The sequence below is a fragment of the Haemaphysalis longicornis genome, unplaced genomic scaffold, assembly GCF_048455015.1.
Source record: "Haemaphysalis longicornis isolate Haplotype H1 unplaced genomic scaffold, Haemaphysalis longicornis Haplotype H1 scaffold_3, whole genome shotgun sequence".
NCBI classification, from domain to species: Eukaryota; Metazoa; Arthropoda; class Arachnida; order Ixodida; family Ixodidae; genus Haemaphysalis; species Haemaphysalis longicornis.
This window is the reverse complement of record NW_027526335.1, coordinates 36,620,303-36,691,882: the sequence shown is the minus strand read 5'-3', so window position 1 is coordinate 36,691,882 and position 71,580 is coordinate 36,620,303. Positions and strand designations below refer to the sequence as shown.

General features: G+C 49.4%; 2 protein-coding genes across 3 annotated transcripts; one reads left to right on the top strand and one right to left on the bottom strand.

Moving 5' to 3' along the window:
* Positions 1 to 11,938: 11,938 nt before the first annotated feature.
* On the bottom strand, positions 11,939 to 18,926 carry Mcts1 (malignant T-cell-amplified sequence 1 homolog). The gene is made up of 5 exons (XM_077702933.1): positions 18,783 to 18,926; positions 18,128 to 18,280; positions 16,250 to 16,484; positions 15,635 to 15,702; positions 11,939 to 12,165 (listed from the first exon to the last, which is right to left on the bottom strand). The coding sequence occupies exons 1-5, from the start codon at positions 18,791 to 18,793 to the stop codon at positions 12,084 to 12,086; spliced, it is 549 nt and encodes a 182-aa protein (XP_077559059.1). The 5' UTR covers positions 18,794 to 18,926; the 3' UTR covers positions 11,939 to 12,083.
* A 6,941-nt stretch (positions 18,927 to 25,867) lies between these two features.
* Positions 25,868 to 43,710, top strand: LOC144174303 (fatty acid hydroxylase domain-containing protein 2-like). Of its 2 annotated transcripts, none has more exons than XM_077702930.1 (4): positions 25,868 to 26,085; positions 30,308 to 30,425; positions 39,204 to 39,635; positions 43,010 to 43,710. In XM_077702930.1, the coding sequence occupies exons 1-4, from the start codon at positions 26,067 to 26,069 to the stop codon at positions 43,425 to 43,427; spliced, it is 987 nt and encodes a 328-aa protein (XP_077559056.1). In that variant the 5' UTR covers positions 25,868 to 26,066; the 3' UTR covers positions 43,428 to 43,710. The 2 variants fall into 2 exon arrangements, with proteins under 2 accessions (XP_077559056.1, XP_077559057.1); XM_077702931.1 differs by having other exon boundaries at positions 25,869 to 26,085; positions 30,311 to 30,425.
* The last annotated feature ends 27,870 nt before the right edge of the window (positions 43,711 to 71,580 follow it).

Below are 71,580 nucleotides of genomic sequence, written 5' to 3'. Positions count from 1 at the left end.
CTTAGGACCTTTGCATACGTACCGCCACTTTGTCAACACAGGATAAATGCGCGATTGCCTACCGTCTTGATGCGCTTGACATCGATCCTCTTGATGCACCCTGACTTGGGCCGCCACCACACAAGCGCGACATATATACCTTTATTATTTGCTCCGCTTTCTCAAACTCCGGGCACCATCCGGTTACCTGGGTCCATGGGCGTCGGCAGGGGGGTGCACTTGCCCCCTCCCCCCCCAGCCACCCCAGCACAATCCTATACCACTGCCCTCTCCCTCTGTCCCCGCAGTTTGCCCCCCTCAAGACAAAATCCTGCCGACGCTCACGCATGCCTGGGTCCACCCTACAATCGCCCCTCTCTGTGTTGCAATACTACCAACAACCTGGTTCCCCCCTCTTTCTCCTCCGGCAAGCTAAGAGGACAGGAGCAAACGCAAACTTAGCCGCTCAAGCCATCTTCGTTCTACTGCATAAACCTGACCAAAAGTGTTTGACTACCTTCATAAAGGCTGGTCCCCTATTTATAATGTAATCCAACAGGGATAAAAATAATATAGTGCAAGAAAAAGAAAACACTAACACAACAGATATATTGTAAGAGGCCTTCAAGGAGACGTCGCTCACTGATAGAGTGGAGGAGACAGACGCCGTTTATTTGGCGAACGCGCAGCCAAGCAGCACTAGCCTCAGGGATGATAATGATCATGTACAGGTGATGAAGATGAAGCATCACTGAAAAGGATGACAGGTGATGATGATTACACATAAGATTGAAATCAGCGAAATATTGTGCCGCGGAGAACTACAGAGCTTACACTAATTGCCCCCCCTCGAGGAAGGCGGCCGCCCGGACGCTGGCATTTAGGAAGTGCGAGAGTGGAACTTTTTGAGACGGGAGACATGCACAATTTCGGTTCCCCGACAGCGACGGTCCGTGCTGGGAGACACAGGGGTGACCCGGTAGTTGACTGGCGACGTCTGCTCCAGAACGGTGTAAGGGCCGATGAATTGCCGAAGAAACTTTTCGCATAGCCCAGGCACACGAACGGGTGTCCAGAGTAGAACCTGGTCCCCTGGGTGGAACTGGATACACCGGTGAGAGGCGTCGTACTGGAGCTTGCGGTCCTGGATGGATGGATGGATTGAAGGGTTTAACGCGCCGACACAACGCAGGCGATGAGGCGCGCCGTAGTGGAGGGCTCCGGATTAATTTTGACCACCTGGGGATCTTTAACGTGCGCCGAAATCTCGTACACACGGGCGTAGCTTGCGGTCCTGCTGGCAGGCTTGCGTGTTTTCACGGGCGATACGGCGGCAGTGGTGAAGGCGAAAGATGAATGAGAGAGCGGATGACAGGTGATGATGATTACACATAAGATTGAAATCAGCGAAATATTGTGCCGCGGAGAACTACAGTGCTTACAATATATGCTTCACGCGCTCAGAGAGACCATTATTGAATGGCTGTAAATCATGTTTAATTAAAACTACCCAAAACAAATTATCTGGAAATTGCTCGATTGGCTTCTATGGGAAGGACATTCTTCTGGGTCCAGGGGCGTCGGAACAGGGGGTGCAGGGGGAGCGACGGCTCCCCCTAATGTTCAAATGGGGGAGCACGGCTCTCCCAGTAAAGGGGCACCTGAAGACTTCTGCTGAGCCTCAGATGGCTCCAGCGAAGTTAGGCTTATTTGTTGAAGGCAAAATGGCCAAGGATCAGACGATATTTTTCGCCCTTATGAGTGGCCTCAAATCCGAAAAAATAGCGAGTTCGGCGTTACCCGTTTTCGGAAGATTTATAGTTGAAAGGCCTTCGTATGAAGCATTTGAAAAGCCACCCTCCCCGCCCAAATATTCCATGCCTGCAGTATCAATCAAAGGATCGATGGTATATATTGGCTTTGCCTTTTCTATTCGGCTCGCACAATCATGATACTAGCCAGCTCCACTGGACAGTATGACCCATACCTTTTTACGCTAACCAGTTCAGATTTGTTAGAAAAACATGGTTCCCTAAGCGGCTTGCCCCAATAGCATAAGAACTCGCAGCTTAACAAGTTCTCAGCAAAGATATCAGCAGTGCGACTATATATTACGAAATATGAATGCATCCGTATCATACTACTGAAATTTTCCTAATATAATGGTGCACCAGGCAATCAGAAATACTCTGAACAAAATTAAAACAAATTATCCGTTGTGCATGCACGTACTATGATAATAAAACGCGCATAGTTCAATCTACATGTACAAGTTAACGCATAGCATAACTTCTTCCTTCAACTGACCTGTATATTTAACTCACTTGCTTTGTCAATATTCTTCGTGTAAGCCTTCATTCTGTAGCATGAATGTGCAAGTCTTGTATGTTCGCGAATTAGGATGCATGTATATGAATGTGCTGTACGTATGTGTTTCTTTTGCAAATTTTAATTTTTTTACTTATTTAGATGTACACAGCTATTTTGCATTGATAAATAAAAAGGTACGGAATCATGGGTGCTACTGTTGCCTCGTGTAGAGGGCACAGTCGTGACTCGGTGAATATTTGACTGGGTTTGATTTGGTTTTATGTTGATGGGTCAATTGCGATTATTTATGCATACTACTCATTGTAGCAGCACTGTACAGACCCTGCAGAAGTACTCCACAAATTAAATTACGTGGTATTTAAAAGCAACCTTAATGTTAATATAAGTGATCATGATGATGATATTTAAGGTAGCATAATTTTTGGCTCCCCAGGGAAAAAATAGTTCCGACACCACTGTCCGGGCCTGTTTGACCACTGCAGTAAAACTAGAGTAATTTCGAGTTTCATTCACCTAGTTAACTTGGAAGCATGCATGCTCAATCGCAGATAACTTGGACTATCCTTCTTCACAGAGTAAGATGTTTTAGTCATTCACCGTCGCCTTCCCAGTGCACATAGCTACCTCTGCCCATGCTAACGATGGGCTGATACTAGTAATTGCGTGACGTCACTGGAGTTGCCATACTACCAACAGTTAGTTATATATAGACTTTCATATTGTTACGTGACCACGGTTGATAATGAAGCGATGTATTTACAAAATAAGACTGGCCATAATAGAGAATGCGCAGCCCACCCCCCCTCTTGTCGTCGGCGTCGATGCCAGGCATCCATGACATTACCCCCGTTCAAAGACTACCGTCCCGGTCGAGGCCACAAGTTAAGGGTCGAGGGGATGGACGGGTGCAGTCCTTGCCGCCATGGATGAAGAGTTCGATGAACCGTACCCGCAGAACAGCGATGCCCGCCAGTGGAGCTGCACCCTTGGACATGCACCGAAACACTGGGTGGGGGTGGATCGGCGTTGTTGTCTGAAGTTGACACGGCGGGTCACGTCACGGCTGGTCACGACATGGACACGTCCGTGGAACACCGGGGCTGGGGCGAGCCGACACGTACCAAGCTCCTCCAGAACGCTTCAGAAGTCTTGACGGGACGATGCTGGAGGGGCAGGATGGGGATGTATTCCACACCTACCCCAAAATGTGACGTGCCGGCAGAATTCGGATAATGTGAATTATGGTTGGTGATGAAGCGATACCTAAATATATATTTATTTGCAAGACGAGACGATCTACCGTGAAAGCTTATTAATTCGAACTTATGGATTTATGGCTAATTCAAACTGTACGATTTGGTCCGGCCAAGTCTTCATAGAAGCATATTTGTATCGAAAAGCACGTTAAATTTGATTGCGAGGGGCCTCCGTCACCAATAATTCGAACTACGCGCCATCGCGTCGGCAGCTTTGGGCCTGGCACACGACCTGAGGAATGGCCCTGCTTTCTACAAACGAGGTTGTGTCGCCTTGGGAAAGAAGAGAACAACGTATATAAAAGCAGTCTGAAACCCCCATGGCAGACGTTTGTTTCTTTGCAGACAACACCAATGTAGACATTAAGGAGAGTGTGGGGCGTGCTGACAGATGACATTGTAGGGCGCTATGTCGGGCGAGAGAAAGGAGCCTCAGGCTGGACAACTGTTCGTCGCAAGGCAAAACAGATTCTATTTTGTCGGAACTCTGCGAGATCCCCGTGTCCTCGTGCGGTCGCGCGGCCGCGCAGCCTGTGACTATGTCAATCGAGCTGCTGCGCGAAGAGCGGCAGTCGAACCAGCGATGTCGCTGGAGATGCTGCTACAGCATCATTTTTGAGGTCAGAAGTGTAGAACCTGTCGCTGCCATGACCACGAGGAAGTGCGAAGTGGCCGACGAAGCACAAGCACGTGCCGCCACCACTCAGAAGTCATGACAGGATCGAATGCCGGCTGTCTCTTCTTGAGTTTTAAAGCACGCAAGAGGGAAGCCTTCCGATATACATTCGCTCATTAGAACAAAAAGTGCTGGCTTTCGCCTCCAGGGATAAAAGGTAGACTTCAATCGCGGCCTCTTTCAAGTATTCAGTTTCCGACATGCTATACTGCACGACAGTCGCATTGTACGTCTTTTGTACTTCACTTTCGCTAGTTCGAACTTTTATTAATTTGTACTGAGGAGGCATTTTCTTGCAGTTCAAATTAACAAGCTTTTACTGCATTTACAAGCGGCCATAACGGAGCACGCGCAGGCTACATGCCAGCCACCCTCTTGACGTCGTCGATGCCGTGCTATATATGGATCCATGAGGTATTCACGTATACGCACCATGACAATATTGTCATAAACTGTACAGTTGGTAAAACATTTGTCTATGACACAGCTTTCGTACTTTCAGCCTTATACTGCCTCGCTTAAGCTGGATTTGAAAACATTGAAGCCATACATCATGTCAGGGAAGTCCTTGATGGCTTCCACCCACATCTATCAACCCAAGTCATACTACTGCAGCTACTGGACAATCTTAACAACCACAGTAAGCGGTCCATCTCGGCCCTCGACATTAAGGGGGCATTAGACAACGTTTTGCACCAAGCCATTCTTCGAGGCCTCGCATCTACAAACTGTGGCGAGCACACATTGCAATACTTCGTTTCATTTCTCACCCAACGCACAGCAACAGTGGGCATCGGACACCTTAGATCCGACGCATTTCAAACCATACCAAAGGGCACTCCACAGGGGTCGGTAGTATCCCCACTACTCTTACAAGTCATTGTAAAAAACTTACCAACCCTACTAAAAGCCATTCGGAACCTATGCCACGGTATATACGTGGATGACCTAGCGCTCTGGGTCTCCACTGGATCTCTGCGTGACCAGCAAGACGCACTTCAAGCAGCCATTCAGGTCACCCAGTAATAACTGCAAGCCCGGGTACTCAAGTGTGCCCCAGAAAAATCTGCCCTTTTAAGCTTGAGTAAAAGAACATATATGAAACGTCCAGATTCCATACCAGATCCAGAACTTACCATTAATGAGCGACCCGTCCCCAATGTCCCACACCTACACATCCTAGGCCTTACCATACCAAAAGATGGCTCAGGCGCGCGGACTATCCTTCCCTTGCTACGGACTCTCAACCAACTGATGCTTCCATCTGCAAGGTCTCCCATCAGCGATTTGGGCTACAAGAAACGGACCCCCTGCGCATTATTCACGCCCTACTCATTAGCCAGGTTACATACAAGACACTGTACTTGGCCGTGAAACCCACGGAGAAAGAAACACTAAACATTGCCATACGTCAAGCCTGCAAGGCCGCACCCTTGGACTACCTCCAAAAACAGCAACAAGGAAACTTCTACAGCTCAGTGTCCACAATACATGGGATGAACTAGAAGAAGCTCATCGCATCTTCCGATTCACACGACTCAAGCTCACACCAAACGGCAGGGTATCCAGCTCGGCTACAGGCCTCCCCCAAAATGCGAACATAGGCAACGCATCCCTCTAGCCACCTGACAATTTATCAAAGTCGCACCCATTTCTAGAAATATGCACCCCATCTACAACCAGGCTCGCTGAGAAGCCCGGTTACGAGCCCTTATGAATTGCTTTCCAGACTCTCCTTTTACTCGTTACACGGATCCCTCTCTGTTCCACCACCAAGCTGCCCATGCTGCGGTGACGCAAACAGTGCAGAACTGATGGCAGCTACAGTTCCCACGACATCTCTTGAGGCAGCAGAACTTGCAATCACTCTGGCCGCCACCACTGGAAACTACCTCACTGTAATGACAAACTCCCAAGCCGCCTGCCGCAATTTCCTTCTAGGTCGCATAACACCCGCAGCCCTCAAAATTCTGCAATGTGTGCACCAGCTCCCGGAAATGCGCATCATCTGGACCCCCGGACACAAGTCCTTCGAGGGAAATGAGATGCTGCCCGCATTCATTCCCACTGGGCCATTTCTCAAGAAGGCAAAGACACGCAGCCCCTTTGCTCTCTCAAGCCCGCTACTCTTACTTCGTATAGACATCTTCGCCCACTACCGCCACGAACGACGACGGTTCCCGCTACCACATCTCCAGAGTTGAGGTGACTGCCTTTCACCGACTTCAAATTCCTATCCTCACGCCACTCTCCTTCATGTCATGTTGTACCCCACCCTCTACTACGCTACCTGTAATTTCTGTTCCCAACCTGGAACTCCACACCACATGGTACGCAAGTGTCAGAAAATTCCTTTTCTTAATTGCCCCCAATCCTCACCCCACATACAAGCAGAGCGCGGGCCAGCTGGCCAGCACCGATATCTCAGTCACGAAATAGCCTGTGGGAGAAGGGCAGGGCAGCCAGTGCGGACCAGAGCTTCCCGAACTAGAGGAGGCCCCCCACCGGCTGTGCGCCCAATCATCAGCGCTTGAAGCTCGTCTAAATAATGTTTGTTCACTCACTCACTCACTTGGCCCATTATGACCCCTCCAGACCAACTGTGTTGGTTACGGATGCTTCCCCTCATGGCCTGGGTGAGGTCCCGGCACAGCGAGTGTGGCAGATGGCATTTGCGTCGCAAAGCTTCACCACCGCAGAAAAGAACTACAGCCAGCTGGATAAAAAGGCCCTCAGACTCGTGTTTGGGAATTGCGACCCCAAACACGAGTCCGAGTGCCTTTTTATCCAGAAATGTTACACCCGCAATGGCGCGCTTTTTGGCACGTCTTTGCCACAGGCTGTGCCAGCGCTTATAAAGTGAAACATCGCAAATATAGCAGATTAAAAATGTGAATTTCTCTTTGCAAAAAGCTAGACACTTTTTTTATAAAACACGAATCCAAAAAAGCAGTGGCAGCAGTGTAGCACACGGCACGGAGACGAGTATCAAACGTGTGATTTCACAAACAAAATGATGCAACGTGTTTTTCATCAGTATTGCTGACCCTCTTTAAGGAGTCTCTTTTCCCAAGCTTCGAAGAAAATCGAGTGGGCTTTTTTTTTTATTGATTTTTACGTTTCGCATTTTGAGAAAAAAGCGTAGCACTTTATCTTTTTTTGCGTATATTAATATTTTTCCTAGACAAGCGATTAGGGACGCCACCCACCATGGATGACCGACAACCATCCCGCGCTCCTTTCTTCCCGTTCAATGGGAGCAATAAACGTTTTTTTCCTCCTCCTAGACAAGCGATATTTTACCGACATGTTTACAAATATCTGGTCGACATTACGCACTCGATAGGTAGCGTCAAAGTTGACTACAATCTAGCGTCTGACGTGATTTTACAATTTTTTCTATTTTTTTTTGTTTCAGGCGGAACGCAAAATTTGTTTTGGCCTGTTTGTCATTTTGGTGTAGTTTTTGTTTAAAAACAAATTTTAGTCAGAATAATCAAACCTTGCAGTGCGCAAAGCCCCAAAGTTGGACAAAACTGCAGTCGCTGGAAATCAGGCGTCATTTGCGACACCTTTGAAATTTTTTTCTCATGACTGAAGTACGCACGCTGTGCACGCTAGATGAAAATGAGTTGCAGTGTCAAGCTATTCTCTGGCTTGCTCATAACTCATAAAAATATAGGAAAAAAACAAAAAATGCATGTGTTTACGCATGCCTTTTCTCCCGTTGAATCACACAACAGTGGTTGGCCATAGGAGGGGGAAAAAAATTTAAAAATAAAAAGACTGGTTGATGGAAATGAGTACTACCTCCACGTCGGCATCAGTAATGCGCACGTGTGCCTGTGCTGATGGTCCATTGCACGTCTCTGCTCTCATTTGTTTATCTACGAGCTGGTGTTTGCACTTTTAACTCCCGTCAGTATATCTTCACATTACCTGTATTGATTGTGGGGTTTAACGCGCCGACGCAACGCAGGCGATGAGGCGCGCCGTAGTGGAGGGCTCCGGATTAATTTTGACCACCTGGGGATCTTTAACGTGCGCCGAAACCTCGTACACACGGGCGTTTTTGCTTTTCGCCTCCATCAGAAAAGCGGCCGCCGCGGCCGGGAATCGAACCCGCGACCTCGTGCTCAGCAGCGCGCCTTAGCCACTGAGCCACCGCGGCGGGTCCACATTACCTGTACTCGGGTTGTGTATAAACAAGCGTGGTTTTCTTGAATAAACAGAAATTGGCGCCTGTATACGTCGTTTGTGTCTTTCTTCATCTTCGTCTGTTTAACGCACTATCTTTTTTACTGCAGATCTCATAATGGCCCGTCACAAGGAGACACAATTGTACATGATAAAAGCACACAGAACAAGGAACTATGAAGAACCGCAACAAGAACATAAGAACTAACTGTGGAGAACATAGAGTTTCACACTTATATATACATACTAATGTTAAACTCTATGATGAAGAAAGAGTCGCAAGCCTGAATTCAGAATGGCAATCCAGCAGAGCCGACGATCCAAAAGCAGATGGGGGGAAAAAAAAAGTTTGTAGGTCATGATGAAGTGCGAGGATATTTTGATGCGATATGTGTGAACTCTGAGGTACCTATTCGTGGCCACCTTAAACTAGTGTTGAAAAAGGTTTTTGATCTGCTGCCTCATTTGGCTCCTTTCTACCGTGAAATGCCTTGGCACGTAACTGTGCCCATCTTGGCGCGTAACTGTGCCCATCCTTTTGGAGCAGCAGTTATTTGTTCCTATTGTTTGAACTCTGTGTTTGCCACCCCAATCGATTGTTCTGTCAGGTACTAAACAAGAATGCATTCTGTATCAAAGCCTGGTTGCTGTCAGGTAGCCTCACTTAAAAAGGACCCGCATGTGACGAGCAGAGCTGCTGGCCATGTTGTGACCTGCGTGCATGGGAAAGGTGGCACTGCAGTGCTACTAATTTAGGCGACTTGCACCTTTTGAATGGAGCCGAGAAAATTCACGCGTTTTAAAGGGACCATGCAACACTTGCCATCGACTACTAGTAATGTATTTTGGGATAAAGTTTATTGTCCCAGAAATCTCCTCCCGCAAGAATTATGAAAATCCGTTCACATTTAATGAAACTACGCGTGATGAGAAATCGCGCATAATTGTTCCCTCTCAACTCGAATGCAGACAACGCGATGAAAGCTGCGCGCTCTCTCCCGGAGAGGGGGGCGGCTCGCGGCGTTCTCTTCGGCGGCCTTCGATATATCACATGCCGGGTAGTTCTCTCCTTTTCTCCGCAACACGGAGGGGCCTATTTCCGGTCTGGTGCCACAAAAAAGCAGGCATGGGTGCCTGCTCGCAAGTGCGTGCTCGGGCTGGTAGGGTGTTTTTGAAGCAATAAACGTTTGTAGTCGAGTGGTCCCATTGAAAGGGAAGTATTGAGCTCATCACTCAATCTCCGCGCACTCAAAACACAAAAGTAACGGCAAAACTGTGCCTACAGGTTCAAGCATAGAAGAGGTTCGTACACAGCGATGACGACGACGGAAATGGGAGAATCTAGCCGCGAAGTTGACCAGTGACAGCCGAACGGGCAGCCATGGCCTATGTGACGTCCCTTAGGCCATGCCAGGGGTTGCATAATGAGGACAACTGAAGAGAGAGCGGTTGGTTTTTCCGCGTCTTTCACAACGATTTGCGCGCTCACCGCTTCACGTGCACGTGTAATATTTGGCTCAGGTATTCCTGGCAGTGTAATCGTGTAATCTAAACGTCGCGCAGGTTTACTTGCACTGCTCGAAGAGTGTTGCAGGGTCCCTTTAAAGACCGCTGCAGGTGAGTGCTGCGCCGCTGGGCGAGGCAGCGTCTTTGCCCACCCACGGCCACTTTTGCTTCATACCAAAATTTCACCGCCTCTTCAAACGGGCTCTGAAACACATTCCCACACAGTCCAGCCATCAGCTGAATCCAGGCACATTTCACAAAGTAGTCTTTTATTTGCTCAAAGGCAGCCTAGCATGAGTACCCTGAATGTCGAGTTTACACTGTCCCACTTCACTCTCGATGTGTTTCAGTGTTGTGCTCTGAACTCCATCGAAGGTCACTTTCTTGCTTACACTTTTCCTTAATTCCTCTTCACTAAGCAATCATTCTCCCAACCTGGACCATGAGCTTCTGCAGCCGCTACCAGGAGGCCAATCGCCTGGCTGCACCAAAATGAGCAAGAGGAAAAGCAGAGCCCAGGACGGCCTGCTCTGACACAGCCTGTGCAAAGGTAGAGGGTCGCCCCAATGTTTGTCGAATTGCGATACGGGGCTGACAAAGCAGTCGTAACGCTGCAGCAATACGAATTAGGCAAGCTGGCTTGCGGCACCAGGTCCCAACATCCTGGAGGAGCCTCCGAGCCCTGGCATGTATGGTGACACAGTACCACTTGATAGACATCCTTTTCAATGTGCATGGTACCAACTAGGAGTATGACGTGTGGAAGAGCCATGCTGAATGCAGCCCAGCCAATGTGTGTACTACCTGCCCTAGAGTGACTGCTAGCGGTGCTGCTAAACTATCAGCAGCAGGGTCATTGGCAGACTGTCGGTGGTAAAAACCTTCAACAGTGGAAGACCGCTATATGCATTCCAGCGATGTTGGTATGAACAAGAGTTCACAGCTTCTGGGCAAGGGAGCTGACCCACGTGTCCACCAGGATGCCTGGCCGACACGTAAACAAAATGTTTAGGCGCTCACTTGGTGATGCACTGCAACAAACTTTTGCTGCACTTTGAGGGTAGGAAATACATCAACAACACTCGTTGTTGGGAGGGTGGTTAATTTTGACTACACACATACTGCCCCGTTTGCAACTGCACCCTCTTCAGGCCACAGAGACTGACGACTAACCCCTGCATGGGTACGTACCGTGTGAGGAAGGGTATGTACCCACAGCAGAAGCAGCAGCACATTGTCCAGCGGCTCGGTTGTTTGCCGCATTGCCTGTCTCACCCGCCAGTTGGGCACACCGCCTAGTAAATGCTGCAGTCCTCTTACTGCAAGTAGCCAATTTGTGCACCTGTCTGGCAGGCCCTGACAAACCGATGCAGCTGCTTGGAACCACATTGGCCAAGAGGGCTGGGTGTGCAGAAACACGGTCGGGTTGTGGCCGCCAAACGTCGGTACGATGCAAAGCTGGAGGTCAGGGTGGGGACGATGACACCCCATCCTCAACTGAATGTGTTACTTGGTGGAAAGAGGACACGTTCCAGCTGACACGGTCGATGGCAAAATTATGTACGCATTCAAAGCGCACATGTTGCCCACTGCTTCATCCTTGTCGGTGGTGGATGCCACTTGGTACTACGTATCCCGGTCCTCTCGTTTTGCTCTCACAGAAATAGTGTGATGGTGGTCAAGAAATTACGACATTCAAAAAGTTTGCACACATTGGGTGTGGGCTTTCGCTGTTGCGCAGTGGAGCACTCCTGCAGCCTGATTTCTCCAATTGAAGACCTTGAGAGCCAAGACTAATAACACTCGTCAGAAAACTGTTGCAGAACTGCGTGAACTGAGTGTTACTTCGGTTATCGCAACATTTTCGGTACCAGCACTAGTCAACAACTACAAAACCATCCACAGCAATGTCGATAACAAAGGTTAGTGAACAATTGTAATACCATCGACAGTATGATTGGTAGCATTAAAAAAAAAATGATACTATAGGTAGTCCATCTTTGCTGACTGCACTTTAGTAATTCCTCTGGTGGCATTCTCGGCTTGGTAGGCAGTGGAGGGGCCGACACGAATCAGGCAGCCAGTGGCAGCCCGGTTGTGAGCCCGGCTGGCCACAGTGGAGGTCTCCTTTGTAGGCCCTACTTGACAGGCTTCATGTGCCACAGGCCGTCATTGAGGTAGTGCACATTCTCCACGCCAATGCCCTTGTTGATGCTGGAGCTGCAACAGAGGAGAGCACATGCAAGAGTGACCTTGGAGGATAGTCCACAAGCACAGCAGCCAGCTGTCAGTTGAGCTCGCCTTGGTTTAAACTATGTGCGACCTGCGCCCAAAATTGGGACGCTTACAATAAAAGCAGGGTGGGTACCCTCAGAGTTTCTCACTAACTCACCTAGAGTGGAATCTGGCGCTAGCATCAACGTGATTCAGCGAAGGCGCTCTACGCCTCCATGAGTGCCTCCATAGTGTGTAGTTCGGCCGGAAGTTCGGCGTGGCATGGCCGGCAATGACTTTGTGGCTACACAAATTAAGTTTTTGTTTAAAAAATTGCTGCCAAAAGTGCCGCTGTTAACAAATTTTACTTTGTATAAAACGCTGTGTTCCAGTGCCTAAATTAAGAACTGAATTTGAGGGTTAGAAAGAAAAACAAAACAAGAGTCCTGCATATGGCTCACGCCGCCAGATACAGCGGGCGTTCCCGGATATATTTTAAAATTATTACATACTCCAAACTGGATGAGGTTTTCTTTGGTTTCTTGTAATGTTAAGCTGATAAGAAATATTTAGGTTGTCCTAAACTGTCTTCTTGCTTCATCTCAATACAGTATCATTATCGTATGCTACGCGTTTTGGCAGGCGAAGCAGATGCAACATAGAGATGCAAGAATGATGCAATTGCGTCGTAATTATTTGCTTTGTCCAGGCAGATATAAATAAACTTAGAGGCGGAGCCCATTACCGCAGGTAAGTCTTCAAGCACGCGCGAAAGCATTATGAAATTTCATGAATGCGTTGTAATGGCAAATTAATACTGGCTTGTCGAGTAGCTATGTATGTTGCCTCATTGCGCCTGGCCAAGGCAGTGCATGCTTCAAGGAGTAAGTAAACGCAGCGGCGGCGACCAGTGATGCGAAAACCGTAACTGAATGTGTGCAGAAAAAGGATAGTGTGGGCTATCGTAGCTTATTTTATGGCTGTAGTGTGGGCGGCGGCGGCAAGCGGTATGATGCGGTATATAACAGGCCGCTGGGACCCTCGCTCGCTTTTTGCTGGCCAGAAGCAGCCCACAAGCGAGCGACAGCGGCAGTACAGTGAACTGTAGTGACGAACGACGACGACAAAGGACATTGGCGGCAGTGTATTAATTTTTTTTTTTCGCTTGTCGCTGTCACCCAGTGCACTCTGCTGTTGTACCTTTTGAGTTACGTTTTCGGCGTTGCTTGTCGCCGTCCCTGCATGCGGTCACCCCTTCATCTTAAGAAACTCGCCGCTAAAGCGAGCACATGCGTTAAGTGCTAATTACGCTGTTATTTAGACATATCTGTGATAGCCATTGAATGCCAGAAAGTGGCATCCAGAAAACGGAAAAGCATGCCGAAAACAGAACTAACAAGCACTTCCGAGCCGAGAAGCCTAATCCATAGCCCTTTGTACTAGCCACTTGCCGCCAATCCGATTCACACACTACCCACAATTCCCATGTCGGCATGCGATCGCAGAGACACTTTCCGCTCTAGGTAATATTGAGAAACTCTATGGGTTCCCTAGCGAGTGCTTTGCCTGTAAAGGGCCCCATCCCATGCGCAAAGCCTGTTCTTCCTTTGCCAAGTGGCTCTTTGCACGACACCCCGTGAGAGGACATCTCGAGGGATCCTGGCCTGGGCTGCCACCAGCTTGCTTACACGGGGACAACCTGACGATGCTGGCCATCGCGCCTGGCTCCCCTCCACAGGCACTCATAGACGGGAGACAGGAAAGGGCTCCCTGAACAACTAGTATACCACGCGATTCGCTGGCATCCAAACAGATAATCGGATACACTCTTGTTCGAAGAATACAGGCTCACAAAGGCAAGAAATGCTAGACGGAAGGTCGTACCAAAGCACCTGGCCCGGGGAACAGGCCGACTGACCCAACGTATTTCCCAAAGGTTGCCTCAGGTGGACACAATTACATCGCCACGCTGATGCGCAGTAATATAGATGGATGGTGACGACAAAAAAATGCTGCTTCCCTACTGGATGTGCAGCACTATCCTAGTGGAGTACAACACATCTCTGCATGCTCCTACTTCGTCTAGGCCCACGGTTTTCATTCGCATTGCTAAAAACATTCCGCTGTCTATCGTGCCCCCCAAAAAAGCTCTCAATTGCCCTATCAATTACAACAGCCGAGGGGAAGATGGTGTTCCTGCCTGGTTATCGGCAGCCTCTATGATCAGTGGGCGTTTCACTGCCAAACCCAAAGATGGAGTTTCCATCTGCATGTTTTTCTAGCGCAAGGGGAAAGCAAACAAAAATTGGATCCAATCTACACTGTGAAGGTGGTTGCGATGCAAAGCTGTAAACAACACCCCCAACAATTGTCCATGCGACGTCACTTGAATTCACACACGTGGCTCTACAAAGAGCGAAACCAGAATTTCCGCCAGCCATTACCAGGAATTCACGGGGGCGGTGTCCCGAAAGCAGCAGCGTCGGCAGAAAGAAAACGGAGAGGATTGTCTTTCGAAGGGTGAGACAGTGGAACCTAGCCATCCTGATGTGCTCCCTCAAGGCTACACCACCGTGCAGCACAAGCACAGACAGCGAAACAATTTGGCATGTGACCTTAGCGATTCCCATTTATACCAATTTAAACTAGTTAGTTTAGTAAGTTTGAGAATTGCAAGAAAGTTGAGGAAACTTTTATAATCGCTATTTATCAGAACCAGTTGCTCCTTCTGCCTTCTGTAATACCTGTTAAAACAACCGAATTGGTAATCACCAATTTAGAAAACGGAGTCCCATTCGTGGCAAGCAGTGCGCAAAATGAAGCGTTTCTCTAGCGGCAAGATGTCTGTATGTGGTCTCTCCATTTTGTTTTCCCGCCCTGCAAACCAATCCTTAACGCATCTTTGTCGCAGGACCACTTAATTCCATCGGGTCCGGGTTACCCAGGAGGTGCTGTCGAACAAGTTAATCAAGCCGTGTGAAGGAAGCACGCAATGGACGCGAAGCTGCGCCAAAACAGGCCCACAACAACCGTCGCTAAAGCAGACGACAACGCCGATAGAATGGTCCCGTCAACGCGCCCACCGGAGTGAGCAAGCATTGGCGCACGCGGAACGTTGGGTAATAGCGCCACAAAATTGTTGGCTGGTACCGGGTAGAAAGCTTTGCTTTAAAACGAAGGCCCCATGCGTAAACAACTTGGCACAAGATGACCAGGTGGTCTAAATCAACCTGGAACAGCCTTGAGCAGACAGGAAGTGTCACAAGTACTTAGAGCAGGCGAAGCAGGTGGCACCTGTCGGTGGCAGTGGCCAAAGTGCGGCCGCTACCACCTCCTTTGCCACTGCAGCTGCAAAGCGGCATAGCCTGCATTTCTGGTGACCCTGCCTGCCCGCTGCCGCTTGGCCTCTCCCCCACCACCCTTTTTTCCCATTGCACCCTGTATGCACATAGGCCCTGTGCCGGGGCTCACTTACATGTCGTCGGTAGACATGGCTGTGAACCCCACAGCCAGGGGGTGCTCCTTCCCTTCGGCCATGATGGCCTGCAGCAGCCGTCAAGGGCAACGCACCTGCAGTGCCTGGTCTCACTCGAGGCTCTAACAACACACGGGGCAACTCTGTGCTCCATCTTGCTAGGCTACACTCCAACTTCCTGCTTACCTAGCTGAGAAAACATAAGTGCACTTTGATCACTTTAAACCCCGCTCCAGGGACGCCCTCGGAGCACCTGTGCCACCAAGGTACCTTGTTTCCCAGTTCTACCATTTTCAAAATTCAGCTGGTAAAAATCAGGTGCTATTTTGAAAATTGCCAACCAGGGGCAAATGCTAGTCGGGCCACAAATGCTAGCTCTGTGGGCCATATCACCACAACCTCTTAGAACTTGCTGCCGGCGAGCAAGGCCCGTTCCCGTGCATTCAACCTCACTTTTTCCACTCTACTTTGCTGCAGAGCTAGCTTTCAAAGTAGGAAAAAGAAAACCAAGGTTGTAATTTTGCTCCCAGTGTTAGCAGTGCTTTTGGCAACCACCCTGCCCCATTTGCAGGCAAGAAGAACCCCCCCAAAGAAGAGCCCTGCGGCAGAGGATACAACGACGGCTCCCTTGGGCACGGGGGTCATGCGTGCGCCAGGCGAGGTGAGCCCCGGGCACATGATGTTGGCCCCGCTGAGCACGAAGCGGATGGCGCCCTTGTCCACCTGCTGCCAGGGGCAGAGGAACGGGTAGCGGTGCAGCAGCCGCAGGGTCGGCAGGTAGGGGCCCTCGCGCTGCCGGAAGAACAGCAGCTCCCCCGCGCCGTTCACCAGGATCTCCACATGGTCGTGGCTGCAAGGAGACAACCCACTTGGAGGCCCCGCTGCTGCTGCTGCTCAAAAGGAATGCAATGGCGCACACCTGTATTGGCTAGTCACCACCTTCAACCGACCTAAGGAAGCCCTAAGGGGTTCCTAAACAACAATTTACTGAGTGTGGCGAGGGATATGATGCTTGCATACCTAGCACTGAGTGGGCCCCAGGGGATTACTGCACTGTACTGAATGCAGGGTTGCATTGGCCGGCTAAGGAAGTGTTACGTGTCCCTGGCTGAGTAAAAAAACTTACCATCCCTTACCAAGGAAAGTTGAGAGAAGTGCGAAAGCTAAAAGTGCGTCCAATCGATCATAGAACCATCAAAGACCGAAATCGCAAACAATGAACAAACACATAATATGATTTTTCATGCACTAAGTAAACGGATCTACGAACGATCTAAATGTATACCAATACGTGGTATATAAGATAAAGGTATACTACTGTACTCTTTTTCATGATGGATGTGTGTGTTGTCTTATCTAGAACCGTTCCTTTTTCGCGATTTTCAAGTAATCGTTTTGACATAATGGAAGCCCGGTTTTACGCACGCACCGTGCGTCAAGAGATCCTATCAAGAGTTTTTTGGTTGACCAACCAATTTGCGGGGAAATGCACTAGTTTTCTGACAGAACACCATTGGTGCCGCTTCAAAAAATACAATGAGAGATCTTAAACACAGTTATTACTAGCCAGTTTAAAATACGCCTCACCAGCCTGTAATGAGGGTTGAGAGCAGTGCGAATACTTGTTTGCAGTCATCAGTCGATTTGCCCCTATGAGTGGACCTTCTCCCTGAGGGCTTGCTACGCATCACCCTGGCAGCCTGTGGCACTGCCCTCTCACACAAGTACAAGTTGCCGACTGTGTGCCACCCCCTTTCCCTTGAGCTGCTCTTGTTGTCGGAGATTGCCTGCGGGGAATGCCACCCCAATAATCAACTGCATCATTAGGTTGTTGCTAGAGGGCGTGTTCATTTACCGCTGGGCCTTTCGCCAACATGTCGAAATCCGAAGGGCCGCTGGTCCGTTCTAGAACAACACGGTCTCCTTTCAAATTGCACTCACTAAATTCTGCATCCATCTGCCCGCTGATTGTTTTAGCATCACGTTGACACGTCAGTGACTCTCATCAAGGAGGCATTTGCTCACATGGCAAGCCATGATGGACCAATGAAGCTGCTCGTAATGCGGTTCTGGATGCCTCACATGCACAGGCAGTCTTTGAAATTCTGCGGTATGGCATAAGATGCCAGTCGCGAGTTCACTGCAGTTAATGAAAAATACGCGGAAATTATGCGGTGCACTCGTTACCCGTACAGGATCCAGGCGAGCTCAAGTTGGCATAAGATGCTCTGAGCAGGGACCCATCACACTGCCTCCTACAAACACACAGAATGCAAGACAGTAGACGTTGTGCAGAAATACCCATCGCAGGGGGAAGGGAGCATTTTGTGCGCCAGCCAAAACGCTACCCCGACTAGCGTGTGTAATACGCGTCTTTTCTCGAAGCAAATGTTAGTTGGCAGCGCTGCGTTCTGCGTGTTTCCGTTCCTCTGTGTTCGTTTTGCTGTGCCTTTCAGGAAAGCAATGAGTCCACGCCAAACTCGCCCAACGTACCACTTGACGATTCGGAGCAAGTCCTTCTTCGGAAGTATTTGGTTGATGTAGTCCTCAGATTGTGGAAATTGCTCCAGGATTTTGCCCTTGATCGCCTTCTGCACGGACGACTTGAGCTGCGTTATGCCGGACACGTGCTCCTTCTCGTCAAACCTGCAATCCGCGACACGACACATTTCAGTCATCTCGCATAGCTGTACCACACCATATGCTGGCTGCCTTGAATTGATTGATTGCGGGGTTTCACGCGCCGGCGCTGCACAGGCGATGAGGCGCGCCGTAGTTGAGGGCCCCGGATTAATTTTGCCCACCTGCAGGCGGTCTTTAACGAAGTGCGCCCAAATCTCGGTCACACGGGTGTTTTCGCCTCCATCAGAAAACATGCTCGCTCCCACTGCAGCCCAACAACTGCGACCGAAACTTCACTGTTACTACGTGCACAATGATCGAAGGACAGTAAACAGTGCTAAACTACAGGCTGGTGGTGTTACAATGACTCGTGCACCAGAAGCAACTACAGAAAGAGGAATAAACGCATAACCAAGCAATGCAAAAGGGACAGATAGACCGCCACAAGGAGGTTAGAGTCTAGCATTCCAAGAAAAAGAGCTGCGTAGACAGAAAAAGTGTGGAATAATGTATAGTCAGAGCTTACTTCTTAAACATTTCGCCGGTAATTTCAATGCAGCCCCTGCTACTCAGCAGGGTGTATTTTCTGAATCCCGATGATGATGATGCCGAAAATGTTTAGATGGCTTTCGACAAAAATTTACTACCTGGTCCTACTTTTTTTAGATCTTACAACGCCAAGCCTTCTTTGCACTTTCATGCTCTACACGACGTTATGTCGGTCTCATTCTTGACCAGGAAAAATACGATCAACCGGCCCTGCATTTTTCGTCTGCTTCTACAGCTCTGGTTGGCAGAGGAGGGCAGGGGCAATCGGCTCGGTCATGGAGGAAGGAAAATAAAAAAAAAAGTATTCTTTCCTCCATGGGCTCGGTACTCGGTAGCCCCGGGTTGCAGCAGACGCATCCAAGAAAATATCCACACGAACTTTGTGAGCCTCCCAAACATCCCCACCTGCTAATAAGACGTTTGCGACGGTGAAAAAAAAAATAATGCGTTGGGCACAGAAAAGAACATGCATGTGATACAAGTCAACAACAACAACAGAAATAAAAGACAGCCGTTTTATTTCCTGCTGTGCGTGTAGGGGCCTGCTGCTTGATGCGTAGCATTAGACTGTTGAGCATCTCAAAAAGCATCTCAAAAATAGTTTACGGAAGCCTTCGCCTTTTGAATACTTATCGAGGAGCTATGATGAGCTCTGAATCTCGCAAAAAAAAGCTAGAAAGGACGAGTTACACACGATCTCCTGAGCGAAGCTCTAAGAAAATTGTTCACTCTTTCCTCGTGTGTTGCCAACTTGTGCGGGATACAGCTTGAAATTATTCAGATGAGCCAAAAGCTGGCAAAATAACTGAATTGCTGGAATTATGCTTTTTAATGCACCTAAGCATCAAAGCGGCGATTTCCAGCACAGGCACTGCTGCCTTCACAAGCGAACGGCAGCGGCGCGAGTGTAGCAGACGACAGCGGCGTCCCTCAGCTGACATCAGAGCCAGGAGGCGCCACTCAAACATCTCTTTCCCAACATCTCTTTCCCAACTCTCTTTCTCTTTCCCAACTTGGGCTCTTTCCCAACTGAGTTAATCTAAAAACGTTGAGCGGCAGCGGAGGTGACGGCGCGGAAGACGAAAACGCTAAGTTTTTGATTTTTTTTTCGTTCCTTTGTTTGTGATAATGTTGCAGAAGTAGGACGCGACTTAAGTAATAGAGGTTAGCAGGTAAAAGAGCAGTTAGCGTGAGTTAACAGGATTATAAATGTAACGAGTAGTAAAGCCACGTGGTAGCAGTTAGTGTTTTTTTTCTTGTTGTGTTTTGGCGCAGCGAGAGTGATGTTTTGAGGATTAGGAGCAACGTGGGTGACAGCACAGGGGCGACGCGACAGGCTTTTTGGTGTTCGAGTGAAAAAAAAAAAAAAAAAACAATTCTAAGTGGGCTTTGTTTGAGTGACGGGGCGACTTAGGCCTAGGGGTTGGCCGAACGATGGCCCCGAGGACGAGAAAGGGCACTGGGGACGAGGACCAGGTGCAGTGCCAAGAGTGCCTGCGCTGGTGCTACTTGGGAGAAACCGAGTTTGAGCGTGTGGCCGACGCTAAGAAGGCGCCCTTCGAATGTAGGCCTTGCGAGCGGGCAAGACAGGGCTTCGAACGCCTCGAGAAGCAGCTGAATGCGAGGGTGAAGGAGCTGGAGGGGTACCTCAGGGAAGAAAGGGAAGCGCGGGGGGCTCTCGAGGCGCGAGTGACCGAGCTTGACAAGGCGGGGCAGGCGTTAAGACCGCCCAGTTGGTGCGCACGATGGCCGAGCTGGGCGAAGCGCGAGAAAGGCAGGCCCAGTTGGAAAAGCGGGTGGAAGAGCTCGTCACTCCGGCGGTAGGAGATGACGTGAGTGCGCGGCATCAGCACGATGAGCGGCACGCCGGCAAGGAAGCAGAGCCACAGGGAGCGACTGATGCTGCTCGCAAGAGCGGTGTCCGTCAACGCCGAGCGGACTCGGGTCGCAAAGAAAGCACCGAGGCTTCGCCGGAAAGTGGTGGATCGCCAGCCAGGTCGTTTGCTGCCGTGGTCAACCACAGTAGCCCCCGAACACCTGCAAAAGGGCCGGTTAAAGGCGAGAGGAGGCGCCAAGTCATAGTTGTCGGCGACTCCAACATGGCCAGGGTGGGAGAGGTGATTAAGGGGAGGGTGGGAGACGACGAACGCGTGAAGGTGAGTAAGCTTCCCGGAAAAAGAGTCGGGGAAGTAATACAACAGGCAAAGGTGCAACTGTGGGATAGAATGGAGGACCGCAGCTTGGTAGTGATAATGGGGGGTGTGAACGATGTGTTGCAGGGACGCGGGGGAGGGTTCGCAAAGCAGATTGCGAAGGGGGTCACAGAGCTGAGGGCGGTCTCGGAGGATGTGCAGATTGCGGTTTGCACGGTGCCGGAGGTGCAGAAACAAGGGGTCCACGTAGAAAGGGCGGTGGTTGCGGCAAACAGGGAGCTTTGGACCCTGGGTAAAACGATGAAGTTTGAGGTGGTCAACCTGAACCGGGACCTGGTCCGTGCGGGCCGCAACGGGGCGTTTGTGTTCGACGGCATACACTTCAGTGGCCGTCTAGCTGAGCCTGTAGGGCACCGACTGGCAGCCCGCGCAGTGGCTTTTTTAGGGGGGCCCCGAACGTTCAAGAAGAAGGCGGACTGAGTGGAGGCGGTAGCGAAGGACAGGAGGGAGGGGGCACTGATGCATGGCGGCGGAAACGTAAAGCAAAGAAAAGGAAAATAAACCGTGGAACTAAAATTAGTTATATAAACATGCAAGGCGGCCGCAAGCGGGAAAAATGGATTGAGATACAAACCCAACTCGAGAAAGAAGAAATTGACGTGTACGCCCTGACTGAAACCCACCTGAGAGATATGGAGGAGCCACCAGTGATGGATGACTACGTATGGGTGGGGTGCAACAGGGCAGCGGGAGAGAGGAAAGGTGGGGGCGTGGGCATGTTGATTAGGCGAGGAGGGAATTGGCAAAGGGAGAATCAGTGCTGTAAGGAGCACTTATGGGTTTGTGGAACGGTGGGTGGAAAAAAGACACGGGTGGGAGTGGCCTATCTGTGGACAGGGAATGACGCCAGAGAACAAAATAAAGAGTTGGTGGACTGCCTCAGGAAGGACATAAAGAAATTTAAAGAATCCGGCGAGGTGATATTAGTAGGCGACTTAAATGCCCACATTGAGGATCTAGATGGATATACGGACTATAACGGCTCGATGGTTCTAGATATGTGTGAAGAACAGCAACTAGTAATAGTTAACCGGGAGCATAAATGCGACGGGCAGATAACGTGGCAAAGCGGCAATAGACAGTCTTGCATAGACTACGGCCTGGTCTCGGAGCACACGTACGAGCGGTTAAACCAAATGACGATAGATGAAGGAGAAAACAGCCTGGGCAGCGACCACAGGCGTATAATCCTGAAATTTGACAGTGGAGGGGCTAGGCAGGAAACACCGGAGGTTGGGCTCCCGAAATTGAGCGAAAAGCAGGTAGCAGACATTGTCAATAGCATCGAAAGAGAATTAGAGGCCGAGCCCACGAAGGTGTGGGAATATGACGAGGTTGTGAGTTGTATACAGAAGGAAATATATAACGTAAGGAAACAAAACCGCTGGAGGGGTAAAAGGAAACCACAAAGCTGGTGGGACAAGGAAATTAAACTGGCTATTGAAGAGCGACAACGGGCTTCTAGATTGCACAGAAAGGCAAAACAAATGGGATATCAGGATGAAGAGGTGCAGTTACGGTGGAGCCGGTACCGAGAAAAGAAATTTGAGGTGCAAAAACTAGTACAAGCAAAGATTAAAACTGCGAGTGAGAAATGGGTATCAGGTATACGTAAGAAGGATAAGAGCGCCCCCCAAAAATTCTGGAATCATTTAAAAGCATTGGGAACAACGACTAAAGAGGTGCAGACTCGGATACAGGACGGGGACGGTAACGTTCTTCTGGGGGACAGCGCTTTAAAATACCTACATGGAGTCATAGCAAATACTTTCGGCCAAACACGCGAGATATCGGCTACCCGGACACATGTGGCCAATAGAAGAGCGACAGATAAAGAATTTAATATCGAATTTTTGGACTGGAAAAAGGCAGAACACAGTGTTCCCAAAAGTACGGCAACAGGACCGGATGGTATCCCAATAGAGATTATCAACCATTTGGGACCAGCGGGAAAGACGCACTTGTATAGAGCCATCGAGCGCGCTATAAAATCCGAGAGGATTCCCACGCAATGGCGCGAAAGCAGAATGAGTTTGATTTATAAAGGCAAGGGAGAGAAGGACAAGGCGAGCTCTTACAGGCCGATTACAGTCACGTCAGTGCTCTATAGATTAGCTATACAAGCCATCAAAGTCGAGTTGTTGAAGTGGGTAGAAAGTAACGGTATTTTAGGGGAACTGCAAAATGGATTTAGGCCGGGCCGACGCTTAGAAGACAATATTTTCATAATAACCCAGACCATCGAAATTTCGGCAGCACAGGGCAGACCAACATGGCTACTGTTTCTGGACATAAAGGGAGCCTATGACAACGTAGATAGGGGATTGCTATGGCATATACTGGAAGAAGAGGGGATTGGGTCAGATTTTGTGGGGCTGCTAAGGGCAATATATCAGGATAACAAGGCGCATATTACATGGGAAGGGCGTACAGGCACAGAGCCCGTATACATTAGAAGAGGTTTAAAGCAGGGGTGCCCCCTTTCGCCATTGCTGTTCACACTGTACATTAGAGGAATGGAAAGACGATTAGAGGAGAGTGGATTAGGCTTTGACTTGTCGTACCGAAGCAATGGAGAGTTGGTGGAGCAACGGATTCCGGGATTGATGTACGCGGACGATATAGTGTTGCTGGCAGATAATGCGGAAGACCTTCAAAAACTGGCCGACATTTGTGGTGATGAGGCAACGTACCTAGACCTACATTTTAACCCACAGAAATCTGCAGTCATGGTGTTCAACGAGGAAGATCATACAGCACCAATAAGAATTCAACAGGAGGCCATACCATTAGTAAATAAGTACAAATACTTGGGGATCTGGCTTAATGACGGAAAAAGCTACCTGAATGCCCATGAAGAACACCTCAAACTGAAAGGGAGACGAAATGCAGCAGTAATGAAACATAGAGCACTTTGGGGTTACAATAAGTACGAGGTAGTGCGAGGCATCTGGAAAGGGGTAATGGTGCCGGCGCTCACGTTCTCTAACGCCGTATTATGCCTAAAGTCCGATATCCTGTCGGGACTGGAGGTTAACCAAAAGGCAGTCGGCAGATTAGCACTGGGAGCTCACAGTAAGACTACAAATGAGGCGGTACAAGGCGATATGGGTTGGGCTTCATTTGAGGCGAGGGAAGCGCAAAGTAAGATACGTTTTGAGGAGCGACTTAGACATTTAGATGAGAAGAACTGGGCAGCCAGAGTGCACAGGTAAGTGTACCTTAAAAGTGTGGACACCCAATGGCGGAAGAGGACGCGAAAGCTGGCGACTAATACCCCTGTCACACGCGCCAACCTAATGTCATTTTAGACGAATGAGATTCGTTTCAAATGACATTCGTCTGCTGTCACACGGGCTCAGTCTAATGACATTCGCTGCGAATGACATTCGGTACCGAATGAGTCCAGAGAACTCATTCGACTGTGAATTCGGACCAACTGCGTACTCTCAACAGCAGAAGACCAGAAAAAAATATATTAAAAAAATAAGAAACTTATTGTTTGCCACTTTTTATTTGATCTTGCCTGTTTTAAAAGCTTTCGCTTGCTTTATTGAGCACTTTGAATGAATTACTTCTGCTTTCAGTGTGACCGCATGGGTTCCCGGCTTTTCCAACTTTCAACCATTTCAACATGGCTGCCGTCGGCATGGGGACGGAAAATGCGCGCGCCCGCAATGCCGCGGGAAACCCAAACGAACGCACGCAATGGTCCGAGAGCGAGACGTTCGCTCGGCGACAGCCTTTTTCACGTCGCTCATCGCGGCGTCGTCCCCGCGCGCCGCCATGTTTGTGGACAAATTGCGGTATGGATCATGGCGGATCTGCTTGTTATTTGTCTTGGCTTCGTATGACTTAATGCAACAAATTACGGCCTAAAAAGAGTGCGCATAACGCATGCTAAAGCATTTTAGATACTTTTTCTCAAAGTATAAACGCTTATCTGGATTACATCATCATTCCATGCAATTTCGAGTGCGCCAAGAATACTACCGATTGCCATTGACATCACACGTAAATGAAATTTGGTTTGTTCGTGTAGCACCTATGCAGAAAACGAATGTCATTTGAAACGAATCTCATTCGTCTAAAATGACATTAGGTTGGCGCGTGTGACAGGGGTATAAATATACCTTGACCGCGGCAAATAAACAAGGGGGGGCAGTTAAAAAGCAAGTGAAGGAAACAGAGACGCTCATGTGGAAAGAGAGGATGGAAAAGAAGGGATCGCTGGGAATCTACAAAGCAAGCAAAAAAGAGATCCGGAAAGAGAACTTTTATGACAACAATAAAGGTAGTGCGTTGCTCTTTGAGGCGCGGGCTGGCTGCTTGAGAACTCGAACTTACATGAGCAAATATTCGTCCCAGGATGAGACATGTGTTGTATGTGGCAGGGATAAAGAAACAATCGACCACATAGTAATAGGATGCCAAAAGATTCAGCCGGATAGAATTGGGGGAAAAGTCCTACTTCCTGAGGCACTGGGCTTCGCAATAGATGGAAACATTAACTGGTCAGCAGTAGGTATTACTAAGCAGCGGCTAGAGCATTGGTGGAAAAAAAGCAGGGAAGTCGATAAAATAACATCGCAGCCAGGGGTAGCGGCAGGGCAGAAGTAAAAAGAAATCCGAGTTGAGGGACTAAATTTAAATTCAAACTACTAAGATAGGCTAGATGGCGCACGCCATCACCCCGATTCAAAGGGGAGGCCTTTAATCATCATCATCATCATCACCGTCAATATCCATCTTCAGTCCTTCGGTCCTCTATGCTCTATGCATTCTTTCCTCCATGGCTCTATGCTTCGGTCATGTGAGTCATTTGACGCAGCAGGTACTGGGTGTACTTTACTGACTTTACCCTTCTAGTACACTGTAGCAGCGGCGACGGTCAGCTGATGGACCTAACGGTGTTGACAATGATCAGGTGCCACATGACGCAGCCTGTCACGAGTATCGTCCCGAGTCAACTTTTCTTTGCGAAGTCGCTGTTCTCTTGAGGGAGCCTCAGTTTTCTGCTCTTTGCCCACTTGGAGCGTGCGCGCACAATGCTGGAGAAACAGCAAGGTAAGCTGCGCGTGTTGGACCAGCTTTCAATGGTGCAATTGCTTTGTTCCTCGGTGGACTTTATCCGAGATCTTGTTGGGGGCGGATAAAATCTGCTCATGCCTATGCAGTGACAACGCTTTCTCTGCGATTTGTCACGGCAATATTGGTAGGGGTAAAGCGTGCGGGAAATAGAAATTTATTCGACATTAATCGGTGGATCTCGTATCTTGTCCCTGACATCCTAACGATCGTTAGGCTCGGTCCCGGAATGTTTGCAACGCCACAATTCTCGCATGTACACCGTGGCCTGCCGCCCAGTTCTTTACCCACCAGTGGCGACATTTGGTCATTGCCGTTTAATTCTTTCTGCGCGATTCTGCGACTTGTACAGGCGGCCGCGGGTGACAGCAGCTGGCGCGCCGCGCTTGACTTGTATCCATGGCAACGCGGCCAATGCTGCTCCCTTCAATAGTGCGTGAGGGGAGCAGCATTGGCCGCGTTATCGCTCCTTCTGTTGACAGAACGCACAACACAAAAATTTTGCCCGCATGCCCCATCTAGTGCACTCAGAGTAGTAAAATTCAGAAAGTAATTACAGTCGAGCCCACTGCCGCATTACCACGAATAACGAACGCGACATGACCGTCACAGCATGCATTGAGGCAACACACTACACAGGGATTTTTACCTCCCCCTCTTCCCAGTACCCCCCAGTCGGGCTGGAGTCACATTGCTGAAGGCCTGGTTCAAAAAAACTAAGTCGGTCCATCCCCCTTCCTTCTCACTCTCTCGTCATTCTTGAGACTTGATGCTTTTTATAATTCTCTATAAAGAATTCTTTATAGAGACACAGTAAATATAGCATGTAGAGTACGGCATATAGAATAAATACGGCAAGTATTAATACATTCCGTATTTACTCAAAGAATCTCTAGGGTGTTCTTAAACATCGCCTCTGTGCCTACTTTCTTGTTGAGTACGTTGAGAGATTGGGAAAGAGAGAGAGAGACAGCATTAAAATTTGGGGGGCTAGTTGGTTCATACCGATAGAAGCGTAAACTGCGCGAGAAGTTAAGACGAAAGGAATTTAGAAGTGCACTCTAATCGTTGTATGTTCCTTCCATTCTTAACCTTTGCGCAGCTAACCCTTGTTTCAATAGGCAACATCTTCCCTTGAAAATCAGGAAGTGCATTCATAAAAAATGGCTTCCCCAATCTGTTTCATAATTTGGCAGGGCATGCTTTACTTGCATGCGCGTGAGCACTGTCGAAGTAGACAGGTGGGTCTTTTTTTAGAAACTGTTTGCACATCCCTACAGTAAATGCGCTACCATTATTTAGTTTGATAACAGCACTAGGACAGGACACAAAGGAGGCGTCATGTGCCGTGTCACCTCCTCTGTGTCCTGTTATCAAACTAAGTATGTACAGTCATGGACAGTTGAAATATGAACCGTGGAAGGCACGGCCGAAGATACCGGCGCCGTCACCTGGCAGCGGCAGGGGAAAAGAGACGGACATGCACAGTAGAGGGGTTGGGAGCGAGGGTGTGTGTCCCACTGCGGTATGCTGCCCTCTCCTCACTCTCACGCTTGTCTTGTCGCCATGCCACGAAAGAGCTGAAAACAATTGTTAGCGATGCAGCGCGAGATAATAACTGCGGCCACTGTTTGCTGGGCACATACGAGCGCTCGCTCCCCGTCTGTGCCGGCGTCACATTGCCGACGTATCTTTGCATGTGTGGTGCGGTAACTTGAGCCAGGCGAATTGACTTCGCGTTCATGCAGTGCTGTCGTTGATCCTCGTTACAGTGATCTGTTACGATTTGTTCGGATCCATGAGTTGTATGTGGTTCCTTGCACACTCGAACAGGCTGCTTTGTGCGTGCCGTGAGCTTGAATGGCTCAAGCAGCTCAACGCCCGCCTGACCAACGTTCGCCCGACGGTGGGATGGGAGGAAGCTGAAATGGTGACATTCTCATGGTTTCTCGTTTCTCACATGAGATAACGGGATCGTCCTGCCTTGTTGCTCCGGTTTACGGTATGGTTCTGCGCATGCGTGGTAGGGTCCAGGCAGTTGACAGTACTGTGTAACAGGAACAGTTTTTCCTATTTGCTGTTACGTACTTTCCAATAGGGGAGACAATGACAAACTTGCAGAAAACTGGCGTTGACACTTCGAACACTTGTGAGGCACATGCATTTCTCCCAGTCAGCCTGTCTGTGGATGGACAAATCGGCGAAACGGATTTTGTACGGCCACAAATTTAGCTACGCATGAATTTCGGCAGTCCCCATTCATGCTTGCTCGTGCTTTTCTCTCCAGTTCAATCGAGGGGAAAGTTTAAAAAAAAAAAAAAACAAGCAACATGAAGCACGTGCCCTTTTCTCTCTTTGGGCATTGTGAAAGATTTTACGCAGAGAGCAAAAAATTGTGACCTGAATAAGAAGTATGATGTGTCCAAGTCGACGACAATTTTTTGTAGACAGAGATGATCCTGAGCTTTATGGTGAATGCTGACCCGTCAGCCAGGAATAGCCATGGCCCCAATAACAAGTTATAGGACATTTATGCGTATATTATGAGCTATTTTTTTCACTTTTCTAACTTCTTTTGGGCTGGGAGTTTCATTCCGGCTGGCAAGTGGCAAGCTTCGCTTCATGGCTGCAGCCAGCACCCTGTTATAGCTGTGCACCGTCCAGGTGATGTCCGCGGCCACGTCAGTGCGCCCGCTGTTTGCATGCCATGATTTTACGCGCAGAAAACCTTTATTACATTTATAAAGAACTTCGGATATAACTAACAAATTCAGCGTGGCGGTCGAGTTCGTTGTAAGTGGGCTCAACTGTACATCCTGACGAAGCTAGCAGTTTTGAGGGTCGGTAATTTTCGTCAGTAACATGTCAGTGCCTAAAGTCCTGTGACTCGCAGTTTCAAGAGCTAGGTCATCATATAACAAGTGCGCATGCCCTGTGTTTTGGATGGCTGCTGACCAAGTGCTCATGAAGCACTGTAGGTGGTAAGGGAGAAGCATCTGTTGAGTATATCCAGGCATGGGGATAATTAAATCTGTCTCACGCAGTGAGCCCAACACCTTTGGTATTAGAAAATTGTTTGGAGGTGTAAACCTACTAAGCATGTGGCCAACTGGCAACTGGCATAAGCGTCACTGCCACTGTGGGACCCTGTTTGTCGAGGCATACCCAGTGTTCCACGAAATGATTGCTGTTAATGGTAACAAAAATACACCGTGTACGAGTTTGGTCAGAATGAAACCGAGTGCAGACAGTGATCCTGAGCGTTATCACTGCGCCATCGAGGAAGGTAACAACCAGGGCAACAGAAGGCGCCGACAGCCTAAAGAGGAGCCTCAAGGGTCTCCACAGGGTGTGCTGCTTCACCCAGAGCATCCAGGCAGGCATATCAACAGAGCCACACCACAGCCCCAGGCGGCATCAACGGGGGAGCCAGGAACTTTGGGAGGGGAAAGGCCAAGAGAAGAGAAAAGAAACTACATTTGGCATGCCATGGGCATGACCGTCCCATTGTTTTGTCCATTTTAGCCTTTCTTCAGGGAGTTTGCAAAGGGCCTGGTCATCGTGCTGGGAGCAGACCTCTCAAGGGGCTGCTGGGTAGCTTGCGACGATGGCATGAATGCTGGTTGCCAGTATTTAGCAATTGGGATCGAGAGTGGGCGACCTCCCTTGTGCATGCCAGTGGGCCACTGCCCAGCAGCCCAGAAATTTGGCAGGGGGAGACGGGATGTGCACTTATTGCAGCTGCAGTTTCTTCGTAAAAGGACACTGGATGCACACATCGAAGCTGCTCCTTGTCTGTCTTGTAACACAATGCCGTTGCCTAGATGGGCACCTTCCTGTAATAGGCTGAAGGGCCTGCTGACGTACCGTTTATGCAGTCATTGCTCGGAGCACAGCTGAGCTCCCATGTGGGTTTCTCTTCGCCCACCGCAGGAGCGAGATTTCTGACCCCTGCTTTGTCAGCAAAGACACTGTTCCCCGCATGTTCACGTCCGGATTCGGCCTCTTTAAACGTGGCACGTGCACTGCCTGTGCTTCTGAGGCTGCCTTCGAAAGGCCATGGAGGTAGCAGAAGTATCGCTGGGGGAGGTATAATAACACCTGGGGAAGTTGGTGCTGCATGTGGTGGCGTGCCCTTTTCCGAGTGGACGTGGTGGGGTGCTGCGCGATGGTAGATGGTGCTTGTGCTGCTGCTGCCCAGCAGGGGAGCGGCTGGCAGAGGAGCCCCGAGGCCAGCTGCTGTCGTCGCTCAAGAGCTCCGTCTTCATCTTGGGTACAGCGCTCGTGGTGCTGCTGGCCGGGCGCAACACACTCACCTGGCAAGTACTTCTTGCTGGCCACTTCAACTGTGGTTGCATCACGTGAATCACTAGGGTGGCCACCTTCCTGGTTTTTAACTGGTCCCATCATTTTTATTTTCAGACAGCGGGCCGGTTGCCCATCCGTACTTGAAACCGGCCGTCATTGGCCGGTTCTTTGGCCATCGCGCAGCGATTATTTCTTTTTGGTGTTTTATAAATGTCAATTCAGCAACTATGAAGATAAATATGTGTTGACAAGCTGCGCAGAGACACTCGAGCAGAGAAAATATGCAGTTGAGTGCACTGCTGCAAAGCAGGGGGACCAAGGGGAGGAACAACCCAAACAAAGTGCCGCCTCTGCAGCCAGGTGGCACCAACTTTTCATTGCACTGCGTACCCATGCTTCAGCGTTTGTGGTGGCAGCCACCAGCGTCGAGAGCCGTGCTTCCATTTACACCCCGAGTACACCGGAGGGAATGGAGAGATAGACACGGGAGGACATCAGATGACGAAATGGATTGCACCCAATTCCTGCCTGCGTCACAGCGCAAGGAGTGGATGCAGAAAACACACAGACTTCTTCCAAGAGTTGCAGCCCCGAAATACTGCACGTAAACATGCATTCCAATCGCTCTTGACAATGTACAATGGGAAGACAGAAAGAACATCACACAGTGAAAGTGCAGTGACCTTCTTAAAAATCTAGATGATGTACATATACGAATTACTGTGTGCCAGCCAACCAAGTGTCATGTGCTTACAAGAAGCATACTTAAACAAAAACATACAAGCTTCCTTAATTAACAGTTATTTGGTATTCAGGAAGGACAGAAATAGGTGTACAAGCACCCAATTCCTGCCTGCGTCACAGCGCAAGGAGTGGATGCAGAAAACACACAGACTTCTTCCAAGAGTTGCAGCCCCGAAATACTGCACGTAAACATGCATTCCAATCGCTCTTGACAATGTACAATGGGAAGACAGAAAGAACATCACACAGTGAAAGTGCAGTGACCTTCTTAAAAATCTAGATGATGTACATATACGAATTACTGTGTGCCAGCCAACCAAGTGTCATGTGCTTACAAGAAGCATACTTAAACAAAAACATACAAGCTTCCTTAATTAACAGTTATTTGGTATTCAGGAAGGACAGAAATAGGTGTACAACTTCTTCTAGTCGTGTGGCCCTGGTCGCCCAAAAAGCTTTAGTATGCGTGAGAACATCGGAGACCTGCCATGTTGTCTATTCCTTGCGGGCGCCGCGGTGGCAGAAGAAGGGGCATCCTCCTTTTCCACTCTGTGGCCGCCCGCTCGCGCTGTGGGGTGTGTCACAACACTCTCTCCCACGTGACTGGTTTGACCGGACACCGGGTGGGGTGGTCCAGCTGCACCGACTGAGCGAGGCCCTCTTTTTGAGTTGGGACATCCTGCAGTTCAGACGGGAGTACAGTTGCTCCCATTTTGCCTCCCCTTGTCTGCCCCTCACTCCTTTCTCTTGCTCTGCCCAGACGACCTTATCGGGACCGAGCGACGCGCCCGGCGTACGTTATTGGAATGACAATAAACATGGACGTTGGCCCTTCCTTTGTTGTGTGTGTTCCTGGATGTTCTCCACCGCTATGCCAGAGAGTGATTTGTGGTGCAGTTCAGCTGAGCTAGCGTGGCGGCTTAGTCTCGAGTGTGAGCTAGGTCACAGGGAGACCCCTGAACCCCACACGTCAACCCATCACTCTGAGCACTGTCCTTGAAGCTGTTGCTATGCAAACAATAATCCTTAATAGCTAATAACAATATGCTCCATATACATCCCTCCAGATCAACGGCTATCAACTTCTGATTTTGAGACTGATAGATCAGTTACCTGTACCATTAGTAGGTGACCTCAATACTCACAGCTCACTCTGGGGCGCCTCTCACACAGATGTGAGGTCTCCTCATTGAAGGATTCTTATCAGGAGCATGCCTCTTTAATAAGAAACAGTTTACGTACCATAACTTGTCACACAGCACTTACTCACACCTCGACTTAACTACACTCGACCCTCGTTATAACGTAACAGGAAATGAAATTCCCCTTAAAATCTCCATAGAGAACCATTCGTTTGAAACCTCGTTGTAACAAAGTAAAATAGACCTGTCAATGGATATAAGGAACAGTATTAGTCTCCCCTCCCAACAAAAACCCCACCGTGGTGCATGAAGTGCTCCACGGAGTTCCACACTTGTTTGGCGCCGCTGTTGTAAAACTCCTGCGTCGACACGCGTGTCCGAGCCAGGCCTCCTTCTCGCTCAGTCAGCAGGGCGGAGCAAGGAGTATGGCTCTCTCAACGTCGATGCCGACGTGCTATTGTCGCAGATGTCACCGGACAAACTGACGCAAGCATGGTCTACCATGCCCACGTGTTCGACGTGCCAGTGTCGTCGCACACACTCGATGCGGTTGACCTCCTACATTGTTTCTTCAGTGCCCATGGGCACTGAAAAAAATTCCTTTGCAGCAGTGGTCACCACGGCGGTGGCCACCGCTGCAAAGGAAGTCATTCGCTTGCAATGTCTGAAACAAAGAAGCATCACAGACTTTTTTCCAGCTGTGTCTAGTGCACAATAAACTACGCAGTGTGTTCATTGAGCAAGCAAAATATTTGTCTTCTATTCAATTTCCTTCACATGCAGGTCGCGTAGCAGTACAGTAAGCCGCAAGGCGATTTCCTTCTTTGCATGCTTATACATAGCTTGCACTGACGTCGCGACAGCTGCCATGTTGGTGAAGTGCGTGGACGGCGGAAAGCAGTGAACTTATCTAGGGCTCTTATCTCGAGCAGCGCTGGGAACCTGGGAGTAGTGCTCAAGAAAGGGCGGTGGTGACGTCACGTGGAAGCTATGTATAGGGGTGCATCCAACTGAGCATACATTGCCATAAACTGTTACAATTGATATAACGAAATAATTGCGGCTACCCTTCAACTTCGTTATAACGAGGTTTGAGTGTATTGGCTCAGCAGTTCTCTCTCCATCTCTGCAAGGAGAGGTGGGCACAAACTCGTACGGTAGTGACCATTTCCCAACTGCACTAACATACATGAGTAAAGGCCCAAATAGTCCACCATCCCACAAAGTTCAGTGGAGCCAGAGCGAACTGAGATGCATCTAAACTGCACTTAACAAACACACCTACTTGGAGAGTAGGCAGCCCAGCTTTTCAAGCGCACATCCTCGCCGCTGCCGAAAAGTCCATTCCTCAGGCCGGTGCCCCGCACAACTCTGGGAGGCCCCGGTGGAACGAGGACTGTAGGCGGGCGTGAGAGGCCCAGAACAAGGCGGGGGGTATCTTTCGTCAGCACCCCACATCAGATACTCTCATATCTTTTAGCCAAGCAAAGGCTCTTGGGAAGTGCATGCGCCGTGGTGCACCTTCCTCGTATCCGTAAACTTGTACACAGACTCGCACAAAGTCTGGATGCGAATACAGAAACGTGTAGGTCAGCAGGCACATAGCCTGCCCCTGGTCAGCACAGCAGGGGACACACTTGAAGACCATGCTAGCACACGTGCACAACACTTCCAACACGTTTCCAGTTCTGCGCACCACATGAAGAGTTTCATGCAACACGTCTGCCAAAAAGAAGCCCTTACGTGATAACAACAGGTCAACCACTTTCTATAACTTGGGAGTTTTCACTTCATGAGCTAAGGGCTGCTCTGAGCACGTGTAAGCCTTCAGCTCCAGGCCCAGACAGCATCGCACACACCATGATGTAACACCTACTTACAGGCACTCTTGAAACACTACTCCTGTTATACAACAAAATATGTCTTTCGGGGCACTTTTCCACTGTCAAGCTGCCTGTGCGAGCTCCTTAAGAAGATGATTAACAGGAGACACGTACTTTCTAGAGTATAATGGTCCTCTCAATAGCTTCCAGGCAGGCTTTAGGGTGGGGCGATCTACAAATGACCATCCCGTTGCCTTTGAAACCTACATCAAAGATGCATTCATTCATAAACAATATCATTGTATCACGGTACTTTTCGATATTAGAAAAGCTTATGATGCTGCATGGCACTATGGAATACTTAGCAAACTAAGTCTTCTGGATTGTCGGGCAACATGCTGAATACGCTTGCAAGCTACATGTCAAAAAATATCTTTCATATGAGAGACGGTGTGCCTCAAGGGGCTGTTTTGAGCTGCATGCTGATTATAATAATGATGAATTCACTTGGGAAGGGATTGCCACCAACCATTTCTTGCTCTATATATGTACTTGATGTTCAGATGTCCTTTAAATCCTGTGATTGGTCCATTTGCAAGAGGCAAGTCCAGCTTGGTGTCAACAAACTTGCTGACTGGGCGGACAGGAATGCATTTAAGCTAAATCCAGAAGGGTGTACTTGTTTTGCGCTTTCAAGGAGGTGTAGGAACCACCTTGATTCTGATGGTAAACTTACAGATCATCAATCCTTGAAAGGAACACAAATTTTTAGGCGTGGTACTTGATGAAAAACTAATGATCGTAGTTTTTAATCTAGTGCCATGCCTTAAATACCACGCCTAACTATGGAGCAGACTAACAACTACTGCTCTGGGTTTTTACCAGCCTTGTAGGTTCACGGTTGGACTATGGGAGTGTCGTTTATGGGTCTGCCTCCTGTAAAACTGCATCAAAAATGCTGGACTTAGTGCTGGCGCTTGGGGCTCCGTCTTGCATCTGGAACTTTCCAGATGAGCCCCGTTGAAAGTTTGTATGCAGAATGTGATAAGTGGCGCCTTGAACACCAGCAGTCTTACACCGCACGACCTCCATAAAAAAAATCGCCTATGTAGTTTTATCATAAACATCTCGTCTGCTCCTTTGTACGCAGCGTGGCCATCGATACCCACTCCTTTCTCCCTCCGAGTGAGAGCCCATGTGGAGGAACTAGGGATATCATTTGATGAGGGCATGAAGTCCTCCATTGCTGCACACAGTTTCTTGTGAAATTTCGTTGAAATTTATTGACAAATGGAACGTGCCTAGAAAAATAATAGCATGGAACTTTCTACAGTTAAAAGACAAACACCTGTACACTAGTCTTCTTCTGCTGTGTCGTGTGCTACTCGTGGCCCCCATTTTCCAGCACGAGGACATTAAGCAAAAACAGTAGTATTTCTAGAGCAGCAGCTCGCACCATTTTACACAAACTAAAACACAATGCTTCATCGCTCCATTCTGCCTTCGTGTGCCATCTTTTGCTTCATTCAGTTTTCCTTTGCCTTCCCCCATTTGCGTAGTCTTCTTTTTGTTGTTGTGTTGTTTTCTTCCATAGTTCTTACAATCACTTGTAAGCTGCCAGCTCCCCCCTTGTGTATTTCCCCAGATACGCCTTTAAAGGCGCCATGCAAACAAAACACAAGTTTCGTTCATTCGAAAGATTGCCTCGTTAGAATCATACTGACCCCACTTTTAACATAAACTTTGCTCAAATAAGCTATATAATTAGGAAGAAAAGGGAATGGCCATGCGACCCACTAGCTCATTTCCCGCAGCAAAACCTGTGATGTCATATGTGCCAGCTCTGCGATTGGCTGAGACCGGCAAAAGCAAGCACAAATTAGGCAGGGCTTATCAGCTTGCCGAACGAGCTATTGGCGCTTAAATGTCGGGCACATTCTTCTTATAGCAGTAAGAATGGTGGGGTAAATAGTAGAAGTTACGAATGTACATGTAATTTTCTGATGGAGGCAAAAAGCAAAAACGCCTGTGTGTACGAGATTTCGACGCACGTTAAAGATCCCCAGGTGGTCAAAATTAATCTGGAGCCCTCCACTACGGCGCGCCTCATTGCCTGTGTTGCGTCGCCGCATTAAAAGCTACAATCAATCAATCGAATGTACATGTAAGCATAGAATTACTGATGCGTACTGCTGTTGGTACTGCGTGCACTATGCTTGTTTTAGCCGCGCAACACTGCGGCACTTTGGGGTTGTCTCAGATGACACTGGCCAATTGGCGTAAGTTACAGTGTCTTATGTCGCCATATTTGTTGAGCAAACACCATGTTTCACGAAACGATTATTTTCTAGCTTAACAAAAACAAGCCTGGTACAAATTCAGTAAAAAACAAAGCAAAGGCAGAAAACGGCCCGCTACGGTATGGGGGCGCCATCTAGCTTGACTAACGGTAAACAAGGCGCCCCAGCACATATGATGTCATAGCAGACATCACGGAAACACACGATTTGGTGGGAGAAAAAATATTTTAACTTAAATTGATTAATTTGAATAGAGCATTGTTTGCTTTCGGGCAAGCGCGGGCACTATAGAACACGAAATCTTTCGAATAAAACAAACTTCTATTTTGTCTGCATGGACCCTTAATGGAGGAGGAGATGGTGATGATGATGTACCACTCTAAATATGTTGTAATTTTTTACCAAACAGCACTGTCGTTTGAGCCCGGATCTCTCCCAAAGGTCAGATTCTATAGCCTATTTATTCAGGAACTGAATTTGCCTTGTTACTGGCCAATGAAGTAAATGTAGCCACCCTCCTTGCCTGGTTAGTTGCCAGTGAAATGAATGTGCCCACTTTACTTTTCTTTTCCTTTTTCTCCTCAATGGTCTCTGCTAGTCCGTCTGTTGTCTGCACAGTGTTGCGACCGGGCGGGGGCACCCGATCCGAGCTCTGTGGCCTCCGACATACGAGTGGTAGCGTGTATGATGCGAGCGGCCAGCCGCTGTTGCTAGAGCACTGCACGGGCCAGATTTTGAGGCCCGAGCCCGCTTCGCGAAGCCCGAGCCCGACCCGGGCCCGTAACACCTAGCCCGAGCCCAGTCCCAGCCCGCCATCTTAAGCCCAGGCCCGACCCGGCCCGGCGATTTATTTTTTTTGGTGTAGGGAGGGTCCGCGCGTGTGTGACCAGGTCCGGTCTTTGGCGCTGAAGGAAGTTTCTTTATTATATTCCGGGCGATCAGACGGAGCATCTAGTCTGTACAAGCACGTCATGAACTGAAACGCAAAAAATAAGGGTTTAAAAGTGCACGTAGTTTAGCTTTCACCGTCTGCAGCTCACGCCACATCAACTTAATAATAGCTCGTATTCTAACATGAGAGACACCATCAACTTTGAAGACCAGACTCTTGGCAACTTCACGTGGTTGTCTCGGCCATAAGTTGGTATGGCTTAAATTTTTTGATCCGCATTTGAATCAACGAGTATGTACGCGCGTTGAAATTCTTCCCCTCCGGTGATTGTTAAGCGGTGGTGTTTCTGTGGTACGCGAGTTTGATTCCGGACCACGGCAGCCGCATTTTGATTGGTGCGACATCTAAAACACACGTGTACATACATAGACATAGGTGCAAAGCTCCAGGATATCTGAATTAATTCATCCCTCTCTTGGGCATTCCTTGTAATTGTATCTTTGATATGTTATACACCAAAATATAAAATCTTGATGCAGTACAAGAAATGTCATTAAAATTGCAGTATAGTGACCATCAGACCTAGCAAAACACGTTTTTAAAACAATGCGCACAAATAACAGCAAGAAGCGCGCAAAAATTAACCAAGAATATTCATTTTAATGCTCTTTTCTACACTTCACGTCGGACCTATTAACGGCCGTGCCTATGAATTGAAGCCCGGCTCGGGCCCACGGCGTCGAGCCCGAGTCCGGCCCGGGCCCGCAGCATTGAGCCCGGGCCCGCTGATAATCGACTTCGGGCAGCCCGGCCCGGCCCGTGGGCCCGGTCGGGCCCGGGCTTATGGGCCGGGTCGGGCCCGGGCTTATGGGCCGGGTCGGGCCCGGGCTTATGGGCCGGGTCGGGCCCGTGCAGTGCTCTAGCTGTTGCAGCCGTGAAGAAGTCCAGAAGCAGTAGGCTAACGTAACTGTTTACTTCATAGCGAGAGGTGAGCCGAAGCCAAAAAAACAATGCCCCGACGGGCAAGGTTACAATACAGGACTCGAGCAGAGCGACCACATGGATTCGCTGCTCAAACAGGAATGAATTTCAGCGCTTGGGCGGCTTCTATTTTATACCCAAAAGCCGCAACGGTCAAAACGCCAACAAGTAGCAACACGCCACGAACGTCACAGACACACACATCGCTCTTTCCACAGTTTGTGAGTCGTCGGTAGCCTCGGCGCACGTTGAGTCCGAGAGAGGGGAGAGAGTGTCCTTGAAACATGCCTGGGCGCGCTATCGAATGTTGATCGCACCGATAGCGAAGCGTCTGAGCCGGGCATGTCGAGGCGTGAATGTATGACTCACCGACATGCTGGCGCCTGACGGCTGTGGGGCGCACGTCCTTGAAACAAGTCTGGGCGTGCCGCTGGCAACCGCCGGAGGCGCGTTGCAAAGCGAGGCGTCTGGCCCGGCATGTCGAGACATGAAAGTATGATTCACCGACACGCTGGCGCCTGACGGCAGATAGGTGCACATGGTGGCTTCGCCGCCCAGCCATGGAGTGATGCGGGAAAATACGGCGTTGGCCGATTCATAACAGACTGGTAGAGCCCTCTACTCAAGTAACATTGAAATGCATAATGTGGATGGCTCATGAGTAACAGTATATATTTCGTTATTCTTGTTTGCGAGTGATCACCAGTCGGAGCACAGTTTAGTCGGTTTAGTGTCTTAGATGCCATTGTACTTTTTGGCTTACTTGTATCGTCGGTGAGGCTGGTAGATGTGGAAATTGGGCTTTCACGCACCCTCGGGTGCTGTGAGCAAGGCTGCTTGGGTCCCGGGCGGTGCCCCTCGTAAAATTGCAGTAATGGAGCTGAACGACGGTGGTGGGTGGGCGCAGGCACCTGCAGCAATTCTGGGGCGCCTCGGGGGACTTCTGGCAGAGCCGGTGGGAGGCGGTGGAGGCCCTGTTTGGTGGCGATGCCTTCTGCCGGGGCGTGTGGGGCACCTTCGGGCTGACCTTTGCCGTGTACTGGCTGGTGGGCGGCGTGTACACGGCCGTGGACCTGACGGGGCGGCCGGCCTTCCTACTGCGCTACAAGATGCAGCCGGGGGCCCCCTACCCGGTGTCGGGGGCCCAGGTGTGGCGCGTGGTGCGCCAGGTGCTGTTCAACCAGCTGGTCATTGGGCTGCCCTTCGCCCTGGCCGCCCACGCGCTGCTCGAGTGGCGCGGCTACGACCGCAGCCCCCTCCTGCCCTCCTTCCCGTGGGTGCTCTTTGAGCTGGCTGTCTGCGTGCTCATCGAGGAGGCCGCCTTCTACTACTGCCACCGGTGGGTGTGTGCGGCCGCTGCCAGGGCTGTCGCTAAGCTGGGGGGGTCAGAGAGGCCAGACACAGCATTGCGTGTAAAGTTTATTTTTTGCTCAAACACAAAACCCGGATTTAAAAAACATGCACTGCTGCCGCATCTTGTGTGCAGCTTGCCAGACTATGCTTTGTGCTGCATAAAAACCTCATTTTCCTTCTTTTACTTCTTTTTTTTTACTTATTTTTAGATCTGAATTACGAATTCTTGTTCTTCCATTAAATATGATGAGAAAAGTCTCTTGGCTTTCTCTTGGCTTTCTCCGTGCGGGTCAGCTCGTAGTGTTCACAACGCTTTCAGGCGTGCAGAAAGAGTGAAAGCCAGAGGCCTTACAGCTAGCTTCGAGAACGATAACTTGGGTAATACTTACCACTTTGAAATAATTTTTGCGAGAGGATGTTTCTTTTGTAGCGCTCCAACGGTTGCGCGTGTGCGGTTGCAGTCTTCGAAGCTCGAGTCAGGGTCCCTTTAACCCTTTGAGGGTCGAATTTTTTTGAAAAAAACTTTCCCTGGTGGTCAAACTAGTTTATTGCGGATTTCGAATGTACAAAATGTCTAAAGTCAGGATTAAATGGTAAAAAATTATCAGGAACAGTATTTTGGGGTCAGCATCACTTAGAACTGAAAAATGTTCAATAGTATTTCAGAGTGTGGTATTCCTTGAAACACGGGTCTACGCACAGTGCCTTATCGCAGTCTGCACGCATAAAGCGCATGTCCGAAAATGAGCTGTCTTCTTCCGAAGAAAGACTGTCTTCCGATTCAGACTCGGTGAAAGGAGCAAACTCAGAGTCAGAAGAGTCATCGCGGTTGGTGTCATCAGAGCGAGCAGTTCGTTGGGCCATATCGCCGCTTTGCCGTGCATCTGAAGAACTCGAAGGTAACCCAGTAAACGAGGAGAGCGAGAATAACTCATGCGCGCCGGTGATAAACAAGCTAATAGCAGCGCAAATATAGATAGAAAACAACTTTCGCCGCCCCCGCAACGGAGTCTCCGATTAGGTTACTTCAGTTCTAAGCAAGGAGGGCAAGAATACCTAGTGAGCGTGGGTAATAAACAAGATAAGAGTAGTGCCAATATAGATCGAAATCAACTTCCGCCGCCCCTGATAGCGAGCACCGGTCAAGTTTCGCGCGCCTCCGATGCGATCACGTGGCGAAACTGAAACCACGAAACGCGTTGACACGTACAGACGCCGTAACGCGCCGAAGCCAGAGAGTTCTATTTTTCACCGCAAGAAGGTAGCACAATCAAATTTCAAACACTTCTTGTAAGTCCCAGGAGGTGGCAGCACCTCCCAGGGAGCATGCATCGTTAGTATGGCGCGAAATTTCAAACGGATGCTCGAAATCGTACCCGTACGGCAAAGACCTTGCAGGACGGAAAACCGCCGCGGTACATGTACGGCGAAAACCCTCAAAGGGTTAAAGGGACACTGAAGTGATTTGTAAACATTGCGGGATTACTAGCGCAAAATGTAGTCCGGAGTCCACAGGCCATGTTTCGACCACTCTGAGTGCGTTTACACGAATTTATTTAGTAGAAAAATCAATTCGAAAATGCTGTCCTCCTCTCTGCATCCTCGCCCATTTTCTGTGGCGTTTTCGTGTGACGTCAGAAGGAGATGACTTGACTTGACTGCGCTACTGCATGGCTCACCGACCTTCCGACAGAGTCAGTCGGCCCGGTGTTTATGGTACAGCTTTTAGTCCGCCGGCCGCCGATGGGTTGTCACAATTCGTTCGCTTAGTTGAAACTAAGCCTCGACACGTATGTGAATGGAAGAATGTGCATTTCTTTAGTTTGCTTGTCTGTGCACTGTATCAAGCTGCTCCAAGGCCAGGTCGCTCCACACAAGCGCTGCACAAGCGCACATGCGCCGCTTCGCTGACTGGTACGCTAGTAGGAAAATCTAAGGCCACTTGAAGGTGGGAGAAGTCAGCGAAGCTAATATAGGTACTAAGGAAATAAAATCAACTGAAACTTTTACTGTACAGCATAAAACTAGGGAGGAGGAAGCACTTTTTTCACTGGGTGAACAAGCACAGTGGTCAGCAGCACGACTACGCACCTGCGAACGCTTTTCCGTCTAAGAAATGCAATTGCTAGACGTGAGATGTTTTGGAAATTCGGGGGACGTTTACTGCAAGCGCTATACAACAAATAGTCACTTAAGCTGCTTGAAATGCGAAAACTAAATAAAAATGTTAACTGGTTATACATTACATACCTCATATTTTCAACGCCCCCAGCGCTGGCCCGTGGCCCAGTGGTCTGGAGCGCTAGGCATATTGTTTTGCAAGTTCCAAGTTCGAATTCCCAAGGGTATATGTTCTCTCTCTCTCTCTCTCTCTCTCTCTCTCTCTCTCTCTCTCTCTCTCTCTCTCTCTCTCTCTCTCTCTCTCTCTCTCTCTCTCTCTCTCTCTCTCTCTCTCTCTCTCTCTCTCTCTCTCTCTCTCTCTCTCTCTCTCTTAAGTTGATTTTTTCGTTTTCGGCTTATGTTTTCTATACTCAGTTCACCATTTTTGGGCCGCAACGTTCACTGCTCCACGAGCGAGTTCGCAGAGCAAGCGCAGACTGACACTGACGCACTAGCGAGTTCTCGTTGGCGTGCTGTTGCCATGAGCACCGACTTCTTGCGGGCAGTGGGCACAGGCCAGAATCACCAGACCCTTGGCCTGGTGCAAACTGGCTTTTTACAATGCAGGCATGAGTGAGGCAAGCTCCAAATATGGGGGAAAAGCGCATGGCATTTGAGCGCCTGCGGTGACGTGGAGGGCGTTAACCCACTGCGTAGGCCTCGGCTAGGGATTGCTACGATTCCAAGCCGTCCTGGGAGGCTTATCTTAGGCATTTTACAGCCGACAACTTGGCAGAAGCGTGGTATGATGATTACTGAGATATCGAGAATGCCCATCAGATAACGTCGGATGTCAAGCTTGTTGTTTTGCAGAACCGAAACCGAAACTTGTTTAAATGCTAATCATGGGCATCGTCCAATCATGGTGCACCTCCTCCCGACGTCACAGTGATTAGTTAGTGCGGCCGCCGCAGACTGCGCATGGTAGTTTTTCTTCTTTCGAGCTTTATAAAATAATTACCGACTTGTCAACCGGATAAACGACGAAAAGTGTGATAATTTAAGCCAGTCTACGCAGTGCAAGCAAAAACGGGAGCTTGACAAATTCACTTCAGTTTCCCTTTGCGTGTAAACAGTGAAAATTGAGCACAGCACTGAATTAGTGGTGGCCTTCAGCCTCCTCCCAAATGAAAGTTCCTGGCTGTTGGTGGCATCACAATTAGTGAGCCCGTGCAAAGATTCAGAGAGGGCACCTTGCAGGCTGCTGCACCACCCGCGGCTGTACCGGCACGTGCACAAGCGGCACCACGAGTGGACGGCGCCCATTGCCATCACAGCGGTGTACTGCCACCCAGTGGAGCACGCGCTGTGCAACCTGGCGCCCCCCCTGCTGGGCGTTCTGCTGCTGGGCTCGCACCCGGCCACCGCCTGGCTCTGGTTCAGCGTGGCGCTGCTCTCCTCGCTCAATGCCCACTCGGGCTTCCACCTGCCCTTCTTCCCCTCGCCCGAGGCGCACGACTACCACCACCTGCGCTTCAACCAGAACTTTGGCGTGCTCGGCGTGCTCGACCGGCTGCACGGCACTGACCGGCAGTTCCGCCAGACGGACGCCTACCGCCGACACCTGCTCCTGCTCAGCCTGGCGCCCCTCATCGGCACGCCCAGCGGCAAGCAGTAGGTGCCCTCGAGCCACGCTCCGTGAATAAAGCCACCTTTGTGGGGCTCGTCTCACTCCAAGCCTGTGCAGTCGCAAAAGCCACCCACCCGTGGCACCGAGAGAATGGGCGCTTTTCCCTGCTATGGAGGGGGCACACAGGGAAACATGTACAATGCGGGCCATTATTGAGAAGCAGTTGACTGGATAAGCCTCAATGAAACTCTCGGTGTAACCAAGTTGCTAATCCTGGCCCCCTATTGAAAACCGTGTGCTTTCCTTTGGAATTAAAAAATTTGTTACAGAACCTTCACGTGTCATGAAAGAAGGTTGGTGGGAAAACAGTGAGAGAAACTTGGACGAAGGAGCAGGACCAGCCCGAGTTGGTGCCAGCAGTGTGTGTCCAACTGAGCCAACGTCCAGCTTGAGCACACAAGGAGGAGCAAGGCATTCAGGGACAGGGCTGGCTGCAGGTGTGGGCTTGACAGCTTCAGTGCCAGATGGTGGTGATTGGGTGAGATGCAAGATGCTCCCACCACCGCAGTACGCATGTGTGCCGCCACTAACCTGTGTCAGCATGAACTGCATGCAGAAAGAACCTTCTGGCCATTGAACACCTTCTGCGCACACCGATCAAGTGCTGGTGTGACACACCCTTAGCTCGTTCTGTTTGAGGCAGTGCTACTAGTGCCGCGGCGTGTCCAAAACTTGAGTGTAAGCACCGTGTTCTCATAGCGGCAGAAGCCTGACCCTTGCTTCTCACAAGGGTCAGGCTTCTGCGCGCGGGGTCGCACCTCTGCCCTGAACATGCAAGTCCATGGAAGTCCTGTTGACATCAGGGGCGGATCCAGGTTTTTTAAAGGGAGGGGTCAGTTTCTATCAGTGATGATAATGATGATGGTGGTGGTGATGATGACGATGAGGAGGAGGAAGAGGAGGTTAATAGCCTTTTTTATTTGCAGAAGTTTTCAAAAACAGAAATATAAGAAATATAAACAATCAACTAGACTTTTTTTGCGACCTGATGGGTCATCTTCTTGGGGGTATAACTGGAAAAATTGGTCAGGACATCCAGACCCCCTCTCTGGATCCGCCAATGGTTGGCGTCATCGGGCATGTTTACCGTAGGGTCCAGTCATGTCATCATCCTGTTGGGACATCTGGGCACTCGTGTCTGGCTCGATGGGATAATGTCCGCAATGGGTACTGGGGCATTTCTGGGCGCCGTGGCTCAGAAGCTGGAAGTAACCATGAACGCTTCTGGTGTCAGTGTACAGGCACACATAGATTTCATGGCAACACTTCGTTGTACCAACGATCACTAAATTGATCATCCAGTCAAACTGGCTTTCCTTTCTTTCATCCCCACCTGCAAGAAAATTGAAAAAGGGATGAACAATTGGTCCTCAATGCTAACATTTCGTTTTTGCGAAGTGGTTTTCAAATGCTTTTAGCTCTTTCGTTTCCGGCAGTGCTTCCTCCATCATGCCGATTTCAGGACAGCCAAGAGTTGCCAAGGTAAAGCGGACGACAACCAAACTGTGCACCCAGCCTCCGGGTAATATTCCAGTCCATTAGTCACGTAGCGATTGTCCTGATGGTGATTTTGGTCAACTGTCAATGTCTCCATGTTACGGTAGCTGTGATGCTCGGACGTTATGTTTGTAATTGTTATCAAGAGAGATGTGCAGGATCACGCAGAGTCCTGAGCCACACTACTGCTTCTCGACATTAGATATTCAAGAGAGAATCCAAGCGGTCAGGAACCAGCAGAGGAAAAAGACCATTTACATAATACAAGGAGGACTGAAAAGAAGCGGGCGCTACTTCAGTCCGCTGTGGCTGGCACGGTGGGAAACAGTCAAGCAGAGGGACTGGTGCTTGCTTCGATGAGCCGGTGGGCAGTGACAGCCTGTCCGCGAGCTGATGAGTTCTGTAGGCAGGAAGCTCCACATTGGGATGACGGCCCCACGGTGAAGTGACCGATGGCTAGCAGTAGGAGGAGAGCGTGGACCTACGCCGCCACGGGGCCTCGCTGCTCGCGCTCTGTGCCACCGGCACACCGGTTCCTCGGTGGGCGGACACCAGCTTGCCCAGCAACGTCGGGGACGGTCGTCGGGCCTACACTCGAGGGCCCGAAGACGTAGGTTCTCGGGCCTACGTCTTGCTATTGCTTTGTCCGAACTGCTTCCTCTTTGTTCCCCCTTCTTCAGAGCGCGGCTCCGTCGTGCGCAGGCGTTGCCCTAGTCTCTCAGCTGATTGCCCACCACACTGCACTGCAACAACCCCCTCACTATTGTAATAGCCAAACTTAAAACAAACACACAAAACATGGTTGGGAGTTGCACTGGAACGTTTTAAGGAGGCAGACAATACAAAAAACCTACAGTTTGTTGTGCAGATGCTGCACTCTTTATTCTAAATGAGACAACATATAAGTGGATGAACAAAAACATAAAAAAAGACTAATGCAAAAAATGAGAGAGGAAGACGTGCAAGCTTATTGAGAGAAATGCTAGCAAAAGTCTGGGCAGTGGCTTGTGCTGCACCGTTACAAAGAATTTTCCAGAAACTGCATCTCTCGTATAGTGAGAGCAATAGAGGATCGATGAGCTCGTGCACTCCTCCGCGCCCGGATGTCACAGCAAGCACCCTGAAAATCTGTGAAATTATGTCTCGTGAACGAAACAAAATTGTTCTCTAATCAAAGGCAGGTTCACATCACCTTGCGTGGTAAGACAACCATTGCTGATATGACAAAAGCTCCGTATATTCATTTTTAGACTGCCCAGGAGCTGCTCAGAGCTTCCCAGGAACAGCAAATAAAAGAGACCAGGAGTTAATAAACTGGCTGGAGAACTGGTGGCATGCATCCTTATGGACTTGAAGCCATAGAGCTTCATATTAATACTACTATGGGAATGAAGCTGTTATGCTTGAAAGGTTGTCGTTTCTGATATCTGATCTTTCTACTTTTTCCAAGAACCGGAAGCTTTTTGGCTTGCAGTTTTTACACGTGCTTCCAGCTGACAAAAGTGATGGTGGGTGCATGTACTATTTTGACATTCTATGACTTTAGGAGCTGTCACGAGCTGGGCACGACAAGTCGCCACCCTCCGTTTCTTTTTGACAGTTCTTACAAATGGTCTTTTACAATGGTATCACTCATGCTGCAGCGTTGTTTTGCAAAATATGGACGTATGTGCTCAAGTCTATAACTATGAGTACACCAGCCCCTTTCATAAATGCCACAATATAAACGACAGAATAAGCTTGCTGAATTTTCTTACATCAAGCGCGAGTTGAGTACGACGGATTGCCGCCCTCGGTTTGTATCTTTTTTGGCAGTTCTTGCAACAGGGCCCTTGTGCGGGAGCAGTGGTTTTTTTACCAGGAGTGTGCCGACGACGCCTGCCCACAATGTTGAACTGTGTCAATGTCAAACATACATACTTATTCAGTGCCCGACCTTTGTGTACAACTTTTGAGCTGACAGGTGTGATAGTGTCAAAAAATTTGCCCTTAGCAGCCCTTTTCAGTTACCTAACACTTTTGCCGTATGTGTGTCTGGCTTTTCTGCGTAGCTGGCATGCTGTGCAAAAAGCCAACGTTAAAATGTTCTGCGCGGAGAAATTAAATGCACAAGTTTTCAGATCCCCATTCAGAACCACTCTGCTGGAGCACATATTGGAGGCCCCAGTTCTAAGGGTTAGTTTTCTCACTATCTCAAGTAACCACGGACGTCCGTGGTACGTCCAAAATACAGCCGAACATCCAATGCACAATTTAGACGGCCACTGCACGTTTGAATGCACGTTTTCGGACGTACAGTGGTCATCCAGAAACGGATGTACAAGTCCGAATGATACCCCCCCAAGTGGACGTACAAAGTTACTACGAAGCATCAAATAATGGCTTAAATTGAATATAAAAGCAAAAAAAAGGAAAAAGCTACTTTGCTTTTCAATTACAAATATTTCGTACATCAATACCCCGACTTGTACATTGCAAGTTTCATCTCCATACTTCTAAAATTAAGCCTAATTTTTTTACTGTTTTGAAGCACCTCAGTGACTCCAGTGATGATTACTTTGGGAAGGATATGTGAGAATTAAGAACCTCTAACAAAACATAGGAAGCAAGTACACTGTTTATGTATGCCTGTCCGCCCGGTTAGCATTGGTCTTGTGCGATAGTATTCGTTGTAGGAACATACGCTTGTTATTCTGGAAATTTTAGATGCAAAGCATCTCTTGCTCGGGGCTATGTCCGTCCGTCGGCGTCCGTCCGCACCTCTCCCCACGAGCTGTGCGATAACGCCGCTCTCCTCCTCTCCCTATCTCCACGCCAGCTGTGTGATAGCGCGCGCTGCTCCTCTCCCCCTTTCCCCACCAGCTGTGCGATAGCGCGCGCGCTGCCCCTCCTCTCCTCCTCTCCGCGCGCCGCTCCCTCAGTTGCTGTTGCTGCTTGCCCGATGAACTGAATGGACGCCAAAAATTCTGTCAGCGAAATGGCGAAAGTGAAGCCGCTTCGAAACGCCAGCGTCGCCAAGCGGATCCGGATGCGGTTCGACAACGAGAAGCCGCTTCGAAACGCCTGCGTCGCCAAGCGGATCCGGATGCCGCTCGTCAACGCGACCGCGCCGCGAAAGCGGCCGCGCGCGCGACGGGAAGGTTGGGAACTCCGAGATGCTTTGCATCACCACATAGTTCCCTTCGGGGTGGTGGTGTGATTTTTTTTACTGAACATCCAAAATACACCCAATTTCGGACGTACGAAAGGGCTAAATCTGTACGTCCCACTGACGCACATGGTAGCTCCATCGGCCCTGAAACGTACGTCCGTGTGGACGTACGGTGGACGGCCGATGATAGTCCGGTGGTTGCTTGGGATTGAAAGTGCGTAACCTTGGTCGGCTCTGAAAAACTACACCAAATGCTACGAACATCTCTAGTCTTTGCTATTCAACAAATCTTTGTGATTGACTGTAAAGACGTACGTGACGTATTGTACATAGCAGTGGCGTAGACTTCTTATTTTTCCGGGGGGGGGCAGACCTGGAGTGCGCCTCGAAGCGGCAAAGGGAGGGGGGGAGGAAGCGGTTGGCCGGTCCAAATGAGATGACACGTCATCACCCCGCTACAAAGAGGCTACCACTAATCATCATCATCATCATCATAAAGGGCACCTGCAGCAGTGATGGCCTTTTACATTGTGTCGGCTAACTACGAGGTATCCCCAAATAAGACGTTCCGCAAATCTATGAACCGTGAATTTCAGCGGTTTGACGCGTCCAGTAGAAATGTCTTTAAATACGTGTTTTACTGGTCACATTTATTCAAAAATATTGCATGACTGAACCATCAGCACAAAAAAAACGAGTCGATTTGTTTTTCTTTTAATGGGCAGCGGCGGGGGTAAAAAGAAAGGGACACAAGAAAGGGGCACGACAGGGGCGCTACGCGCTGCTATGTTCATTTCCGTTAAGAGCCCCCGAAACGTGTCTGACTTTTACCACTCATTTTTGTATCCGTGTGTGTGTTGTGCCAGAGCGTTCGACACAAATTCGCTGCACCTGGCGACGTGCCGATGGCGGGGTTGATTCGCGCCTAGGCCAAACGTTCCGCGTCAGACGTGCCGCGACTTGGCGGGAAAGGCACCGCCGAGTCAGCTCTCCCTTTCCCATCGCGACGGCTGGACCAAATCGTGCCTGGGACGAACTAATCCCCGCAGACACGCAGCAAGTAGCGCCTGGAGACGCCACCGCAGACTGGTCTTTCCTTCCCCTGTCGTGGCGGCTCGGCTGACGCAATCGCTTCGCCTCCATTCCCCAGATTCATAATGCGGCCAGTGATAGCTCCGACTGGAGGCATTGGAACTGCACGCGGCTGCAACGGAACCCTGGGGGTATAAAACAAGCCCGGAAGCAGCGGCGGTGCGGCGGCATCTCATCGAAGGCCCTGAGTTGAGAAGTGCTATCGCCCTTGTCTTAGCCATGTAACGCTCTTGCTACCTTTGTATATACATATTGTATCTAAATACTGCTTCAAATAACCGTCAGCTCGGCTACTTCGTCGCTATGGTCTGCGCCGCGTCGATAGCGGACTGGACAGGGCAACGTCGCAACAGAAGTGACTGAGCTGGGATGGCCCAGTACCAACAGTGTATGTGTATATGTTTTGGAGGCTTGGAGCGGGTATCGCTCGCAGTCGACGGCCGCAGTGCACCCAGTTGCTGCCGGTGCTTGTCAGCTGTTACAGCACTGTCCAACTGCTCTGGCTTGCTTTGTGACCTCAAAAACAAAGTTTGCAGACAGGCTTTTCGGAGGCGTGATAGCTTGCACTGACGTCACTGCATTCTCGTGTTGGTGGGTTGGTTGCACAGTGGAAATCTGCAGCTCTTGGTTCGAGAATCGCTGATGAAGCTAAGAGCTATCGATAAAAAAAATGCGGTGGCGTCTTTTACGAGACATTCCAAGACGCGAGCTAAAGGTAAAAACCCAACGTCTGGCGTTGGCGTTCATCATATAAAACGGCCCTTTTACGATGCCTTCCCCAGTGCGAGCTTAAACTCGGCACAAGTTGCTAGCGAGGAGTGGTCGCCCCGCCAGTAAACAGCAGATGAAGGTAGGGGAAGAACAACCACTGAAATTCACCTTCGTCGTCAGCTTCATCATTACACGGTGGCATAAACGAGAAGCAGCGCATCGGGTTGCCTTTCGAAAGCAAAACGCTCCTCCAGCAGCAAGATGCCAGCGCTGTTGGACAAAATATGCGAGGCGAAACAAGGCGTCACACGCGTTCGACTGACCATTATGATGTCTGATTAACAACCCGCAACCTGCACGGTGGGGCTATATGCTCACTTGTAAATGGACAGCACGAGGACATAGTCCTACCAAACCTGAGGAAAAAGTTTCAAAACGGGAGCCCAATAAAACGATGTGGTTGACACAAACCATGCAGTCAATTTGACGCGAATCACGTAAACTAACTGCGACTCTTTAAATGAGCGGTTCCGATCACGAAACGACTCCAGAGCATGACATGCATCTATGGAAACTGCTTAAGACCGGAAAAGAGCGACTTCGGTGCGCGTAGTGCATGCATTGTGAACAGTCCCACCGCTTCCCCTAAAACAATTTGAATGAAGCAAGCCGAGCGAAGCATGTACGCGTTCCCAGGCTGCGCATTTGTAAACAAAAAGTACTGCTCCAATCAACAGGTGCCGTAGAAACAGAGCATCTGTGGCCGCGCTTCCCACCGGGACCTAACCCCCTCGTTTTTTTCCTTTTCACCGCGACCCCTTAGCGAGCGACCGCCGAAAAACGCTAACAGCGCCAAACAAGGACAGGCAAAGGGGGGAGGTGCAGTTTTCTCCTTGCCTGATTTTACCATCCTTGAGAGTTAAAGGAGCCATGAAGAGAAAACACAAGTTTGGTTCATTCAAAAGATTGTCTCGTTAGAATCATACTGACACCACTTTTAACGTAAACTTCGCTCAAATAAGCTACATAATTAGGAAAAACGGGAATGGTCATGCGACCCACCAGCTCATTTCCCGCAACAGAACCTATGATGTCACATGAGCTAAACTCTGCGATTGGCGGAGGCTGGCAGAAGCAGACCCAAATTAGGTATAGCTTACAAACTAGACGAACGAGCGATTTGCGCTTAAATTTAGGGCACATTCTTTACAAAGCAATAAGAATGATGGGACAAACATTGGAAGTTATGAAAGCGCATGTAAACATAGAAGTACTGATGCGTTCTGCTGTTCGTACTGCGCACAGCATGCTTGGTTTAGCCGCACAGCACTACGGAGCTTGGGGTTGTCTCAGACGACACTGGCCGATTGACGCAAGCAACGGTGTCTTACGTGACCCCATTTGTCGAGCGAGCACTGTTTCAGGGAACGAATATTTTCTCACAGAACAAAAACAAGCCAGGTTTAAATGCGGGCAAAAACAAACCAAACGCTTGCCCCGGTATGGTGGCGCCATCTAGGTTACGGAACGTAAAGAAACGCGGGAACAAACCAACACCGCTGTACAGGGTGGAGACAACCTTTGAACGGTCCCGTGCCGCCGCAATTGGGCCAACGGGCTCAACACGTTATTCTTTTCGTTTCCCACGAGACCTAGCAACGCGAAACAGACAATATGATTCAAACTTCTTCAGTAAACCGCGTTGCGGCGATAATTTTAGCGCGGTTTTGACACAATGACTTGCTTCGGCGGCGAGCGAGCAACCGAAAATGGCGGCGCCAGCATATACGTGTCTCTACCCTGTACGGCGGATGCGTGAATGAAGGTACTCTAGGCTGCAGAGCGCATAGAGTTTCTTACAATCAGTTCCTATGATGTCATTTGGGACCACGAAAACGCACGATTGAGCGGGAAAATCAAAATTTTAACCTACATTGTGTAATTTCTCAGTGAATAAAGCACCGTTTGTATCCGGACAAGCGCTGGGGGCACTATAAAACACGAAATCTTTCGAATAAAACCAACTTGCATTTTCTCTTCATGGCTCCTTTAAGCAGCACAGCGCCACCGCTAAATGTATGAAACTCGTACACATGCGTCCAGACTTGAGTTTGTGATAGAACTTGTTTGCACTGCTGTACTCACGAGTGGATGTACTCACGAGTGCAAGCGCTCGAAAATACAGTATTCATGAGTATTGTAATCATGAGTACTGTGTACTCATGAGTACCATACTCACCAGTACTCATACTCATGAGCACTTATGCTCGTGAGTATTGTACCCATGAGCACTCATACTCATGAGTAGTGTACTCATGAGTTCTGTACTCACGAGTAGTGGACTTACCCCTCAATCGTCATCATACTCACTTTTTTAATCTGGGTGTGTACTCACTCATCATCGTACTCACTCGTGAGTTTATTATTTATTTAGTAATACTGCTAACTCCAATGAAAGGGGTTGTAGCAGAGTGGTTAATACAAAGATACATTTGTACACCTTTAGATGACAAAACATCAAAACAACATCACTGTACTTCTGTGCAAACAATACAGCGATTCCTCGAGCTCGGCCTCGAGATTGAACTAAAGTGCATTTATCACACAACGCGAGGAACATGGATGAGAAGCAAGATATAAGTTTTTTTTTTCAGGAATGTATGTACGCACAGACATCTACTAACCACTAGGACAAAATTGAAGCAGTGATACACTTTGACAGCAGCAATTTCAACTTTCAAGATGATCTGGAATCTGTCAATGTCATTTTCTGTAACTACATGTGCGTTTAGGTCATTCAAGTCTATTATGGTCCGAGGAATAAAGGAGTACTTAAATACATTGTTTCGGTTCTTAAATGGTACTAAACTGAACGCATGTCGTTGCCTTGTTGCGTACCCTGAGGAAAACTCAACATAGTCCGATGTTCTGCTGTGGAGCCTCCTTTTCACCAGTTTAAACATGAAAAGCAATCGACAAATACGATTTCGCACTGAAATTTGTTTTAAGCTTGTTCTGGCAACTAACTGAGAAACCGATGTTATTCCATAGCTGTTGAAGATGAACCTCACTGCCTTATTTTGTACCCTTTCTACTTTGCGAAGATTAACAGCAGTGTAAGGATCCCAGATGATATTTGCATAGTCCAGAATTGGGAGAATAAGGGTTTTATATGCGAGGAGCTTAGTGTCACTTGAAGCATTACGTAATGATCGTTTTAAATAATAAAGTGTCGACATTGCTTTGCTGGATATGGTATCAATATGTTTGTCCCAATGGAGGTCACCGGATATGATAAGACCGAGGTATTTGAAATCTTTGACCCGTGTTTATGTATTACCATCGGCGGTGTAGTTAAAAAGAAGAGGGTGTTTTTTGTTAGTGACAGACATAATAGCACACTTATTATAATTTACGCACATCTGCCAGGTATTGCACCATTGCATTATTTAACCTAGGTCAGTGTTTAGTTTTAGTTGGTCGCTAGGTGACTTAATTTCGGAGTATATAACACAGTCATCTGCGTACAGTCTTATATTGACGTCACATTGGTCTACAACATCATTTATAAAGATCAGGAATAGTAACGGGCCCAGTACTGAACCTTGTGGTACGCCAGAGCACACATTCAAAACCTCTGAAGTAGTTCTTTGTATATTACATATTGCTTACGACCCGTGACAAAAGAACTAACCCAATTACAGAGCTGGCAATATTTTAGAAGGTCCGTGAGTTTAATGAGTAACTTTGGATGGGAGATCTTATCGAAGGCCTTCGCTACAAATGAGTAGAGTACAAATGAGTACAAATAGTGCAATAGAGTACAAATGAGTACAAATGAGTGTACTCACGAGTGAGTGCGCCGACCTATGCTCCCAACAAAATGTCGCTTTGCTGGCGTGCTGCTGAAGCAAAGCTATGGTGGCTAGAAGGGCCACCCTTCTAGCCACCATAGCCAAGCGCAGCGCTACATTGTCAACAATCCGCACACTGAGAACGTCTAACTGACCGTGAAGAAAAGCGACACGGCCCTGCGTTTCCCCCTTCCCATCGGGAGGACGGAACTGTCTTTCAAGATCCCAACCCCTACTGTAAACAATAGTTGCCAGACAGGACGGCCAACAGTCCGATGTCGACGGGCGCAGAGCCGAGCCAAGCCCTTAAAAAAATCCTCACTGGGGGCCGGAGGGGGCTCTGCCCCCCCGTAAAGCCATCCGGGGGGGGCACGAGCCCCACTGCCCCCCCGTAGTTGGCGCTTCTGGTACATAGTTGATTGCGATTTTACGTAAAGGTACGTCCTCACTTGCGGCAGTAATTTCGCGTTGCGCGCTCAAATGCCGCCGCTTTTTGAAGGCCGCACTAAGTGGAGCGCGCGCAAAAGCGGCGGCGGTGGCCGAGGGAATCGTTCGCCGGCAGGCTCCCCAGGGAGAGTGCTGACCTCGCCCTCGCAGCACACGTGAACCGGGCGCTGATTGGCTCGTTGAATTTGGCGGTAAGCACCGGCGGAAAGGGTGGGTCCCAGACCCACCCTTGCGCGGCAGAGGAATCTTGCCGCGAAAGGGAGTTTTGTGGCCGGGTTTTTGCGCCGCAAAACGCCCTTTCGCGGCAAGATTCCTCTGCTTGGCAAGGTGCTTTGCGTCACACAAATGCAACAAACAACGCAAAGGCAACAGCTCCCGCATGCGTGATATGCTGAACGCCTTTCAAACGTGGCTTGCACCAATGAAAGCCCTGCTCGTTGACCTCATTTTTTGTAATGTACGCTGTTAAAAAAACACCAGACAGCATCAGAATTCAGTTTCATGGGGAAAAGAAAGTTGCACCTGGCGGCAAAAGGGCCCTGTAGCGCATGACAAAATGCATCACCGCGCCATCTGGCGTTGCAGTTCTGGTGTCGAGACACCGATGAGCGCGAGCGCGTTCAACCCGCGTCTTTCCATTCACTTCAAGCGGCAACGCTCCCTACGGCCAATGACCGACTCCAGTTACACAGACTAAGAAAAACAATGCCGACACCTCACCTTCTACTAGACGCGGAGGAGGCAAGAAATCTTAGGAAAATCCAAACTAATGCCTACGCACATAAGCGCATACTAGCACTTATATAAGTACAACGAAGAATGCCGTAAATGTCATCAGAACCTAGGCAGACTTTTTCTACACTGAATGGAAGTTCCCGACCATATGGCAACAGAATTCTAACTACAACACATCATCTTGGGAGTCTTGGGAAGAGGCACGTGTCCAGTTCGGACTTATCCAGTCAGCCTGCAGTACTGCTGAAAAGAGCCAAGTTATAGGGCTTTCGCCGCTGGAGTCCTAGAAATGGGATTTCCACTCTTTACTCTACCGCCTCCCCCTCCACCTTTGTTGCGAATAAAGTTTACTACTACTACCAGCCATTACTGCGGAGCCAGCTTGAGAGCCAACCTCTCCCAAGAATGACTGCCCTCCGTACTTCCGTCAAACGTGTTACCGGGCCGCTGACTATCCCTCACATCGCTTAATTCGGCCGCCGCGCCCGTCGAAATGGCCAGAAGTTAGCTGAGACGAGAAAATGCCGACTAGAGTTCCTGTAATGCCGACTAGAGTGCCTCGATGCGCGCGCCCCCGCCTAGAGTGGTGTCAGCTTTTGAAAGGGCAGGTGCCGCCTCGGCGGCCTTGGCGGCAGCGTGGCCGCCATTTTGCCTCCTCCGGCCGGGCCCCGGCGCTTGGTGTGCATGTTGTTTCTCGCTCGATGCTCGTTCCGCACCAGTTTTATGCGATCGTTTCCATCACCATGCCCTTGTGATGCGGGCTGCAGGGCGAAAATTATTCTAGGAATTGCTGAAAACTCTAGCACTTGCCCAAGGGATCGAAAAGAAGGCTTCTTTGGACAGCGAAAATCAAGCGCGATAAGCGGCATTTCACCAAAGCCTCATCCATTTGTATCGTAATTTAACATTTATTTATTTTTAGCGCGAAGCTATTTCATCTGCCAGAAATATTTAGCGCACCATTATCTTTTATTTTATTGAATGCAAAAGCACCCGTGTGGGCAATATTTGGCGCAGCCTAAAGGGCCCCGAGTATTCTGATACATTCAAAAGTACTACCGAGAGTTTCAGAGTAGTGTCGTTGCGTGGGAAAGTTTCACCCTGGATTCAGAATTTATATTTATTCGTGCACGCTTTCCACAACTTCGTCGAAACTTACATGCCTCTTCCGAAATGAGAACGTTTGGACACAAAAGTTATGCTGTTACTGCGAAAAATGTTCAGCGTTACGATGCCGGGCCGGTTACCGCTGTCTTCGTTCTTGTGAAGCAGTGCTTTTTAAATGACAAGTAAAAACAAGCCCAGGCCTATTGCGCAGTGTTGTGTCATTCTTACACGATAATTAAATTCTGCCCTAGTAGGAAATCACGACTTGGCTACAAACTTTTCATGGAAATAAATCTGTAATGTCTGCCATAAAGTATCGCCCCAACGACCTTATATTTCGTCAGCTGATTGTTTTTTATTCGCGAACATTTTCAGTGCAAAGCTTTAACGTATTACCCTAACAGCAGGCAAGGAACGCCCTTTATAAAACCTCACCCCACAAACCTGATTCTTCGTCAGCTGATTGTTTTTATTCGCATAAATTTTCAGTTCAAAGGTTTAACGTATTACCCTAACAGCAGGCAAGGTCCATTGTCGCGCTCATTGAAACGGCTCACGGGAAAACGCACGTGAAATCAGATTATTAAAATTTTCCCGTGGAGCTAACCTCTCAAATGAATAAATACTTCTCTCTGTCACACACACAGCTTGTTCTTGCCGGGGATCATACAGCGCGCATAATTGAGGGTTTGGTTAGATGACAAGGACGTACATTCATCGTTATTTTGCCAGTCTGCTGAAATCCAGTTGTAATTTCCTTTGAACCAAACTACTGTGAATGAAACTGCGGGATGGTTGGGAAAGGCTGAAACCGAATGCATGCAGATAACAGCAAGTCAGCGACAGTCCTCAGCAAGTTCTCCATGTAGGATTTTATTAGTGAAATTTCTTCTGCAGGCGCAGCATTACACGAATAAATCACATGTTCACTGGAATTTTCGGGTTTTGTTTCGTAAAAGTAGAGCAACAGTATGGATGTGATGTGTTCAGGTATTCCCGTAAAATATCTTCTGTAAATGGTGGGGCGGGGATGTGTATCAATGTCAGATAATAATAAGGTAAAAACAGGTGTTTATATGCCACAAAAATTTAAATGTTTGAATCATTTCCGCAAGAATACTAATAAAGTAGTTCACATTTCATCTTACCAGCATATTTACACAGTATTGCCGCTCGGAACCTTATTACTTGGAACAAGTCGTGCGGGGGGGGGGGGGGGGGGTGGGGGGGGGGGGGGGGGGGGGGGGGGGGGGCGTGCGGAGGGGGCGCTTTTCTGCGTGCAATGCGATGATGTCAATTTTGGAAAATTAATAAATTGTTTGTAAACATTGTAAACACTAGCTAGCTCCACAATACTGAAATTTTTACGCTGTAGTATATGTACGGCTGCTGGCAGCATGTATGCAAGTGCTTTAAACGATGGGTAAAGTGTTTGGAACAACGTTTTTACAAAGAAAATAGGTAAAGGTTTTGACTTATCGAACGTCTGTTGTTTCCCGCCTAAGGAAGAAGATTCGTTTTTAATACAATGAAGTCTACGTCAGCCACTGATGCCTAACACAGGCACAGGCTTACAAGGCATACTTCGTTTCTTTGATAAGCATTTAGGCAACAACAGCGCTAAGTGCTGGCTAACCTTCGCAAAATAGAAAAGCTTGCGAACGTGCGCTTGTGCCTGAACGTACCGTGCACCGCAAATGCTCGCGCGCTTCGCATGCTACCCAGCTGCGGCGGGAGGCGTAATGGCGGATGCGGTAGCAGACGACGCGGCTGTCCTCACCCTCAGCGGAGGTCCAGTGCGACCTCTGTGGGCGTATCTCGGAGAAACGGAGTACACCCGAGCGCCCGAGCTACACTTCTAGCCACTGTACCCGAGCTGCGGAGGGCGCGTGTGCAGGCTATGCTGTCGGGATGGTGCCTTGGCATGTCAGCTCTGGAGACCGCGACAGAGAACCTGCGTGGTGTGGCGGCGCAGTTACGAGAACAAATTGTGTCTGTGACGACAAACAGCAGCCGCATTGAGGAGGTGAACGCTGCGGTGGATGAGTCGAGCTCCGACCAGCGAAGTTTTGGGCTTGAGACAAACACGACAGTTGACTCCCTCAACTCGGATGTAGTAGCACCGCAGGGCATGCATCCGCCAGCACCCTACCCGAGCACTCCAGACGTCTGTGCCTGACAAGACCAGCGCGACGTCTCGTTGGGCCAGCAAGCAAATATGGAGCCGCAAGCCATGCCAGGGCGAGAGTCATTATAGAGTCCGCAACAAAAAACATTGCAGTTTCTCTGGACGGAGTGAGCCGCATCACAGCAAGATGCAAGAGGTTGAGATCTCTCAGGAAGGGCGCGTGGAAGGTGAAGTGGAAAATTAAGGCGAGCAATCTACACAAAACGGTTGCCCTAGTTCCTCAGTGTCGAAACCAGTGCAGCGTTGGCGCTGCTGGGCAAGAAACGCCGGGAACTGCCAAGCCAAAAAGGAACGGGGAGCGTAAAGCGCGGTGCTAACCAGCAGGAAAACTCATCTGGCTACACTTATCTGAGCTTTCCCGCTCAACTTGAAGCTGCCCAACAGCATCTCCACTTGCAACAGCTCATCAGTCAGCCCACTGAGCAGGGCCGAATGCCAATCCGAAATCTAGTAAAGTACGTTGAGTTGCAAGTTAGCGCTTCGTCCTCGTGCATTCTTTGTCCTTCGTCTTTTTTGCGCTATACATCTGTTAATAATGCCAATCCGAAGTGGGAGAAACTGGTTTTTTTCAGCACGCAGTGCCCACAAAGAGGTCACAAAGTGGTGTCCCCCACTATGAAGTGGGGGACACCAATGTGGGCGAAATGGTCGCAGCGGTACGACAAGCTAGCCATGGACTCGCCGGGGGCAGCAGACCTGCTCTACACCCGCCGCGGTGGCTCAGTGGCTAAGGCGTTGCGCTGCTGAGCACAAGGTCGCGGGTTCGATTCCCGGCCGCGGCGGCCGCTTTTCTGATGGAGGCGAAAAGCAAAAACGCCCGTGTGTACGAGATTTCGGCGCACGATAAAGATCCCCAGGTGGTCAAAATTAATCCGGAGCCCTCCACTACGGCGCGCCTCATCGCCTGCGTTGCTTCGGCGCGTTAAACCCCACAATCAATCAATCAAGACCTGCTCTACGAGGAGAAAGCTACAATTGCAACAGCATTTGAGTACATCGCATCGTGCGAGCGCAGGGCTATAGGTCTATCCAACGGCGCTATGTGCTGCAAGTCGGTCTTTTGGAGGTACTTCGTAAGACGCCAGGTGAAATTATTCACACTTTGGACGCCAGCAGCGCAAATAGTGTGGATGATTTTGCTGTTTGCTCAGTACCCTATTTGGCGACGAAGGGCGCGGAGGTAAGAGCTGCAAAGCTGCTTGCCAACGCAAGGATCAAAAAGTGGTGCAAGCTTACCCACCACAGGTTCATCGACCTCAGCAGGGGTTGGCAGGACACGATGCTGAAAAGGATGGCCTATACAGCCTCGAGGGCGCTAGCTTTGTTGCAACCAAGATTGCTCAAGCAACACTCCTTTTTTTAGGCAAACGGTTGCAGAATCGGCGAAAGCCAGAAGATCCGACGTCAGAGACGTCATTGTTCCAACAGACACCCAACCAAGTGCACAGGACTATATATAACGTCCAAGCAACCATAGACGTCCGAAAAACAGTCGAATGGCCAATGCCAAGTTTGGACGGCCACTGTACGTCCATGTTCGGATGTAAATTTGCGTACGTACAGTTGACATCTAGGATGTAGAAAGGATATACGTTTTCGTATGTCCGAATGAGATTCACCCGTGGACGTATTAAGTTACCACGAACATCAAATAAGGGCGCAAACTGAACATAAAAGCTAAAACTTAAAAGCTACTCTGCTTTTCAATTTAAAAACTTTCGTACACCAACTACCTCACTTGTATATCGGAAGTTTCATCTGTGTTACTAAAGTTAAGCCTAATTTTTTTAGCTTTTGAAGCACCTCACCGACTCCAACGATGATCTCTTTGGGGAAGAGGGTATAAGAATTGAGAACCGCTACAAAAACGTGTGAAGCAAGTTTTCCGTGTTCCTGTATCTGCCCAGTCGTGCATTGGTGCCGTGCGGTGTAGTATTTGTTGTAGGAACATATGATTCTCGATTTGTGATTCTGTAAGTTTTTACTGAACTTACGAAATACACCCAATTTCGGACGTCGGAATTGACGTACGGAAGTGCGGCCCCAACGGGTGCATCGACGGTACCGCCATTGGGAGCTGCCTGGGGGGCATTTAGTGGTGTCCAGCTGACATTGGGGGAGGCATCGGGTGTCTCATCGGGACTTGCGGAATTACATGGGACGATTGGGCGGGGCGCGGTGAAGGATCGCCGACATCACGGCTCCCTCCGGTTTTTCCCTATCCCAATCAACCACGAACGTCTGTGGAACATCCCAAAAACAGCCGAACATCCAATGCCAAGTTTGGACGGCCATTGTACGTCCATGTTTGGATGCACATTTCCTTTTTCGTCCGTATACAAAGAATATACATTTCCGCATGTCCGAGGGACATCCACCCGTGGGCTTACAAAGCTACCACGAAATGTAACGGCAAAAACAGAAAAGCTACTCTAATTTGCAATTAAAAAGATTGTGCACATTAACATTTTGACTTGAATATTGCAAGTTTCCTTTGTATATTACTAAAACTCGGCAAAATCTTTTATCTTTTTTGAGCCAGCTCACCGACTTCAACTTTGATCTCTTTGGGGGTGAGAACCGCTAACAAAACGTCTGAAGCAAGTTTACAGTGTTCGTGTATGGCTGTATGCCCGGTAGTGCGTTGGTGTTGTGCGGTGTAGTATGAATTGCAGGCACATAGGCGCCCGTTCATATAAAATCTGCGATGCTGTGAATTTTCTGTTAATGAGGCCCAAATATGCTCGTATTGTTCAATCCACAGTGGTTGGACGGCAGACCAGTGCCGCAAGAGCTTCAACTTCTCTTTGGAGGGAACTGCTCGCAACTGGTCCGTCACACGCCATATATGAGTCCTGCAAGGAGGGCCTTCGGCGATCCTTCGCTAAGCGCTTTCGACGTCAAAGGGCCGAAGAACTCTTGAAGACTCGGACCCAAGGGCCTAACGTAAGCGTGACGAGCTTCGTGGAAGACGTTCTGCGGTTGAGCACAAGTGCGGATCCGCTGGCCACTGAGGAAGTCTGGGTGCGAGCCCTTATGAGAGGTGTGAGGAGCGACATTTTTGGAGGGCTCGTTCGCCATCCGCCGACGACCGTTGATGAGTTCGTGACTGAAGCCACAAACATTGAACAGATTTCTTCATGCACTACTACTCCTCGAATCGACCTGAACAGCACTCACCAGAGCTGCCCAGGCGAAATCATCTGCGGCGTGCTCCAAGAAGCTACAAAAGCGGTTTCCAACGCGCGAACGGCCTGCTTCAATATCGGTCGCGGAGGCTGTCAAAGTACAGCGAACCCTTGCACCCAGACTTCCGGTCGACGTTGGCCGCGAACGTCCTTCCGTGATGTACGTCGCACTGGCTTCCCAGCCGCCCTCGTCAGTCGCCGCACCTTACGTAAACCCGCCACCTCAGCGCATTGCCGGTGAGCATGCAAAATATTCCATCGCCGGGTCCACAGCAGCGTCGCGAGCGAAAAACGGATGTCTGGCGAACACGAAATAATCTACCACTCGCTTCCAGATTCCACCCACGTAATCCGTGCCCGCGTTACGGTCAACAGTTTGTGGACCCCGTTCGCCGTCGCCCACCTTCGCCTCTTCGCTCATCTCTCCGAGAAAGCCTTTTGCCCCTGCCTCGCCGGGAAAACTAAGTACGGCAACGCCTGGATGTGGTGTTGCCGACGACGAAAGCAATGAAGAACCTCCACAAACGCCACGACGCTCGCACTCCGACGCCAGCAAGTCTTTCATGTGCGCCGTCGAGCAACCTGTCTGTCACCTACGACGCGATGGCGCTCACTGACACCGACGCTGACTACTCAATTATGAATGGTAAGCTTTCCCGTCGCCAACGGAAAGTGATGACAGCGTGGGATGGCCCGTACCGCCGGAGGACACCTCGTGACGCCCGTTGGGCGGTGCCGTGCCCGCTCAAGATTTACGGAGAACCATGCCCTGTGAAGTCTGTCGTCCTGGAGAAACGCTCCCGAAACATTATTCACGGTAGGGATTTCTTCTACGAGTATGGTGCCGGCATTGACCTGGGCTCGAACAGCCTCACCCTCCGGTCGCCGGAGGCACCACAGAGCCACCCCACGCAAAGTTCCACTTCGGCAAGGGTGTTAGAGGAGCATGTGAAGCTGCCTCCATCGGCCAGTGTTTTCTTGCTGGTCCAAGTGTACACGTTCCCGGACGGGGAAGTACTTTTAGAAGGAAGTACCCAGCTTCTTCTAGAGCACCTGTACGGGGTCGCCAGAAGCCTAGTGCACTTTCAAAATGGATGCGCCGAAGTTCTAGTAATGAATTTCCGGAACGAGCCGCAGCATGCACCTGACTAAGACATGGCCGTAGCCCACGTGGAAGGCATCGCCGATCTCTCAGCTGTTGACGTGGTGTCCGACGCTGGCACATCGTCTCGACAGGAAAAAGCAGCAAGTTTGGCAGTCGACGCTAACTCAAAACTTTCGGGTCGACAGAGGGGGGAGTTGCTTTCACTGATCGAATAATTTTTACTGAAATGCAAATAATTTCAAACGAAGCCGTGCGCCACCTGCGTCGACCAGAGCCTATCCAGCAGTAGTACCGTGCACCTCTGCAACACCACCGCCTTGCCAGATGTGCCTACCCACCACCGCACCAGAAGCTCACCCTAGAGGAGACTGTAGCCTGCCGCAGCTACAGACAAAGACATACCCCCACCTCAGCTTCCTACACATCATACACCACACAATATATCCTGCCCACACTGCAGCGAACATCCAACACTGTACCACACCACGTGGGCTTTCCAAAACACACCAGCAGCCCCCATTATTCGCAACCCCACCCTCGAGCAGCGGGAGGCCGCGCTGTACAGTTCGGACCCTGAGGACCAGCGACAGTTGGTGGACCGGGCGCGCAGGACCGCAGCCGCCGCAGGGGCCCTGGACTGAGGGCTTCTCCCGCTGTCAGGCGCGAACCTCTTTTACGTGAATAAATGTTTCACCACCACTTGCATCTACGACAGCAAAACCGAAATTGTAATTTTTTATGATGGCGCAAAGACGCCAACAGCTGAACATCATCCTTTAATTCCCCCATAAAACTTCTGAACTAATGGCGATCCATTGCGCACAACAAGCGCAGTGGTCACATTCATGTTCAATGCACTGTCGTTTGCTCGAGCGTCGCATATAGCGACACAGGCATAAAAAGAATACTTGAGAGCTGGAATACCAATTTAAAAAAGTGCTCGGTTACAACTTGAGATCGGCAATATCTCATGCATTGTATCACTCCGCCAAAGCGACGGCACCTGATTTCCGCGCCGCGTTTTGAAAGGAGATCGCGATTTATGCGTGACATCGCCTGCTTTTTCTGGCGTACTTTGTCGTCGCTGCAGCAATTTATAAGAAAATGAAGTTTAAAAAGTCACAAACTACTCGAGTCATGTTCAAAATACTGGAAGTAAAGCACGCTTTGCGCCTAGCAGAGGAAAAGCCAGCTGCCGTGATGAGGTGCAGTGGCAACTTAATTCTGCATTCGTTCTTAAGTTGTACCAAAGTATAGTTGATGTCTGCCTGACGCAATTTAATTAAGTCGCCACGGAAGCAGACTGAAACCCAAGAGAGACTACGATTTAACAAGAAGTTAATACGCTCTACACAGCTAACCACATGGAGCGATTTTTCCAGCGACGTGACGAGCGACGCGACTAGGATCCGCAGTCGCCGAACCGAAGTCGCTCGCCGAGGCAACCACATGACAGCGACGGCTCGAGCGACTGAGCATGCGACTGAGGATGGCGATTTCAATGTTTCCGCACTGCGCATAGTAACGCGCTTGGTACGCTGGATGTTGGCAAACATTTTTTTTGTTCATTTGTCATAAAAAGCATGACTAAAAAGTATTACGCCTTTCTACCTTGCTTTTTGCACTTCATCGCATCTCTAAAACTAGTTTGGGTTAGCGATAGCGCACGCTTTTCCTTCTGCGCCTCGTTTCTCGGCTCCAACATGAACGCCGTGAAGAATTCGCTTTCTTTACGTCGTTTTTCCCACACGGGTCTCACCCAGTGTGAGCAGGAGCCTTCTTGCTTCTGCTTCAGCGTGTACACAAGCTTTGCCACGCAAAGCTTTCTTTGCCGCTGCACCGCAAACGTCGTCTGCGTGGATTTGCAAAATCTTCCCCCCCGTTCTCTTTCAAAACCGGAGGTTGCGTGCTTATGTAGGGGCTCTCCTATTGGCTAGTCGCTGAGGCCACTTCCGGGAGGCGAGCGACTGTTTCTGGCGACCCAGAACCGAGCGATTCGATGAGCGACTTGGTGCGCGGCGAAAAGTAGTTCGTCGCAAGTCGCGTCGCGCCCCAAGTCGCTCGCAAAATCACTCCATGTGGTTGGGGCTTTAGGTTCAACTTTGTCGATTTTCTCATATAAGATGTCATCCGAATTTAATAATTAAGGTGTCCCAACACTGACAAATACACTCCCACGCACTTGAAGAGTGTTTTTCGAAAGGTGTTTTTCAAGAGGTTCAACAGATTTTTGACGAGAAATCGGGTTTTGGGGCCCATCGGTAGTGTGAATTTTAAGGCGTATAGGTGCGGTGATGTTGCGCCTTTGCATCTTCAATATGCATAGTGATCTGCAGACAAAGGCGTGTTCGATGCTCAACCGTTGCGCTGAAAATAGAGTTGGGTTTGATTATGCTTCTAGAAACGAGGATTCGCCTGCTCATGTTTGAGGTCCGTTTAGAGAGCACGCGGAACATATAGTTTGAGAATCACTGCAAAAATTCTGGAAACAATAACAAACTACTACCATTTCCATGTTTTCATTCAAAATTGTGTCTGTTGTCACTGACAATGAGGGCCCCATTGTACTGGTGCTAGCGGTTTGTTGCTTGAACTAGAGAACTACGTTGAACCCTATGGAGTTTTGAACATTCAATGCTGCTCGGTAACGTAAATAACGATCTTAAACTGCACCCGATAGTAAAACATGAAACACCCGATATGAGGCAAATAGGGTTCATGTAGGAGCCGAACTCCAGGCATTTATAGGCACTCTCAAAATGGCGCGATACGAGCGCAAGGAACAGAATAGGCGTTTGCCTAAAATACGGCGGTGTCTACTAATAATACCCCCCGGAAGCCCTGATCATGACGACGACTTGGACAGTCACCGAAAGCTCTTGAACCAGCAAGAAGGAATATTGAGGATGGGTAGCGTCACAGAGCGCTACGGGACTGACCAGGGCCACTTCAATATCGAACCCACTATAAACGAGGTAATCCTTATCTGTCTCCTTGTGGCATTTCAAACTAAACAGACCGGAACGTGAGATCGTGAAATTACAACACAACAAAGTTCACGCGGCAAAGCAAGCTTGCGTTCTTATTTGCTTGAGGGAGGATGTGGCCTTCGCCTTGTGGCTTTTCACAGTATCCACGCAATAAAGGTCCTTTTCTACTTTTGTTCCACTTTTTTAAAATTTTGCTTTTAATATGCTAACTGTCCAGTTTTGAGCCTCGCGGAAACCAAATACTGCTTCGTTATAGCCAATGTGGTGAATTCATGGCGGAAGAGGAAGACGACCAAGGCAGCAAACTGCCAACTATCACTACTATCGGGGGGTAGAGGAGAAAGGAGCGGATAAAACTCGTGCAGCTCAGCCACGGCTCGTCTGCCTTGCTAAAGTACGATTCGAAACAGGCTCTCTCGTTCCTCTTTCTTTTGCTATTCCTCTCTTCAATCTACGAACTAAATTCTTTCTTCGGCCGTACTATTTTGACTTATTTGGTTCTTTTTAATGAAAAAATAATCTTCTTGGCCAATCCCCCTGGTGGCCACTTTATGGGCCACCACCGCCACCACCACCACCATTTAGAGAAGTTTCCCACCCACGTGGTTGTGGCCACAGATGCGCCTGTTCAGGAAATAAAGGCTGGTATTGGTATCTTTTCACCTGCACTTGACTGGGAATTTTCTTTGCGGCTACCCAATTTTACAACAATATTCTTGGCAGAATTTTTGGCGATTGCCCTTGCTATTAGAAAACTCAATAAAGACCATCCGAAAGTGCTTATTGTGACGGATTACCCCTCTAAGCCGAACGCTCTCGATGCTCGTACCACCCTATGTACAAGAAATCCGCCTGGTATGGGTTCCAGGACACAGGGGTATCCACCAATCAACTGCTGGTTATCTGGCAGGTGTGGCATTGAATGGACCGCTGGTTGATGCTGTGCCCCCCATAACCCAAGTTGTTGCATCCCGGTTTCGCAGGTATAGCTCGCTGGACAGCCTGCCCCCAGGCAGTATCTATGGCTGCCCCGAAATTGTGCACCTCCGGTATTCGCGGAAGAGTGACGTTATGCAGACGCGATTGTGTGAGGTCACATTGACCAGCTTTCGCTGCCGAGTGCCCAATTTGAATTTCTACCTTCACCGCGCACGCATAGCCCCTTCGGCCATATGCATGCGAGTTTTGTCAAGAGGAGGATGCTGTCGTGCCGGCGGTTCTCCTTTCTCCGAAATCGATTCCTGTAGGTTCCCCTCCGGCGCCTGGGTCTTTCCTTGTCTGTCTCGAATTTACTGTCATTTGGGGCAGTTTAGGTTTCTGCCATAGGGATGTTTGTCGCGCCCTTCACGCTTTTATTTCACAATCACGTCGCCTACCCTGTTAAAGCAGCCATGAAGAGAAAACAAAAGTTTGTTTTATTCGAAAGATTAGGTGTTTCATAGTACCCCAAGCGCTTTCCCGGAAGCAAATGATGCTTTATTCACTGAGAAATAAGGCAATTTAAGCCAAATTTTTAAATCTCCCGCTAAAATTGCACATTTCGTCACGTGAACAATGGCGTCATACTAGCCGGTCCATGAAACAGATACACACGCGGGAGTCGACCGAGACGGCGGCCATTTTAAAAATACTAGTAAAACCTAGTGCACCCGCAGCCCTAGTCATGGAATCGCCTGATCCGGAGAACAAAACTCTCGCCGAGGAGCTCGGGCTTGCATTTAACAACCTCACACCACTTGAACGCTCAATGCTTCTAAATGCACGAGCGGCAAGAGTTGTGGGATACGCGGTGGACGGGAAAGCGACCATTCCGCGATAGCCACAACAGACGAACGCCAAGCCGTCGGCACCGCTGCCTCGTCAGCCCCGTCGCGACGGACGAATACAGACTGGTACGTATGTGATGTGCCGTATTTTCAATTTCAGTAGCAGTATCGCTTATGCCAGTTGGCCGGTGTCGTGTATGGAAAGCCGTTCGCTCGAGCTCTCTGCTCCGACCAGAAAGATTCGAGCGTCAATGCGCGGTGTGTACGGCAATTTTTTTCCCCAAGGTCAGAGCGCTTTGAAAGGCGATTTGACGAAGTCGGCGACGAGCGCCAGCATGTCCGGGTCCCTGCCGTAATCACTTCCTCGGAAATGAAGCGAGCACACTCGTACTTCCTTTAGCTCTCTTTCTCCTCCGTCTGCAAAGTTCACAAAACGTAGCCACTTGCTTCGCCGAGGTTCGTCGTTGGGCAGCACATGAAAGGAGATCTCACCGGCGGGAATGTGCGCACTCCCTCGACGATTTGCCCGTACTACATGGGCATTTCAAAACGTAGAAACGAAATTTCATTGTAAAGTACTCGAACAAACTGAAGTTTTCAGTGGTTGTAAACTGGAAACCAGCTCCTAACAATAGCAGCAAGCCAACACCATTCCGAAACTGCGACGACTAGTCACTATCTCGTCGCTGCTTGCTGTTCCTTTTACTCCCCTCGTTTGTATTTTTACCTTTGCTGGTTGGCGATATGACGGCCAACCTCCTGTGAAGGGATTACGATACCAAGCAAGGTCGCGGCTGTGCGTGCTGGGACGGTCGTTGGCCCCTAAGAGCCTCGAACCCGAAAATTCGTCTGCGCGACGGCGAGATGTCGAGTTCGGCCGGCGGTAGTTTCGTACGCATTGGCGCACACGCTTGCGTGTTCGTTCGGAACTTCAACCATTTACTCCACCGTTCTTTGTCATAAAAAGAATGTGCAGTATGTTTCACGGGCATTTAGCTCGCTATGCAAACTGTAAGCCCTGCCTAACATGCGTTTGCTTTTGCCGGCCTCCGCCAATCGCAGAGCATTCTCGAGTGACATCATAGGTTCTGTTGCGGAAAATGAGCTGGTGGGTCGCATGGTCATTCCCTTTTTTCCTAATTATGTAGCTTATTTGAGCGAAGTTTGCGTTATAAGTGGTGTCGTTATGGTTCTAACGAGGCAATCTTTCGAATGAACCAAACTGGTGTTTTCTCTTCATGGCTCCTTTAAAACACATCTCATACTTTCTTTTTCTGGTACATGTGATATCGGTTTTTCCTTCAGTAAGTTATAGTTTTTTTCTTGGCTTATCAAAATTGTTAACATCACTTCCCTCACATTCTCCACAGCTCTATTTTACCCTTAGTTTGAATTCTTAACCAGTTTAACAAAGCTGACTTGGGCAATTCCCCAGAGTGGGTACGCACTTTTGATTCAACCAACCAACCATATGACTCGCGTCCGCTTCCCGTTCTATAACATTATGTTGCGGATTTAGTAAAGAAGAGGAAGGGGACAAATATGGCTAACAGCCGACTATCACCATGAGGGCTAGAGGAAAAGGAAGCAAATAAACCCGGTTCGGTTCACCCACGGACTCGAGTCCGAGACCCTTTCCATAACATTATGGTGCCGTGAAACCCGGGAACAACGGACCAGCGGACTTCACGGCGCAGCGCCTTGAAGTTAGTGCGTGGCTACGTGGAATCTTCATATTTCGGAGGCCTCACTCTTGGACGGTGCCTGCCATGGCTGCGTGCTGGACGCAGACCCCCCGCCTAGAACCTGGAGATAAACCCCACCCATTGGACAGTCCCGACCCTCGCTTTGCTGCGCTCCCTGGTTTTGATGACAGGCAGGTCGTGGACCGACTTATCAGTTGGCGGATCATCCTCCGGGCGGACATAACCGAACTAGCCAACACAATAGTTCGTGTCTTGGAATCGTCAACTTCAAATATAGGTATGCTTAGTGATTTGTGCCGTATGGCAGAACAAAGACAGGACGAACCTCGAAAGCTGGACGGGCAGATCCAGAGCCTTCTCGACCTTGAGAGCTCTGTAAATGACTTAGAAGAAGGCGAAGAGTATTCATACACGATCACTCGCACTAAGGTTTTACTAAATGAACGAATCACTGAGGCAACTTTGAGGACGTCGGCCACCGCGACGAAGGCCTTGTCGCCACCTCAACAGAAGCAGGGGCCTTCCAGAGGTGGCACCTCTCAGACAAAGGACGCAGCCAATGCAGCACTCCCCTTCGCAGCAAGGGCTGCCTTCGAAGCCGTGGGTTCGTCGTCGTCAGTGGAAGAGAGGATGCAGCAGCACAGCGACCCTACATTTGCAACGTCGTCGGTAAACGAGGCCGCGGGATGCAGCAGCAAGACCGAGTTCGACCAAGCAGCTGGCGCCGTGGCATTCGACCGAAGCCAGAGTCGGAAGCGCTCGGGGCCAAACCCACGAATGGCAGGGGCACCGCGTGCAAGGACAGCAAGACATTCACTCGTGTACCGCCGTTACCTAACGAGTGGCTTGGCAGCAAATCTCAAAACGTGAAATTCCGCACACGTGGTGAAAGTGAGACGTTTATTCCACCACAAGAAGTGCGCAAAACCAGCTCGGTGGCATTGATACGTACGTGACTGCAAAACATTCAGTCAACATGCAGGAAGCAACGTGGAAGGCGATCGGGAAAAGAACAGGGGACCACTGACCAGAAGATTGAGTCGACTGCATCCCGAACACGATTTATCCATGCTCGCTCGAAGGCTAACTTTATTGCCTCATTCAAAAGACAGTCTCATCCAAGCGAAACTTCGGGCCCCGTCCTATAGCCAAAAAGAAAGTATCAAGAAGGCACCGTTCCGCGAAACATCGATGGAGGACAAAGCAGAAAGGCATCTACCACCTCTCGTCTCCACAAGAATGACATCGGATTAATATAATACCCCTGTCACACGGGCACTTTCAATCGCGATTGAAGTGAATCGCGATCGAGTTTTCGAGCGCGCTCGAAGCACTGCCGCTGCTACACGGCCCGTTTCAATCGCGATCGAAAAGTTGCACGGGTTGCATTCGTGTACGCCAGATGGCGCTAACAATGTACTTGTGGCCGGCGTCTGGTAACTTCGCGCGGTCGTAGGTATACGTAACTATGTAGATATTACCTCACGCTTATTTGGGTCAAGTTATTTGACACAATTTGTGGCGTTAGTTGAAGTTGTCACATTCTGTGCAATTACTGAGCGGGGACGAGAGTATCGCCGCTTTTGTTCGATCGCGCTTGGAAGCCTCGATCGCGCTTGAGAAACCAGGATTGAGTTCGAGCGGGATCGAGCTCGATCGCGATTGAAACTGCCGTGTAGCAGAGGCCCGATCCGGATTGAGCTCGATCCGGATCGACTCAATCGCGATTGAAAGTGCCCGTGTGACAGGGGTAAGTCAAACCTACACTATCCTGTTCTGCACTATTCCACTAGTGTCACCGTCGAGGGTGGGAGTATGTTGCGGCTTTAGTAAAGAGGACAAAGACGGCTAACAGCCGACTATCACCATGAGGTATAGAGGAAAAGGAAGCAAATAAACCCGGTTCGGCTCAGCCATGGACTCGAGTCCGCGTCCCTTTCCATAATGGCTGATACCGCGCGGCTCTCGAGGTTTCAGTTTCGTTATGAGAACAATAGGTGTCATTGAAATGAAGCGTGACCAAAAAAACTTCGTATTTAGTTCGATATATACGATAATTCGCTGTAACGAGTCTCGACTGTATATGCCTATGTAGCCTTCTTCATGTCCGTATTACCCTGTGCATGTCTTTTCGCTAGCTGCTCAGGGGCAGGGGGAAGGGAGACCTGTAGCGGCCACTTCTTCGTCGACCGTAAGCGCCCACCGTCATCATCATGGGCCGCTGCCTTTATGGTCAGCAGCGTATGGCCTCGGCACTGTGGCGTACGCTTGGCACCCGTCTGGAGTGGCACCTCATTCTGCGCTGCTCGCCCTCACCATGGCACAGCTGTTACAACCTCAATAGACGTGGGTTTGGCAACACTACTTCGTCGGCCGCATAAAATATCATTAATCATCATCAACAGCCCACTAGGTTTACCCCAGGAGAGGCCTCTCCCATAGGCTTCTACCATTAATACAAAAAATTGGGCCCATCTCCCCGCGAGGGGGACTCGAGTAAATGCGTCGCATAGGGGGTGGGTGTATTGCGTTAACGTTTAGTGTTTGGGGAGTTCGTGGTAGTGAATGCGTTGTATCAGCAGCTTCTTGACGTAGTTTGAATGA

Excerpts from the sequence above, each read along its gene's own strand:
- Mcts1 (XM_077702933.1), bottom strand. Across the intron at positions 16,485-18,127 it reads TTGCTCCGAATCGTCAAGTG|CCACGACCATGTGGAGATCC; the intron begins GTACGTTGGGCG and ends GTCTCCTTGCAG. Across the intron at positions 15,703-16,249 it reads TGCCCAAGGGAGCCGTCGTT|GCCATCATGGCCGAAGGGAA; the intron begins GTATCCTCTGCC and ends CGGCTGCTGCAG.
- LOC144174303 (XM_077702930.1), top strand. Across the intron at positions 30,426-39,203 it reads GGGCGCAACACACTCACCTG|GCACCTGCAGCAATTCTGGG; the intron begins GCAAGTACTTCT and ends GGGTGGGCGCAG. Across the intron at positions 39,636-43,009 it reads GCCTTCTACTACTGCCACCG|GCTGCTGCACCACCCGCGGC; the intron begins GTGGGTGTGTGC and ends GGCACCTTGCAG.